Below are 72,089 nucleotides of genomic sequence, written 5' to 3'. Positions count from 1 at the left end.
GCCGTGCATTAAGCTCGCGTAGCACTCTGTGCTTCTCCGTGGTGCAATTTCAATTATAGGAAAGGTAGGGAAAGAGTGTGTGTGTGTGTGTGTGTGTGTGTTGAGAAGAGGGATTTTGTGTTATACTGTGTGTTTTCTTTGTTAATGGAGATTTCAAAGGTACTGTGTTTATTCTCTGTGTATTAAGGTAGTTAGTTTTTTTTGTTAATGGAGATTTCAAAGGTTTTGTGTTTATTCTCTGTGTATTAAGGTAGTTAGTTTTCTGTGTACAGTAAGTAGGAAGTAGATTAGTGAGAGTTAATAGAGTGTGTTAGTGTGTAAGAGTAGGGGTATTAGTTAGAAGTAGGTAGATAGAGTGTGTGTGTGTGTGTGTGTGCTCTCGCGCAGGCCGCGGCGACCTTATCCTTTAAAAAATTTAAAAATAAATTAAAAAATAAAAAAATTTAAAGGTAGGCCCGGGATCGGGAATATCTCCCAGACCCAAGCCCAGACCCAAGCCCAAGCTCACGCTCAGGCCTAGGCCTCAGTCGCCTTTTAAAAAAACGAATTTTAGCTGCACACGTAGCTAAAAATCGATTTTTTGAGGACCAACGGAACGTTAGATGCCCAAAAATTGTGCAGTAAAGCACACAACCACCCTCTAAGTGATACGCTCGTTTCGAGCTATCACACACTTTAATCAAAAAATCAAACATTAAAAAACATTCAAAAAACATCAAAAACAAGAAAAAATCAAGTAGAAAACGGGGTGCAAAACACCCACAAAACAAAGCAAGTAACCTTTGAGGGTACTTGCTGACACTTGTAGGGCACCCAAAGCACATGTATCTACGCTCTGGTCGTGTGCTAGAGTCCGAAAAACTAGCTAGTGCTTCGATTTACGGGGGTACTCACTATCCTTCCACGCTAGGGTCTACGCCCTCGGCGGGGACCCAAGGTAGTGCAACCCAAGACCCAAATATAGCGGCTAGCAACTCTTCCTCTGACTACGATATTATGGAAGAGCATCTTACACAAAGCCCCGGGGGAACAAATGAAACCGTGCCTAGCTGGGCCCAACAACCTAGAACTAGTGTTTTTAGACGTTTGATGGAAACTTTTAGTAGAGCTACACGCTCTGAACCTGCGGCTAGTGAAGTAAACGAAGGGGGTGGGGAAGTAGAATCACCATTCACATCTCCTGTAGACCCCACACTCCCTCAGAGTGTCCACGTGGACATTCTACCTACCTCATTTAATGAGGGCCCTACTGAGCTACCACCTTCCAAAGTCGCCTCTAAGGTAGCGGTGACTAAAAGTCAAAACACGGGAAGCAACATTGCATCCACCTCACGGCAACCCTCTAGTACACCAAGTTTGGACGGGGTATTTCTCAATGAAAATTGGGAATATGACCTACACACGGAGACTTTGACCGACCTATACATGGGCTACACATACCATGTGGGTTGGTTAGAAGTTGTACAATCCACATCTAGTGCCACTAGTCTAGAGGAACAACAACACATGATCTGCAATGTCATCCATAGGATTATCCAGTCCGAGAGGCAAAATCGAGGAATAAACATACCTTCGATGGTCCTATGCGATTTTTAGACACGGGCAAAGGGAAACAACGCACTCTATCATAAATGGAGACTCCCTCAGTGAGTCGCATCGATCCCCTATATGTTGTTTCGCCAGGGGTCTCAATGCAATCTGAGCCCACAAGTGATAGCTTTACTTTTCCAAGTCTATCTAATCTTTCCCTGGATGACACCATGGATACCATGCCTACCCCAATGATGGGCATGCCAAGAAACACACCATGGACCTCGTTTGTTAGTAAAGCACCGCTACATGGTAGCTCAATGCCTGCAATAGTACCTACAAGTGCGTACCAATCGTATGCACCTATGGGTCCACGTACTCATGTAGTCCCTACCCCTCCCATTGTTTCAACTACCTATGCTCCACAACCACAATACACAAGTTCTGATTTCCATGGGACTATACCGGCTAGCATTAGCATGTCACATCCGACGTCTGCTATGCCTAGGGCCACTCATATGAACTATGGACCACCACATGGCACAACATCGTAACCCACGTGGAACCCAAGGGCTTCCTATGTGCCAAGCCCAATGCCAATACCTACTCCACATGTAGTCTCTGGAGCACCTCCACCCACGGTGCATGCTCACTTAGGTGACTTGGTAACATTTTCTCAAGCTATTGGTCGATCTATTGCTGAGAATATGCGTAACACGCCTGATAGAGAGCCTAGAAGTAAGGCAGTACAAATAGCCAAGCTCACACAAAATTTAGTGGAGACGGGGATGTGAGAAATCATATCGAAGTGTTTGAACAAATATGCGATTCTCTAGGAGAACACAATGACCTACATAAGAGCAATGCTTTAAGCCTAACCTTAAGTGGGAAGGCTGGGGATTGGTATAGAACCCTAAGGGTGGAAGAAAAAACGATTTACCCTACTCTTAGGAGACTGTTCTTAAAAGAATACATACGAGAGGGAGTACTTTGGGGTGTAGCCTCTCAGGTCCAGAAAGCCCAACGAGAGGAAGGAGAGTCGGTGAGAGACTTTATAAGTCGCTTGAAGCATTTGAATTCTCTTTGTAATCCAAATGAGCGCTTCAACAATAACCAATTGCTTGATAGATTCATTAGGGGATTACGACATGAGGATATCTACAATGGCCTAGTCATTAGAGGTATCACCACTTGGGAAGCAGTCACCACCAATGCGATCCAATTGGAGGATAATTTAATGATTCAAGGAGAAAGAGTGTCTGTTGAGTCTAACTCTATTAGCTCACAAGCAGCAGGGCATCAGCCAATGACCCTAAAGCCTATTGCTAAGGAGCCAAAGATATCTAAGATGACTTTAGCAGATCTCACCAAGGCTATTCAAGAGAGTCTTAGAGACAATCGTGCTCCGCAAAACAATCATATGTATCCAAGAAGGGATCAACAATGGTGCTCAGTATGCTATGGACCGCATAGTACCAGTGAATGCCCTACTTTTAGAGTAAAATTCAATGGAAACTGCAATGTTTGTGGGAGGTATGGTCATCAAGCTAAGGATTGCATAGTATTTAAGCGCGCGATGGCCAATAGACCAACCTTAGCATGGAGAGACACACCTCGAGTGTCTGCATTGATGCCAACCCCACCTCTTGAACAAATAGCACAACACATGGTCCCTAGGGCCCAAAATGTTGTTCAAACAACACCCTTACCGCCTCCAGTGTTAGGACCGCAACCACCACATCCGAGAATCACTTCTGTGAATCAAGTGGGTTGTGAGTCATCTATTTCTTGTTTGGAAGGCTGTGAGGAAGATATAGATCCTAATATCGCCTATGGGATGGATGTGCTTGAAGAAAGTCCACAATACTACATGGAGGACTATTGGGGACAAGTCAAACATGTATATCAAGTAGCTGCTTTTGCGGCAAGAGGCCAAAATATCAATTACACTGCTAAGAGACCACCTCTTCAATGCTATGAGTGTGGAGGTCCACATCGTGTAGCCGAGTGTCCTATTAGGTTACAAAAGAATGCCACACTAATGCAAACCAATCAAGCGAGTACGTCTACAATGCCGATACTCATGTGTAATCGATGTGGCATAGATCATTTGATTGCCCAATGTCCAAATAATCCAAATGCACCGAAGATCGCGCCATTAAACTTCATTGAGTTACCGAGGATCTATCACCAAGTACACCCGTGGTACCAGTAAACGTACTCACACGATCGATGCTCCAAAAACAAAATTATATTCTTGAGGAAAGAGACGCGGCATCAATTGCCCAATCTCAGAAAAAGAAGAAAACACGAAGAAAGAGATCGCAAAAAGAAGCGAAGTCAGACCCCATTTCAAAGACCAACATAGGGACTGGTGATGACCCCGTATATATGAACAACGTTGAAGAAGATTCTGATTCAGGTGAAACCATGGAGACCAAAACGACCACTAACATAGAAACCAACAAGGAAGATCTTCATGAGCCACAATGGCCAGGACCCAAAAAGAAGATAGGAACTTACCCAAACCCTACAGAGGAGATTGAGCGAGTCAATCAATTAAGGAGTTTGGTAGAAGATACCCAAAGGGATCTAGAACCAGCACCTAGGAAGATCTAGATTACAGACACCGTGTTCCCTACGCAACAACAACCTCACCAAGTCCATAGACCCTTGGACATACCTAGTGTCAATCAAGAAGAAAGTGACTTAAAGTCATGGGAAAGTGGGCGTACTCACTTCTTGATGGAAAGAATGTTTACAGAGGGACTACCTGATCCTATCGAAGAAATGGAGATCCCATCTTCCCCATGTCAAGGGACTCAAGGCCAAAAGGTATCGTTAAACATTGCCAAATTGATGGATTTCATGTCTTCAGAAGTTAGAACCACCATCATGTCCAAACTATATAAATACCCTGAGCTAGTCTCAGCTCTTCGAGCCTTCCTCAATGGAGAACTGAAGTTTGGGCTACCACAATTTTCACAGATGGATGGAGTTAGGGAGATGCCAATAGAGGAGGAATACATAGATCCACAACCCAACCTAGATGAGAACCTTGTTATAGAAATACCTATTAACAAGTTGGGACAATACTTTGAGGGTGATGAATCTAATGCGACTATACCAATCACTACTAAGGGATTAACTGTGAAGGGAATCCTTGATGGTGGCACTGGGGTTAGCATTGTGACTAAAAATTGATGGGAGACTATGGGAAGCCCTCACCTTTCGACCACAACCATAGTAGTGAAGATGGCCAATGGGTCTATTGTTAAACCTATTGGGATGTTAGAAGATCTCAAGATCAAGGTCTTTGGACATAAAATACGAGTTACCTTCATTGTTATGGATTTCTCCAAACACACTATGGCATCGGAGATGATCTTAGGACGTCCTTTCATGAGGGAAGCAAAAATGGTGCATGACTAGTCCAAAAACCATGTCTACCTACAGTTCCAAGATTCTGTCATTCGAGTGGATCTTGTGACCGGTCGAGCACATCCTCTAGGAAACAAGTTTATAATTGATCATAGATCCGACACCACAGTTCACTCGGCCCCATTGCAGTATTGTTATACGTGTAAAGCGGACACTGATGTTGGGGAAGCTTCTCCTTATATGGATGTACTACCTGGGATGACTGAGTCGGACAATGTGGATTGGGTCCACCTAGCATTAACCATAGACACTTGGGAGAATAGGGGTATGACCTGGGTAACACCTGAGGGGGATGAAATGCCCGTACCCTTAAATATGCTACAAGCAATGCATATAGCTTCTGACAAGACTCATCCTAATATAACGAAGAAAACATACAAGTGGGTCCCTAAAGCTTCTTTAGCGACCATGGCTAGTACTAATAAACAGAAGCCTTGTAAGAAACATACCACTCGCCCCAAGAAATGTAAGAGAATGTGGCGTTGGATCCCTAAACGATTATTGGAAGCCCAAGGCTACTATCGAGGAAATGACCTCTCAATCACCAACCTTAGGGAATGTACATATAAAGCCTTATACTCACAAAAAAAATAAAAAAATAAAGAGCAAGAGAAATTAGCAAACGAGTATGCACAATAAAAGTCAAAACATTGACTCAGACCTACACATTCACATCCGGTACATTGAAACAGAAACCTATGTCATAAAATACCTTTGATCCCCATCACTCGAGTGATGGAGGGTAGGTAGGATTATCACAATAGGAGTGTTTCTGTTTTAGAGTTGAGTGATTAGCAAAGTTCTTTTTTCCCACTGATGTGCCTCCTAGAGGTATTCCTTGTGTTTCCTAGTGTGTACAGGAGCGTGTTGTTGTTGTTAGGATTTGGACCTTCATGGAATCTTTATCTCGACTCACTCTTCAAATCAAGCGCGACCATCGACACAAACAGGTGTTTCTTGTCCATTAGCATTTCCTCTTATCTTTTTTGCATCTATGATTGTCTGCTTTGATTGTGATTGGTAGCATAATATCCAGCACATTTGCTTAGTATCAAACATTTAATTCAATGTAATTTTTTGTCATCATCACTTGTCTAGATTTAAAAATCAAGCAGTCCAACTAAGCTAGTTTAACCAAGCTAGGTGTTAGAGATCTTCTTTTAATACCATGGGGAATGCCTTCCTAATAATCAATGGTTACTTAGGTTCTTAATCCGATTTAGGCAGCATTGTGTGAAATGTACTAGGGCTTTCTAGTGGGCTTGACCCTATTGACCTTTAGCTTAAGTATTATAAAAGGGAGTTTACTAATGTGATGAGCTTGGGGAGGGTAACAGAGTTATATGACCCCCCAAAGTTACAAAACTAAAATGTTGAAAATGAACAAACAAAAAATCAAAGTGCCACAATGTAAAATCTTACGCTGGAAGAGAAATCTCAGCTTGATTGGGTACTTCACTCACATGTATCGCCTATGGTACTAGAGCCCTAGAGGTTCCCAGTGTGGGCGCTTTTCCTTGAAAAGCAAAAAACCCAAGGCATACAAAATAAGCACACACATCAAAATTGAATCACTGTGAAAATACTTTGGGGGGTCAAAGAAAAGGTAATCAGTCAGGCGATGATTTCATGAGAAATTCCTTCTATCGTAGCTTAACTACAAGGTCTTCTAGGTATAGCCTCTAGTCAACCCTCGAACATGAAATACTTGGCTCTTGCGATTAAACAACTTAATTGACCAAAGAAAATTAAGAAGCTTACCCATGGTATTAATAGTCACGATCTCTAGTGCCTTTCGACCGTTAAATTAGCAACCCCATACTTGTTTAATTTTTTACCTTTACATCTGTTTATGCATTTGATTATATTGCAATTTAATGTTTATTGCTAACAAATTGTTTGTTACCAATCAATTTGTCTGCCTAAAACTGCATATGCTTTTTAATCGCTTATGAGAATGCAATTACTGTGCCAATGTTGTTTGATTTTGCAGTGACTGAAGAAGGCTAAGGACATTCATCTCAAATGCTCTTCCACCTCGGCGAACGAGCTTCAACTCAATAGCTTCCGAGGACGGAATCTACATCAAGAAGGGGGGCATGTTAACCCTCACGGCTCATGGACACCCTATCACCTACGACAGACGTTGTAACCTACGGCGGACATTGTAAGTAGAGTCAGGTACCGGGCTTGTCGGTCCATTAGGAAAAGGGTAAGAGTGATAGCCGATCAGAGGCGCACTCTAACTGGAACATTCAAGGGATTAGTTGGCTAAGCATGGGCGCCCAAGTGTGAATGGGGCGAGCTCATATAAAAGTCAACTAAACCTAAAATTCACTCATTCTCTCATTTGTGCAATAGAAGAGTGATCTTGCTCCATCTCCCTCTTCTTCTTCTTCATCTCCTTGTGTGTGTGTGTGTATGCGTGAGAGAGAGAGAGAGTGTGTGCGATCGAGCATTGCGACGACGGCACGACGGCGGCGAAGCGGTTGAGCGCAGCGAAGCGGCGGCTCCTTCTTCTTCGCGGCGAGGAATTATCCACGAAGCAAGCGTAGAGCGGTGAGTGACACACCATCGCCTTCTTTGAGCTTACTAGTTTAGGCTTGTTGTGTGCTTGGAGCCATTTGTGGCTCGCACACGGTGTATTGGCAAGTTCCTTGCATTGACACGTGCGACATACGCGCACAAAGTGGGAGTATGTTGGGGTATAGACGATGCACGCCCAGTGCCCGGCCGCCCACTGGCACTGACCACTCACACTAACCCTCATCTTATTCTTAGAGCTCCACCACATATTGTCTCCCTTGCACCTCACCCTCTCACACTTGCACTCACCTCTCTCGCATGCACGCTTCGCACACTACACGTGCAGTCTACAGGTCCAAAGTTCATGTGTGTGGCCCTAGGCATAGCAAACGTCGGATGTGACATGCTAATGCTAGCCGATATGGTCCCATTGAAATAAGAGTTTGGGTGTTGTGGTTGTGGAGCATAGGTTGTTGAATGGGAGGGGTAGGAGCTACATGAGTGCGAGGACCTATAGGTGTATACGATTGGTACACACTTGTAGGTATTGTTGCAGGCATTGAGCTACCATGTAGCGGTGCTTTACTAACAAATGAGGTCCATGGCGTGTCTCTTGGCATGCCCATCATTGGGGTAGGCATCGTAGACGTGGTGTCATCTAAGGAAAGATGAGCTAGAATTGGAAAGGTAAAGCTATCACTTGTGGGCTCAGATTGCATTGAGACCCCTGGCAAAACAACATATGGAGGATCCATCAGACTTACTGAGGGAGTCTCCATTTGCGATAAGGTTGGTTGTTAAGCCTTCCCTGTATCCAAGAATCTCATGAGACCCGTTGAAGGCATGTGGATCCCCTTGTTTTGTCTCTCTAGCTCAATAACCCTATGGATGACCTCACAAACTCTTCGTTGTTGTTCCTCTACACTAGTAGCACCCATTGTATATTGTAGGACATCTAACCAAGCCACATGATAGGTGTGACCTGTGTATTGGTCGGTTAGAGTTTTCTTTTGTAGTTCGTACTCCCAGTTCTCATTTAGGAACGCCTCCTCTGGGATTGAGGTGCTAGGGGTGTCCTTTGAACTAGATGCAATGTGGCTCTCTATGGGTTGACCTTAGTGGTCGCTAATTCAGGAGCACTCGATTGCTCTCCTAGCAAGAATATTGACATAGGGGCTTTTTCTTTTAACTCTCTTTGTTGCTCTGCCTTGCATAAGCTCTCGATTTCCTTTTCCCTACCCGCAATGATATATCGCTCAACCTCTTGCACTTCGGCAAGCTTCTACCATGAGGTAATATAACCTCAGAGGGGAATAGCTTTGAAGAGTCAGGGGGTGTAGTGAATGGAGTATTCACATGCACACTCTCTAGGAGCATGGGATCTACATTGGTCATGAGTGGCGAATTTACTTTCCCACCCCCCTCATTTACATCATTAGATCCATGTTCGGAGCGAGTGGCTCTACTAAAGGTTTCCTTCAAGCGGCTAAGCACGCTCAGCCCGGACCGTGGACCCATGGCATGCATGTCTTGGCTTGAGCTATCGGGATTAGGAATTGGGTAACCCTCCATGACGTCGTAGTCAAAGGAAGAGTCACTAGACACAATATGTGGGTCCTAAGTGGTACTGCCTTGGATTCTCGCCGAGGACCTAGAGCCTAAGGTAGAGGAATAATGAGTGCCCGCATAAATGGAGACACTCTCGATGTGCTCGTCCTCTAGCACACGACTAGAGCGTAGGTGCATGTCACCTCAACACTCTAGAAGTGTTGGTGACTGCCCGTGAAGGCCGCTCACCTAGTTTTTTAGGTGTTTACAACCCAAATTTTTTTATATTTTTGGTCCCTTTCTTTAACCGAGCCACGGAATATGGCGTGCGATAGCTCAAAACAAGCATCTTGGCATGGTGACGTGTCGTGTTTTATAGCCCAAGATTCGATTACATACAGCTCCCAAAATCTTAAAAATAGTCCTTTTCTAGTCGGAGAGAAGGCTAAAATTAGTAAGTCCAAAGGGTGAGTGTGAAGGGGATGGTGAAGGACTTGAGGAACTTGTCCCACAATCTTGGTCCCAGTCTAGTCCTAGACCTGGTCCTTGACTTGTTCTTGGTCCTAGTCCTAGTCCTCAACCTGGTCATGGTCCTAGTTGTCGACCTGGTCCTAGACCTAGTCCTGATCCTAGTCCTAGTCCTCGACCTGGTCCTGGTTCTGGTCCTGGTCCTAGTCCTCGACCTGGTCCTGGTCCTGGTCTTGGTCCTAGTCCTAGTCCTCGACCTGGTCATGGTCCTAGTCCTAGTCCTCAACCTGTTCGTTGACCTGGTCCTGGTCCTCGACCTGGTCTGGTCCTAGTCCTAGTCCCGGTCCTTGGTCCTAGTCCTCAACCTGGTCCTGGTCCTAGTCCTTGACCTTGGTCCTAGTCCTCGACCTGGTCCTAGACCTAGTCCTAGTCCTAGTCCTAGTCCCGATCCCTGGTCCTAGTCCTCGACCTGGTCCTAGACCTAGTCCTGGACCTGGTCCTCAACCTGGTCCTAGACCTAGTCCTAGACACAGCAACACTCACAGAGTACTCAATCTACTAATCATCTACTGCACATTACCGCTTTACACTAACTAATGGATTGGCTAACGCCTACCATTACAGATCTAACAAATCTAACAAAAACAAGTACACTGCAACACTTAATAGAGCTTACAAAAACCTGTTAAAACTACCCATTGTAGCCACTTAACAATTCTCACACAACTCAGCAAAAAACCAGAAAACAGATGTGAAGGCTTCCTGAGGTAGCAATGAGTGCTCCTCAAGCTTAGTGCAAGGTAGTTCCCCGGCAACGGTGCCAAAAAAGTACGATTTGCCGTACGTGTCGAAGGCTGGGAACTTGCATGTGCACTGTGTGCGAGCCTCAAAAGGCTACAAACACACAACTAGAAGATCCTAGCAAGCTCAAAGGGACAGGGATGTGTCACTCGGTGCTCAATGCTTCCATCGTGAAGGATCCTGTGCTGCGAAGAAGAAGGAGCTGCCGTCGATGCCGCGCTCAACCGCCTCGCCACCGCCGATGCTGTCACAATGCTCGATCTCACTCTCTCTCTCTCTCTCTCTCTCTCTCTCTCTCTCTCTCTCTCTCTCTCTCTCTCTCTCCAAGCACACACACACACACACACACGCCTGTGAGCACACGAAGGAGAAGGAGACAGAGATGGAGCAAGAGTACTTCTTAGTTTACACCTCTCAAAATGAGGATTTTTAGGTCAAATGGACCTTTTATAAGAGTTTGGCCTGTTCACACATGGGCGCCCACAGTGGCCAATCGTTGCAAAACTGCTGTAAAAATAAGATAAGTGGTACGCCTCTCATGGGCGATCACCTACACACCTATTGGATCGACAAGCCCGGTCCATGACTCAATCAAATAAATAATATGCGTCCGTCAAAGGTGATAGGGTGTCCGTGAGGGTTAACAAGGCTCCTCAAGTGGTGGATGGGTCGTAATGTTTGTTTATCTTGACTTTACATGATGTTTGGTTCATTCTATTTTTCGTTTACAAGAGAGTCAAAAGAGGAGTAAACTTCATATCCTTGTTATTTTTTCTAGAACCTATATTGAGTTTTAGTAGATAAAGTGGTTCTTTCAACTTTCATCCTTTCCATAAATTGAATGTCAGGCAATTGAAAAGAAAAAACCCAAGTGTTCTTCTTTTTGAACCAATGCCTCATCTGTGGAGTGTCATAGAAAATGTGTGGTTTGAGCAGCTCATCCTAGTCCATATGGGAAAAAGAATTAGATGAGCCAAACATAATTTGTCCTTGGATGTCCTTGGATGGCCTCTCTCATATGCTTTCCACAATCAATTAGTTTATATTCAACTGTGTTACCATGTATATGGTAAAGTGGTGTGTGTAAACATACTTAGGACCATTGGGACACTTTTTTCCTCCACTAGGAGGTTTCTTCCCCGTGCTTTGTATATACACCCCTCACTTTAGGGATATCTTATCTTGTATTCACACCCTGAGCAATATATTATTTGTTGTGTGCCTTGAGCTCCTTCTCCATCTCTAAGTTGTGAGTGCATTCCGGCAACCATAACTCCAACAATTGTTATCAGAGCAGGTTTCACCCTCCCGAGCATAGTCTCTAGCGTCACCAACATCCATAATGTTGCCAACACCCCCCTACTCACTTTCTTTGATTTTGGTGAGCTTTGATTATGTTGAAAAGCAATAACCTTTGTAGATCCAATCCGCGGTGATTGGGTATTATCTAGATATTAGAACACTAAGAGAGTGTGAGAGATTGTGGCTCTTTTCATCTACTATGGCACACGTACTTTTGTGTGTGTGTGTGTGTGTGTGTGTGTGTGTGTGTGTGTGTGTGTGTGTGTGTGTGTGTGTGTGTGTGTGTGTGTGTGTGTGTGTGTGTGTGTGTGTGTGTGTGTGTGTGTGTGTGTGTGTGTTTGTAAGAGAGAGAGAGAGAGAGAGAGAGATGAAGGAGATAAAGCGTGTGTATGTGAAAGAAGATATTATAGAACAGAGGCCTACCTTATGGATGCTAACCCACAAATAACATTGCAACAAAGCGAACAAAGGCATCGTGTATGTTGTGGTAGAACTAGCTTTTAGTCATGTTCTATGCCACAACAAGGGATGAGAGATGGGCGGGGGTACAAGGGTCGCATAAAAGGTCAATAACGGAGAGAGGGAAGAAGATGTGAGGTGGCCACTCTAGCACAAATGTAAAAGACAATCATGGAACTCTATTTTGCCTATGCTGATAGAGAATACATCAACAAAAGGAGGAAGTGGGTCACTTTCTACTCAAAAAGGGTGTTGTAGGAGGAGCTAGTTTATGCATTTGATGGAGAAGAGTGAGGATATAAAAATCTTGCAGCAGCAGTCAAAGGTTTGATTGCTAGTGAAGACATGAGCAACCACTCTCTCTTGCGGTGAGCGCATGGCTCTAACCAGCTTGTCGTTTTAGGGATATGAGGGGCATGTCTTAAGCTGGCATAGCACTTTAAGCATATTATGTATAGAAAATTGGTTGTTTGTATTTAAAGCCTCCTCCAACCAACATGCCATTCTTGGCACTCTGTGTGGTGGCAACCAATCACAACGATCACCTTGTGCCAATTCCTAGCCTTGTTGTAGCCTTGTGCATACCCATTTGCTAAATACCTCTAGCCATCACGGGCTGAATATGGCCAAGTTTTTTGCTTTGGCTACCAATACTCTACATGTGCTAAGGACTTTGGTTGCTAATGTCCAGCTTCTGGTTGAGCTTCAAGAGTCAGTAGTTATAAGTTTATTGACTTATTTTCAAGGAGTAAAATTGGTACCTTCAAGTTCATTGTAGCCACCAATATCACCCAATGTGATCTTCGTGGAGTGACATAATGACAATATTTTTGATAGACTTCTACTTCTTAGTAGATCTTCCCAAATGGAAGGTCTATTTAGTACGTTATGTGGGCATGACATTGTGAACCTTTGTGAGACTTTGACATTAGAACGACCTAATAGAAACACCGAGGTCAATCTATACCTCATGCAACCCGATGCCAACACCAATTTATTTTTGCAAAGTGATAATGGAACTCAAAGACTTCATGTACTTGTATAAGTTCTACCTTCAATGTTGTGGTAGAGGGAGTTGCTAGAGTGTTTTCATTACTTGTTTATGCACAAGGTTCTAGTAGACAAAAACCTTGATCCAATCTTTTCCAAGCTTAAGTGCCTCTTGTTGATTTTGTATCGTCTCCTTTGAACATCCAACTTCCTACTCACTCAACACTGAATGGACAAATTGATCCAAAGAGTGTTCATAATCATAAAACACATCCACAAAAAAGCTTTTTATTATCTTAGTAGTCATAGTCATCACCAGTTGTTTGTACCATGAATGATTTTTGCTTAACGTATATGTTCACAAATTCACAGACACTTATTGTTGTATGTCACAAACAGGTGGCATGGTGTAGCCAAATGGGGAAACAGAAACACACATACACTCTCTCTGGCAGCCAAGCACTCTCGAGATTCACGTTGAATGCTGACGTGGCACTACCGTACCATCTCCTGATCCATGGCGCAAAAAGCGAGACTTGCTGACGTGGTAGATTGCGTACGGGAAAAAAAGCAGTGGCAGCTTTTGGCTTGCTTTATTCTACGCAAGAGAAAGAGAGAGAGAGAGAGAGCCTTGTTGCTTTATTTTAATCAAGAAATGTCTTGTGAGAGGATATGCTTTATTTGTGAAATCTTTTGATTTTCAGCTTTTGGGGCTCTGCCTTTAGCAACCCTTGTAAGTCTTTATAAGTGTAGTTGGGCTCCCACTTCTCAGAGAGCATCTGGACGTAGAGTTTGAGAGTGAGACCCAACCACTCCCGTCTACTTTGTGCAACATATTAATACAAAAAGAAATACCAAAAGGGGCGCCAATCTTTGGGGCCAATATCTCTAGGCACAGAACACCGCCGTGCCATGTCAAATCAATTGTGAATTGTGAACTGTTTTGAAGTGAATTCTTGTCATGTTGCGGTAGAATCTTGACTTGGAGTGTCCAAGTCTGTTACAGTGGTATCAGAGCGCAGCCGATTTCTCTTCTACCGGGAAATAAATCCTTTTTCTAACAACACTTATAAATTTAGACAGAGATCAGTCGAGTTCCTTTGCATCTGGAGATGCGGGAAGAGATCGCGAAGAAGATTCACGCGAGGAGTATGGCCCGTCTCGGTCTACTTAGGCGGAGCTGGAAGAGATGGAGCATCGATCATTGATCGACGATGCAGCAAAGATGATGTTAAATTTTGCGAAGGATCTGAAATTTACAAAATTTATGACCCAGACCTCCTTCGACGAGGTGTACGCACAATGGCGGCAAACCACAGAACCATCCCTCAAACCGGCACTCAAGAAACCTCCTACTCCAAGGATGTTTATTGAGCAAGAATTGGAACTGGTGGTTGATACATGGATTTCTCAGCTTTTTGACGCACAGAACAACGTTGAAAAGCACGACAAAAAATAGAAGAAAGGAACTGACTTCTCGGGTTATTTGGGTCGTCAATCTACTTTTGCCTTGGAAAGAAAGCAGAAAAAGCATGTCAGATCTGAAGGAGTATCCACTTCTTCTTCTTCTTCTTCTTCTTCTTCTTCTTCTTCTTCTTCTTCTTCTTCTGACAGTTCTTCTAGCTCTTTTGACTCGAGCGAAGAAGGCAGAAAAGGGAAAAAGCGAAGCAAAAAGCAAAGCTTCAGAAAGGGCAAGAAAAAGGCAAAGAAGCCTAGATTTTGCCCAGTTTTTGACAATTCTACAGAGGATTCGTCTTCAGACAGTTCAGACTCTGATGATCACAGATTCTATGCAAAGAAGGAGAATTTCTATAAAGCCAACCAATATGACTTTCTGGAGGATAAAAGCAAGAAAGTTTGAGAGTTTAAAGAAGGTGGACAGTCAATTAAATTTGACTCGTTTTTTGGATTTCGAGATGCTTCGAAGGCTTTGATCTTCATACAGCAGTTTGACATAGCTTTCTCTGGAGGACATACCTCATAGCACTCCAAGATTCGGAGGGCTACCTCTTACATCAAGGGAAATGCTCGAACTTGGTGGTTGACGCTTCTATTGAACAAGAAAGCGCTAGTTAAATGGCTGAAATTTAAAAGGCTTTATATTTCTTCCTGGCTGACTCTGGAGTACGAACGTGACATACGAACTGCTTGGAACAATCTTCGGATGACCAAGAAAGATTCATTGGACGCATATTGTGAGAGATTCTAGAGCTCTTTTCTATCAGCCTCTTCATTTAAGAAGATCTCGTTCAAGAAATATATTGGGCAGCTTACCTTGGGACTTCCTACAGAGATCCGAGATTGCTGCTTAGAGCAAAAGTCAGATTTCATTCAGGAACTGATGAGTCATGCGAAACGGGGTTTTGCCATTCATTCGGGTAGTTTGACCTACCCCACAGATGAAATCATGATGCAAAGGACCGAACAGACTTCGAACAATGAAAGTAGAAAGAAGAAGAGCAACCTAGAAAAGAAAGAAAAGAATGCACGGCCCAAACTCACCCTTTGAGAGAGGGCTAACTACATCAAAGAGGGGAAGTGCTTTGGATGCGGGGAAACTGGGCATATCTCCACGAAGTGCCCTAAGAAGGCACCGAAAGAACAGTACAACAAGGATGAAGACATGCCTGAGGGTTCGAAAGTAGCTGAGAAATGTGCATGAAAAGGCAAGATGAAAGCAGGACTGGTTCTAGATTGCATGGGTACTGACCTGAGCACAATTGACGAGAGTACAGAACTTTGCCGAGATTGGGACAAACGTTGAAAGACCAAGAAGCCCTGATTTTCTTTGATGGAGGAGCGAAGGCCAACGTCATTTCACCTGAATTGGGGCATGGCTTGAGATCACACCCGCTCGGATGGGACCACTAGCAGAGGCAGATCTAGCGGCACCCGACGAGGCAGGGACGTAGCCATTACACCTGTCATTGGCAAACTTTGGTTGCATTGTCAGGGACATTTAGGGCACGAGGACTTCTACATAATTCCCTTAGAAGGTTTTGATGTCCTCTTGGGAATTCCGTAGTACCACAAGAACAACGTTGTGGTCGACTATCGGGCGAGAAAAGCGACTTTGACTACAGAGAAGGGCTGAACTATTGTACTTGATGTGAAACTTAAGGGCGAGTCTATCCCTATTGTATCGGCTTCAGCTGTTTCCAAATTAATGAAATCCAGTTTGTTTGTTTACTCGGTCTTTTTGAAAGAGTTGAATGATGAGAATACGACAAATATGTATGAACTTGATAAAGAACGCCAAGATATTCTACACACTCATGCCGATCGCTTTTCAGAGGGCCTGCCAGGCGAGTTACCACCCGCTCGTCCTGAGGATCATACCATTAATCTGATACTTGGAAGCACACCACCAAACCGGCCACCTTACCATGTGAGCTGAGTCCAAAACAAAGAAATTATGGACCAAGTGAAAGACCTCTTGGAAAAGGGCCTTTTCCAACCTAGTACTTCACCGTACTTCTCTCTAGTGTTGTTGGTTTTGAAGAAAGATGGATCTTGGAGAATGTGCATTGATTATAGAGCTCTCAAAAAATCAACATCAAGAACAAATTTTTGATTCCTAGGCTCAATGATATTCTTGACCGACTACAAGGATCCTCGTGTTTTAGCAGTGTCATAATAACTAATATCTAATTCTCCTAAATGATTTTCTCATGTTAAACTGATCATTTAATATGGGGAAGTTCCATGGGAGAAAAAGCTAGAATATTGGTTAAGCTGGCCGGCCACAGCAGGGATCCAAAGGAGGGAAAATAGGGATCCAAAGGGGGGGCCATCTACAAAAGGGCAAGGTGCAACAATGGGCTTTAAAGACCCTAAGGTTCAACCCATTAAGACTTCCAAAATGCTAAGGTTCCAAAATTCAAAGGTTGTGTCCAAAGGTCAAACACTAGGGAAATTGGATGCTTTGTGTGTGTACCAAAATGTCTTCACAACTCCTACAAAGGAGGGGGAGAGCCTTGCAAGTAGGGGATGAGAGAGAAACATGCACACACAAACACACACACACACACACAAGTTCCCTTTACACAAAGGGAATGAGGGACACGTGTCAGCTCCCTAGGCCAGATGCCCACAAGGTGTACTCAAATCCTATTGGATGGCCATGGAGGTGGACCAATGAGAATTAGGCTAGAGTAAATCTAGTTTAATTGATTTAAAAACACTTAATAAAAGAACCAATAAGAATTAAGCTCTCTAGAAGACTATTGGACAGTCTCCCGAGGGGTCCAATGAGCATTCAGCAACAAAATGGCTTGCCTGATTCTTATTGGCCCATGAGACAAAGGGGTCCAATGAGAGTTTAGTTGCATTAATTAATTACCTAAAGCTCTCACAAAAGGGGAAAGGGGAACACATGTCAGAAGGCTATCACTTATGCTCCTGAAATCCTATTCGCTAAGCCTGGAGAGGTCCAATGGGGTGGTAGCATGAGCAAATAGCAAGAGGGGTCGACCAAGAGAGAGAGGGGGCTGATTTTCTCAAGTCATTATCCCACACACACTCACACAAGCTCATGTGTGAAGCAAGAAGACTCTCTCTCTCCTTCTCAAGCTCTAATGGAAAGCTTATCACCTACTCCAAGCTTGTGAGAAGAGAGGCCTACACCAACAACTCTTGGCTTTGTGATGCAAATCCAACCAAGAGCCAAGCTTCAATGCATGCTCATCTCCTCTAACATACTAATTACTAGGCTATGCTATGCTAATATGAGTGATTATGTGAGGAGATGTACATCTTTCTTGTAAGACTACTCCTTCTTCCTCTCAATATACTCTCATACACTGCTAGCTTTCACAATCTTCGAAGGTGTGTGAGGCCTTGGGTCTCAGACCGTGAGGGAATTGATGTTGTGTATTATAAGTGTTTTGCTTAGTGCTTGAAGATTCCATCTTCATTGCACTAGCTAGTATTGAAGGAACACAAAGAATTGTATTGTAAAATGCCTCTCTTGATGGAAGAAACCTATAATACAAAGCCTTTTGGAGGGGGGACCGGCTCCATGTAAATCCGGTCCTCAATTGTTGTCAATAGCTTAATTTCTCTCTCTTTTGAAGTATTGTTCATGCTATCTAACTAGGTGTTATGCTTTTTGTTGCTCTCTCCACCCAAGCACTCTTGTTATTCTCATTAGGAATCTATTCTAATGAAATGCTCACTATATTCATGCTATTTTCCGCTACACACAAGTTACTAGGGAATTTAATGCTACATTGGTATCAGAGCACAAGGTTTCTCTTTTCTTGCTCAAGAAGGGAGGTCCTCAAGCTAGCTATAAATGGTTGTTATTATTTATTGCATTTGACTAAGTAGAATAGGAATTTTTCAGCCTTGCAGTGCGCCTGCCTTTGTGCAGATAACGGGGCATCACCGTCGAGAGCTATGGTCTTAATGGTGGAGTCCTATGGGGCTTGCCTACAGCTTAACCACTATTGAGCTATTAGAAGCTTGACAAGAGCCGGTGTTGTTTTGGTGTTGAACGACCCTCTCTTCTATTCCTTGCAATTAATGGTATTCGAGATATGGATACAGTAGCTTGAGTGCTTTTTCTAAAGGAGTAAAGAGGAGTAGCAACTAGGGCTTGAAGCGCCAAAGTACACCTAAAAGTTGTTAGAATGGTTGACAATAGTAAAGAGAGTGAAATTAATGTTGATAGCTTTGATTTTGCTAATGAGCAGGCTACTAATGATGACCCTATGCTTGTTAACTACCTTGTTTCTAGGCTTCAACAAGCCATGGGCAATCCATCCCTCCAAAGTGAAGTGCAATGGCAGCTTTGTGCTCATGGGATTCTCCAAGCTCCCCACCATGACAAGAGAGTACCTAGGAAGCCTCCTTGTGAGACTTCCAAAAGAGGCCTCCTCCGATTCGGGAAGAAGAAGAGGATCCATACGAAGGGCTCCAAAATTTTCTTCTTGACGACGCATCTCCTTCCCAAAGGAGAACTCAAGAGCCCCACAGAAGGAACGAGAAAGAAGTGAGTCTCCTGCCACCTCGATGGAGATGGCTCCACGAAGACGGCAGGCTAAACGTTCTCCATCACCTCCAAAATGGAGAAGACGATCACACACTTCTCCACACCATAATGCAAAGAGGGATGACAAAAATCAAGAGAAGAAAAAGACGAGAAAGAGGACACCCTCTTCTCCATCTTCTTCATCCTCTTCCTCTTATGAAAGTGATGGTGCAGACAAAGAAGATCAAGGCAAGAAAAAGGCAAGAAAGAGGTCACCCTCTTCTCCATCTTCCTCAAATTCTTCATCTTCTGAAGAAAGCGATGGTGCAACTTTTGAACCATCAAAAAGAAGAGGCCATAGGAAATCCTATGCCGCGTGGAAGAGGTCGTCCAAGCTCAAAACGTTCAAAGAGGGAGGAAAGAGCATCTCTTTCCTTACCTACGATGGCACCTTTGGTGCTACGGACAAAGTCTTGTCCTTTATCCAACAATTCAATGTGGAGTTTGGAGATGAGGGCTTCACGGAGGCCTCTAAGCTACACCATGTAGCTATGCACTTTCAAAAGTCCGCCAGGCAATGGTGGTGAAGCCTACGAGCCAACGATGAAGCTCCACGAACATGGAAAGCTTTAAGAGCTTCCATTGTGAAGCAGTTTTTGGCCACTGATGCCAAAGACAAAGTACTCACCGAATGGCGAAGCTTGAAGCTCTCTCCCTACAAATCCATTCACAAATATGTAGACAAGTTTTGGGATTTACATCTCAAAGCCACTATCTTCAAAAAGATGGATTTTGGAAAGCAAAAACAGCAATTTTGTGCGGGCTTAACTGAAGAAATGGCGGAGTATGTCAACTCCCAAAGGCCACACACCATATCGACAGTTATACACCATACTATGGTGGCTTCTTGAATCAATTTCCAAAAAGGGGCTAAGAGAAATTCTAAGCCCACGGAAAACAAGGTTCCAATGAGCCTAAGGGGAAGGACAATGTCCAAAAGTCTCCTAAGGGCAATTCCAACAAAGCTAAGGAGAAGGGAGTTTACAAAAGGCAAAAACAAACTCTCTCTTGAAGAGCTTGAGCGTTATCGCAAGGATAACCGTTGTTTTAAGTGCGGCGAGCAAGGACATGCGTACCGTGCTTGTCCCCAAAACAACACCCCATGTGCCTCCTAGAGCTACCTTGGTCAAAATCCAAGAAGAGGAAGCTCACCACAAGGGATCTCCTCTATGCCATGCTTGGGAAAAGGTAAGAGACATGATGCTTTTATTCTCTTTGACACTGGTTCTACTCACAATTTCGTATCCACAGAGTTGGCCACCAAGCTAGGCATACAAGCTTACGAGATGGGAGATGTCCTACCCGCAGATGGTGCTTTCAAGGGGGAAGAAGCTTCAGTCACTCCCTTAATCAGGAAATTGAGGCCCCATGTCCAAAGCTATGTGGACAAAGAGGACTTCTTTATCTCTCCTCTCAAGCATGAGGATGTAATCCTAGGGTCACCATGGTTTGATCGCATGGCTGCCAATGTTAAATTCCCTGAAAGGAGAATCTACTTTAGGTTCAGGGAAAAAGATATGTACATAGATGCTAAGGAAATGGGCAACACCATACCCATTGTACATACGCAAGCTTTCAATAAGTCAATAAAGAGCTCTATTTCCGTGTACATAATTTTTGTTAAAGATTCTCAAAATGAATCTAATGTTTTAGCAAAAGAAAATATACACACTCACAAGGAATTAGAGTTATCCAATTTTCTCAAGGGGTTTCAAGATGTCTTTATTGACGACATCCCTTGTGAACTACCTCCTTGATGAGGCAATGATGACCATGCAATTGAACTTCTTCCAGGAAGTTCACCGCCTAATAAACCTCCTTATAGAGTTTCTCAAGATCAACAAGAGGAGATTATGCGGCAAGTGCATGAGTGAGTTGAGAAGGGCATGGTTAGGCCTAGCTCATCTCCATTTTGCTCACCTGTGTTACTAGTGCAAAAGAAAGATGACACATATCGTATGTGTGTCGACTATAGAGCACTAAATAGGATCACTATCAAGAATAGGTTTCCCGTTCCACGGGTACAAGACCTACTTGATAAGCTACAAGGATCGACCTACTTCAGTAGCATTGACCTAAAAAGTGGCTACCATCAAATAAGGATAGTTGATCAAGATATTGTAAAGACTACATTTCTCACTACGTTTGGTCTTTACAAATACATTGTCATGCCTTTTGGCTTGACAAATGCACCAGCCACATTCAATCGCTTGATGGAGAAGCTATTCGGGCCTCACCGAACCTTTACTGGAGTGTTCTTTGATGATATCATCATCTACTCTAATTCATTAGACAAACACAAGAAACACCTCCAGGTAATACTTCAAGTCTTAAGAGAGAATAAACTTTATGTTAATCAAAAGAAAACTGAATTTTTATTGCAAGAGATTCAGTATTTAGGTCACTGTATCTCTCAAGATGGCATCCAAATGGATCCATCAAAGTTAGAGGTAATAAAAGGATGGCCTAAACCAAAGAATCTTCATGAACTAAGAAGCTTTATAGGTATGTGTGCATACTATAGACGCTTCATAGAAAAGTTCTCACCAATTGTAGGATGTGCACGTCTGTCGCACGTGTCAATGCAAGGAACTTTCTGATACACTGTGTGCGAGTCGCAAATGGCTCCAAGAATGCAACTAGCCTAAACTAGTAAGCTCAAAGATGGCGATGGTGTGTCACTCACCGCTCTACGCTTGATGTCGTGGAGGATTCCTCGCCGTGAAGAAGAAGGAGACGCCGCTACACCGCACTCAACCGTCTCACCGTCGTCCTACCGCCGTCGCAATGCTCTCTCTCTCTCTCTCTCTCTCTCTCTCTCTCTCTCTCTCTCTCTCTCTCTCTCTCTCACACACACACACACACACACACACACACACACACACACACACACACACACGCATACACACACACAAGGAGATGAAGAAGAAGAAGATGAAGATGGAGCAAGAGCACTCTTCAATTGCACAAATTTCCTTTCGCAATTTCATTTTCATATTGCTCACATTGCTGGCAAGCATAATCAAGTAGCTGATGCACTCTCAAGACGGCCAAGAGTGAATGCGGTTTCCATAGCAACTCACAATGATCTATCTTCTATGATAGATGAGTATGCTATTGATCCCGATTTTAGAGATGTGATTTCAGCCCTTGCACTAGGAAAGAAAGAGGAACCATTTACTTTACAAGATGGTTATCTTCTCTATGGCAATAGACTATGCGTTACTAACTCACTACGTGAGAAAGTAATGTATGAATCTCATGCTCCTCCTTATGCGGGGCATAGAGGAGGAGCATGGGTATATTGAAACATATTTCTATTGGCCTACCATGAAAGCAAACATACAAGAGTATGCTTCTAAATGTGTGGTATGCCAAAAGACAAAGTTTGATAGAGGGAAGCAACCTGGATTGCTTCAACCTTTGCCAATCCCTAATTCACCATGGGAGAGCATATCCATGGATTTTATCTTTGGATTGCCTGAGTCTATCTGTGGGAATACTGGAATATGGATGATAGTAGATAGGTTCAGTAAACAAGCTCATTTTATAGCTGTCAAAAAGACTATCAAAGCCCATCAAATGGCAACCCTCTTCATATTACAAATCTTCAAGTACCATGGCTTGCCAATGTCCATAGTGTCGGATAGAGATCCTAGAATGACCAGTAATTTCTAGAAGGGTCTCTTTGAGAATTTAGGGACAAGGCTAAATTTCTCTTCAGCCTATCACCCACAAACGGATGGCCAAAGTGAAATAGCTAACCTAACAATCCTTGATCTACTAAAAGCCTATGTAACGGAAGTAGATCAAAGGTCCCAATGGGAGAAGTACTTACCCTTAGTGGAGTATGCCTACAATAACACTATACATACTTCCACGGGAAAAGCACCTATTAAAAAGTCCCCTGCTACTTAAGGTACACGGGAAAATCTTCGTTGCAGATGAGTATAGCATAGACCTACAAGAATATTTCCAAAAGATTTAGGATGTATCTCTATCTCACAACAAAGGCAAAAGGCTACTGCTGATAAGCACAAAAGAGCCTTTAAAGAAAATGATTGAGTCTTACTAAAATTTCCCAAGGCTCGATTAAGGCACACGACTGGCAAGAATCCTACAGGACACCAAAAGTACTATGCTAAGTTAGCAAAAAGGTACTATGGTCCCTTCCAGATTCTTAGGCCAATCAATGAGATGGCCTATCAAGTCAAGTTGCCCAGCCATTGGCTCATACACAATGCTTTCCATGTGAGCCTACTAAAGCCTTACAAAGGAGAGCCACCTCAAGAAACAACTAATGAAGACCCACCGGAAATTGAGGACCAAGAAGAGGCGCTGCAACCCAAGTCCATTCTCCGACGTGAAGACAAGGTACTAAGAGGAGGTAAGATTATCCGACGATATCTTATTAAGTTTAAGAATTATCCTTTTGAAGATGCTAGATGGATGAAAGACATACAATTAAAGGATAACCTAAACCTTGTCAATGCTTACAATGCTTCCCTAGAGTAAGCAAATAAATGTTTAAAAATGAACAAAGTTTTTGTCTTATAAGACTCTCTTTTTCTTTATTGTGCACAAAAATGAAGTAGTATGCATGCTTAGATCAAGTTTGCGGAGACAACGTCTCCCAAACACCAAGTAGAGCTTGTCACTCTACTATGGAAGATTGATAGGACTAATGTGCAGACATGCTTGTGGCAGCTTAGGCTCTCAAGCACCAAATGGACTAGTCATCCATTCTAGAACGATGTCAGAGGGTAACATAGGGATCCTCTACCTGCTAGAAACAGGACTAATAAATAGGCTTTATCTTCTCTACCCCATAGTCGAGGATGACTATGATTCAAGAGAGAGGTAATGTCATAATAACTAATATCTAATTCTCGTAAATGATTTTCTCATGTTAAACTGATCATTTAATATGGGGAAGTACCAGGGGAGAAAAAGCTAGAATATTGGTTAAGCTGGCAGACCGGCCATAGTAGGGATCCAAAGGAGGGAAAATAGGGATCCAAAGGGGGGGCCATCTGCAAAAGATCAAGGTGCAACAATGGGCTTTAAAGACCCTAAGGTTCAGCCCATTAAGACTTCCAAAATTCTAAGGTTCCAAAATTCAAAGGTTGTGTCCAAAGGTCAAACACTAGGGAAATTGGATGCAATTGTGTGTGTACCAAAATGTCTTCACAACTCCTACAAAGGAGGGGGCGAGCCTTGCAAGTAGGGGATGAGAGAGAAACACACACACACACACACACACAAGCTCCCTTTACACAAATGGAATGAGGGACACATGTTAGCTCCCTAGGCCAGATGCCCACAAGGTGTACTCAAATCCTATTGGATGGCCATGGAGGTGGACCAATGAGAATTAGGCTAGAGTAGATCTAGTTTAATTAATTTAAAAATACTTAATAAAAAAACAATAAGAATTAAGCTCTCTAGAAGACTATTGGACAGTCTCCCAAGGGGTCCAATGAGCATTCAATAGCCCAATGGCTTGCCTAATTCCTATTGGCCAGGAGACAAAGGGGTCTAATGAGAGTTTAGTTGCATTAATTAATTACTTAAAGCTCTCACAAAAGGGGAAAGGGGGACACATGTCAGAAGGCTATCACTTATGCTCTGAAATCCTATTGGCTAAGCCTGGAGAGGTCCAATGGGGTGGTAGCATGAGCAAATAGCAAGAGGGGTCGACCAAGAGAGAGAGGGGGCTGATTTTATCAAGTCATTTTCCACACACACTCACACAAGCTCATGTGTGACTCTCTCTCTCCTTCTCAAGCTTTAATGGAAAGCTTATCACCTACTCCAAGCTTGTGCGAAAGGAGGCCTACACCAACAACTCATGGCTTTGTGATGCAAATCCAACCAAGATCCAAGCTTCAATGCATGCTCATATCCTCTACCATGCTAATTACTTAGCTATGCTATGCTAATATGAGTGATTATGTGAGGAGATGTACATCTTTCTCGCAAGACTACTCCTTCTTCCTCTCAATCTACTCTCATACCCTGCTAGCTCTCACCATCTTCGAAGGCGTGTGAGGTCTTGGGTCTAAGACCGCGAGGGAATTGATGTTGTGTTTTATAAGTGTTTTGTTTAGTGCTTGAAGCTTCCATCTTCATTGCACTAGCTAGTATTGAAGGACCACAAAGAATTGTATTGTAAAATGTCTCTCTTGATGGGAGAAACCTATAATACAAAGCCTTTTGGAGGGGGGACCGGCTCCATGTAAATCTGGTCCTAACTGTTGTCAATAGCTTAATTTCTCTCTCTTTTGAAGTATTGTTCATACTATCTAACTAGGTGTTATGATTTTTGTTGCTCTCTCTACCCGAGCACTCTTGTTATTCTCATTAGGAATCTATTCTAATGAAATGCTCACTATGTTCATGCTATTTTTAGCTACACACAAGTTACTAGGCCATTTAATGTTACAAGTAGGATCGATTTGAAGAGCGGATATCATCAGATCCGAATCACGCCGGGAGATGTCTACAAGACAGCTTTTCGGACGACTTTTGGGTTATTTGAGTTTTTGGTAATACCTTTTGGCCTAACTAATGCTCCTGCAACATTTAACTGGATGATGGACATGATTTTTCGAGAGTACAGAGTATTTGTTGGCACCTTCTATGACGACATCATTGTTTTCTCCAAGGATGAGGCAGAACATAGAGAACATTTACTACAGGTCTTTCAGGCATTACGGGATCACAAGTTGGTGATTAATGCGAAGAAAAGTGATTTTTTCCTACCCGAGATACACTTTTTGGGACACATTGTCTCAGCAGCAGGAGTGCACATGGACCCGACCAAGATAGAGACTATCCGTGATTGGCCCGATTTCAAGAATGTCCATGAAGTTAGAAGTTTCTTGGGCTTGTGTTCGTACTATAGGTAGTTCATTAGAAAGTTTGCAGAGGTTGCTTCCCCTTTGCATATGTTGACGCAAAAAGGAGTCCCTTTCTCGTGGGGACCCACAGAGGTGACTGCCTTTCAGACATTGAAAGAGAAATTGACTACAGGACCAGTTTTGACTTTGTCAAATTTGCAAAAGTCTTTCGAAGTATATTGTGATGTTGTGGTCGTAGTCTGGGTGCGATTTTAATGCAAGAAGTCCATTTCATTGCCTACGAGAGCCGATTGTTCTCAAGGCCGGAATTGACAGCATAGATTTATGAGAAAGAGCTTTTGGCGGCTATCCATGCTCTTACTCAGTGGCGACATTACCTACTTGGAGCGGATTTTACTATCTTCACAGACCATCAGAGTTTATGCTACTTCTTGTCACAGAAGAAACTATTGAAAAAGCAGATGCGGTGGGCAAACATCTTGTCACAGTTTCACTTCCAGATTGTCCATGTGTAGGGACAAAAGAATTTGGTGGCAGATGCTTTGTCCCGGAAGCCGTTGGTTCTGGCTATTTTTGTGATACATCATAAGAGCTTTGAGGATATGGTCGATCATTATGCCAAGATACAAATTTTGCAGATATTTTCACTTGGATACGGTATAGGGAGATAGTAGCGGGATAGTCCATTTTGGATGGCTACTTGATGAGGAAAACCATGTTGTGCGTTACACAGCTGCCGTTAAGGGAAAAGGTTATGACCGAATGCCACTGTCCACCTTTTACGGGTCACCGTGGCATTGCTACCACCTTGAAAGGTGTGGAGAGATACTTCTTTTGGCCGAGACTCAAGAAGCACGTGGACGATTTTGTGCACAATTGCTTGCTATGCCAGAAGGTCAAGTTTGACAGGCATAAAGCATAGGGATTGTTACAACCTTTACCCATACCCGCCCGCCCCTGGGAAAGTATCACAATGGATTTCATTTTTGATCTCTCGAGAACACAGAGTGGTCACGATGGTATCTGGACTGTTATTGATAGATTTAGCAAGCAAGCTCATTTCATTCCAGTGAAGAAAACAATCAAGCCGGATCACTTAGCGAGACTGTTTGTGGCCCACATCTTCAGATTACATGGCATGCCTGAGACGATTGTCTGGGACCACAGATTCACGAGTTTGTTTTGGAAGGCTATTTGGGAGAACATTGGCACGCAGTTGCAGTTCTCATCATCGTTCCACCCGTAGGCTGACGGGCAATCAGAGATTGTCAATTCAGTGGTACTAGATTTATTGAAGTCTTACATCTCGGATCAGAAGACTGAATGGGAAAAGTATTTACCTTTGGCGGAATTTGCCTACAATAACACAATACACTCTTCAACGAGGAGGGCGCCATTTGAGATTATTGAAGGTACTACAAAGGTTCCACCCTTCCTAAGCACGAAAGATAAGATTTTTGAAGCCGATGAGTACACGTGTGACTTGGACACGACTTTTGCCAAGGTCCGTGAGGCTTTGCAGAAATCTCAAGAAAGACAGAAAAAGGTAGCAGATTGCCATCGTCGTGATTTGAAATTGAAGGAGAATGATTGGGTGCGCTTAAGGTTTGAGAAGGCACACCTGATAAAGAAAAAGGGAAAGGAGAGGCTTTTTCCAAATCTTAGTATGAGATACTATGGACCTTTCCAGATTTCCGAAAAGATAAATGATGTCTCCTTTAGACTGAAGCTGCCTGACACTTGGAGAATTCACAATGCTTTTCGTGTGAGTCTCCTGAAGCCTTTTAAAGGCGATGTACCTGAAGATAGGGAGCCTGATGAGCGACCCAAAGTGGAAGAAAATGAGGAGATCCTTGTTCCAGAACATATATTGGCACATAAAGACAGAAAGATTAAGGGTAAAGTGATAAGGCAGTTCTTGGTTAAATTCAAGAACTATCCTGCATTGGATGTGAAGTGGATGGAGGAGGAGGACCTAGTAGATACTCCTCAAATTGTGACTCTTTACCTTGAAGCTTTTGGTTTAGCATAGTCTATTCCAAATGGAACCCCGAACTCAGCTTGGGCGGAATCTGGTGCAGCAGGTATGCACAAGAGGGGAGTCGTTCCACTCCTTTGTCAACGGATTGCCTCGATTTTTGATATTAAAGTCACTGATGTCTCTTTGAGTTTTAGGGATACTGTGAGCTGATAATATTCTGTTGTATGACTTTATGAACTGGAATTTCCGATAATATGATACTGATTTGTTCTTGACTTGTTTAAGTGCGGGAACTGATAGACGAAAAGACTGCAACATTTTAGTATGAAAGATCTCAATAGAAATTGTTGCAATAAGGTTTAGTCAATCGGGCATCTATGAGGTCCCGAGTGGATCTAGATGCGATTGCTAAAAAGGTTGCCGATAAATCATGGTCTGAGATCCGAATGAATTTTGAATGTGATTTGCCATGTGATGTCGAGTGATGTCCTATGATGTCGTGTGATGTGACTGTCGAGTGGTACATGTGCTAGATGTGTGTTCCTAGTGCATTCGTACTAACATCCAGTGTCTGCTAAGACATTTTATGGCCTCTGTCTGTTCTGCAGGCGTAATCGAGGGCGATTACAATGCCTTCAAGAGGGGGGTATGTCACAAACAGGGGATGTGGCGTAGCCAAATGGGGCAACAGAAACACACATACACTCTCTCTGGCAACCAAGAACTCCCGAGATTCACGTTGAATGCTGATGTGGCACTACAGTACGGATCTCCGTGATTCACGATGCAAAAAGCGGGACTTGCTGACGTGGCAGATTGCGTATGGAAAAAAGCAGTGGTAGCTTTTGGCTCGCTTTATTCTACGCAAGAGAAAGAGAGAGAGAGAGCCTTGTTGCTTTATTTTAATCAAGCAATGTCTTATGAGAGGATATGCTTTATTTGTGAAAGCTTTTAATTTTCAGCTTTTGGGGCTCTGCTTTTAGCAACCCTTGTAACTCTTTATAACTGTAGTTGGGCTCCCACTTCTCAGAGCATCTGGACGTAGAGTCTGAGAGTGAGACCCAACCACTCCCATGTACTTTGTACAACAGATTAATACAAAAAGAAATACCGAAAGGGGCGCCAGTCTCTGGGGCCAATATCTCTAGGCACGGAATTCCGTCACGCCGTGTCGAATCAATTGTAACTGTGAACTCTTTTGAAGTGAATTCCTATCGTGTCGCGGTAGAATCTTGACTTGGAGTGTCCAAGTCTGTTACATTGTAACCGTAGAAGCAAATCTTCTTCGTTGATTTGACAAAGGCATATTCACAAATTTGAATTAAACAAAACTCCAATGCATGGGTTAGTAAGTTCCAACATGGCTGGGGGCCTTCCCTGAGAGGTGTATATTCGATTTGGCGATCTGTGCTTTTTGAGTAAACAATCGATTTATCATCTTGATTATTTGCACCCAATGATCAAGGGTGATGATTCTTGCACTTAGTTCCCCCTCTTGTCAGCATTTGCAAAATCCATCTAACCAAGTATCAAGATGGCAAAGGAGCAAGCAAACATTGCCCCCAAACCCAACCATGGTACTCATGTGATAGCACATGGGTGCTCTTTAATGGGCCAGTTGCATTCTTACAGATGGTTAATCCCAGGTGGAGTGCACTTTTTCTTGTCTCAAGCTCATTGGATGGTCAGAAAGAGTCAAGGCTTTAGCCTCTTTGGCTAGCAAACCTTCAATGGTCACACCATCCCAACCTCTAATAACGAGCCCTTTAGCTCCTATGGTGCGCACATGGCACCGTTCGGCCATATGTTCGGCAGAAAAGCACCCTCCACATCAATAGGCCCCGCCACGACCATGTCCTTCAAGCAACGGATGCTGAACGTCATGATCATAATGGAGCCCCCCCCCCCCCCCCCCCAGCACGTTGAGAAACGCTCACCTACATTCATGCAGTGGGAAGAAGGCTTAGCATCATGCAGTCCTGCAAAAGCTGACAAGTTGTGGCATGGAGTTGTTCGTCTACCTGCAGTGCCCTCATTACCAAGAAAATAGCAGGCGTTCCTTCAACGGACGCTTCACATGTGCGCAAGGTTGTAGTCGGCAAGCAGCCATTCATTGGCGAATGACCTGAGGAGCGAACGGTGCATGTGCACGTTATAAGAGCGCCTTCCCGTAGGGTCTCCAAAATCGCCGCTAAGCAGACCTTTCCATAACATGTATTTTCCCATACAGTCGCCTAAACTGCCGAAAAGGGCGAAGCAGCTGCTAGTCTGGTGGGTGGTTGAACCACCCCCCACAATGGCCGCCGTGCATCTTGACTGGGGGGAGAAGGTAACTCACTACCTATTTACTGGTGACCTACACATCGGGACCTGCAACAATGGCTGCATTGGAAAGTGGCGCGAAAGGCTTCTTCATCAACTCACAGTGCCTCGCACAGGCTACCTTCTCATGGTGGCCACCATATCTAAAACTTCAGGCGGAATTGCGCAACACCTGTATAGCTGCAAGTACCATGACGAATGGCCTAGGCATTGAACAGTGAGCGCGCTCGATAGGTTTCTCTCTCTCTCTCTCTCTCTCTCTCTCTCTCTCTCTCTCTCTCTCTCTCTCTCTCTCTCTCTCTCTCTCTCTCTCTCTCTCTCTCTCTCTCTCTCTCTCTCTCTCTCTCTCTCTCTCTCTCTCTCTCTCTCTCTCTCTCTCTCTCTCTCTCTCTCTCTCCCACATGAACTCCACATGAGCAATCGGGCCTGCACAGTCCGCTGTCTACTAGAACTCGGGCTCTCTCTCTCTCTCTCTCTCTCTCTCTCTCTCTCTCTCTCTCTCTCTCTCTCTCATACACTCACACACACTACACACACACACAAAAGCATTCGGGCATGCACAGTCCGCTGTCTACTGGTAGGGGTAGCTGTTAATAATAAATTGCATAATATAGAGTATTTAAGTTATTAAATTTGGATTGTGCATTCGTTCTTGTGGCGAACCAACCAGTCTCTGTACCTAATGTGCTGTGGGTTTGACAATTTGCAAGTGAGACCTACCTCCATGGACCTCAACTCCATGTGGCTGGATGACTCTCAACAAAGTGTGCCCTCCACACAAATGGAAAACGAGATGCATTTCATGGAGGAGGATTGTGAAACGCCACCGCCACCTGCAGTATCGCAACTACAGGCGGTCGCAGTGCATGCTCCTCGTCTTGTTCGCCCCCATGGAAGGCCAATACAATTCGGGGCTCGAGGGCCAACATCTGTCTTTACTAGTCGGCCAGGTTCACTCCAATGCTTAGCTGCGGCTCGTCCTACACTCCATGGAACTTCGGCGTTGCCAACCAACCCTCCTTTCCAACCACACCCACCACAGTTGCGATCGCCAATTGCTCCAAATTGTGCGGTGGGTGGTGGGACAAGGTTGGCTCCGATTCCAGTCTCAAGTGATAGCAACACCGCCACTGTCGAGGGGGGATCCAACACCACTCCAACCACAACCGCTATGTTGCCATCTTCTCGCAATGTGTGTCAGCCAGTTCCCACTAAAGCAACGTCCACAGGGGGACGTGTGAATTGGTGTCCACACGAGGTGATCATCTTGGTGGAAGCCAAAAAGGAACTAGAGGTCCGAATCATGGAAGGTGGGCTTCTAATTAGGAAGAAGGATCGATGGCAAACGATCGCAGACATCTGTCGAGCTAGTGGTCTCCATCACACTAAAAGTCAATGCAAGAACAAGTGGGAAAAAATCAGTGGGATGTTCAATAGGATTCGAGACTATGAGAATCACATTCCTTCAGGATGGAACAGTTTCTGGCAAATGTCTCTAGTAGAGAGACGCGATAAAGGCTTGCCGACCGATGATTTTCCTAGTGATCTCTACGACAAAATGGTTCAATTGTTTGCTGGCGATCGCAATGTGGATGTTGGAGCCAATTTGGTCTACTCCCATCCTGACGACACTGCTCCAACAGGTGAGCATGGTGTCCATCTCTCTCTCTCTCTCTCTCTCTCTCTCTCTCTCTCTCTCTCTCTCTCTCTCTCTCTCTCTCTCTCTCTCTCTCTCTCTCTCTCTCTCGTTCTCTCTCCCTCTCTCTCTCTCTTTGCGTGTGTTATGTGTGTGTATATGTACACTAAATGCTACCTTTTACCTTGTAGGGGATGACACCGAAGATGCCCACACACCAACTGATATGGGTGGCCAAGATTCTGTTGAGGACTCCTCCTCAGGGGGAGTGAAACGAAAACGTCGTCCGCGAGTGCAGGCTGGGACCATCAAGGATCTAGTCGAAACAACCAAAAGACTGACAACTATCTACGAGGAGTCTGAGGTTGGTCGTGCAAGGTGCTTTGAGGAGGCTGAGCGTCAAAGAGATGCACGCGAGGAGGCTAGAGACCACCAAGCATTAGAAATCAAGCATGCCAGGCTTCAAACAATGCGTGAGGGCACAGATGCAATTTGCTCCTCTTTGGGCGAAATTGCGAAGTGCATTGCGTTTATTCGAAAACCCCAAGACCCTCACATGGAGTAGGTTATCATCTAGGTCATGTAATGTCCTTGTTGTCTTTGTTTTTCCTCATATGGAACTTGTCCACCTTTCATTAGTCTTATCTACATTTATGTCACTCTCTGACATCGGCCTATAGTGTTTTCACTCAAACTCTATGAGTATGGCACAAAGTGTGAACAAGTTGTGACAGCCAATTTTCATAATAGAGTTTATTAATTTCTTTTATTGGCTTTCTATGCAATATTTGCATGTAGCAATTACACCAGGCAGTAAGTGTACAAATTAAGTTTGTGTTTAGTAGACATTTTATATTGCATTTTGTTGAAGGTATTAGATGGATAAAATATCCCATGAAAGGCCAACATTAAACATAGGATCTTACTATACAAGTTTAAACGTCTGATTTAAAGTGTTTGCTAAAAATTTTCATGTACTCTCTGATATCGTACTTCACAAGTTCCTCCATAAATAATTCATGTACTCTCTCTCTCTCTCTCTCTCTCTCTCTCTCTCTCTCTCTCTCTCTCTCTCTCTCTCTCTCTCTCTCTCTCTCTCTCTCTCTCTCTCTCTCTCTCTCTCTCTATCTCTATCCATCTCATAAACAGCAGGAGCTCCAACACCTCTCGTAAACTGGAACACAACACACTGTTGCAAAACAATAAAAGGGCACTAAAGTTGCAAATTAAAATTAAAAATAGACCAAAATTGCAATAAACCCTATTATGAAGTTAACAATACAAGGAATCTTGCGAGTATCCTCATAGCAACCCTGATATCCTCATGTATTCGAAAAGGACGTCCCTAGTGCATCCAGGTAGCACTTGTGGGGTAGGTGCTATTGTAGAGTCATCCAACAACGCTTCATCATCTGCAGTTGTTATCCCCTGCACTCCCAAGTCCACCCATATGTTGTGCAGGATACAACATGCCACAATTAACTTTGGTAGAAACTCCACATCTGGGTTTCGAACGTGTTGTAGAAGGTAGCCCCACATTTGCTTGAGGCGGCCAAACGTGTGCTCCACGATGATAAGTGTGCTGGAGAGCTTGTAATTGAAAGTTTGTTGTTGTGCTTCATTCTCTATGACTGGAAACAAAATCACCAACCAGGGTAGGTTGAGGTATCCTCCATCGCCGATGATGAGCTCTCTTAGTTGATGACGACCGAAGGTGATAGCGGGGCCATTGAATATGGCATTGGATTGTGCCAATGTATAGATAGAGGAGTTTCCGAGAACTCGGATATCGTTGCACATCCCAGGCATCCAGCCATGTTGTGCAGTGGACCGCTGACACCCAACAAATGTAGTGAAATTGCCACCTTCTTGCGCACGGACAATGAACGTGTTGGAACATCTTCTCGTATTTGTTGTGAGATTGGTCATTGCTGCAACTCCTCTGACACCAGAGCACATACCTGGTCAAAGCAAGCTCGAGGAATTCTTAGGTTCTCCTCAAACCTCAGGTCATCTCCCTCTGTGAATTGGAAGAATGTGCGCCAGAAGTGGATACTGCGTGGTTTCATGTACCATATTCCTACTGCTGCGTTCTTTCGACGTCGCGTGCCATGAGCACAAGCCGTGATGCAGCTAATGGCATAAATTGCCACAGCTGTCAGATCCTCCTCCATTTCTTCGATTGCTTCATGGTGTGCGCTCCTTGCCGCACTGTCGAAGCAAGGGACTTGCCAATACACCGTATGCGAGCCACAAACGGCTCCAAGCACACAACAAGCCTAAACTAGCAAGCTCAAGAAAACAAAGGGTGTGTCACTCACCGCTCTACGCTCGCCTTCGTGGTGGATTCCTCGCCGCGATGAAGAAGAAGCTGCAGTCGTGCCGCGCTCAACCGCTTCGCCGCCGTCGTGCCTTCGTAATGCTCGATCGCACACACACTCTCCCTCTCTCTCTCTCTCTCTCTCACACACACACAAGGAGGTGAAGAAGAAGAAGATGGAGATGGAGCAAGAGCACTCTTCAATTGCACAAATGAGAGAATGAGTAAAAATTAGGTTTAGTTGGCTTTTATAGGAGCTCACCCCATTCACACTTGGGCGCCCATGCTTAACCAACTAATCCCTTGAATGTCCAAGTTAAAGTGCGCCTCTCATCGGCGATCACTCTACCTTTCCCTATTGGTCCGACAAGCCCGGTACCTGACTCTATCGAATACATAATACACGTCCGTCGTAGGTGATCGGTGTCCGTGTGCCGTGAGGGTTAACATGCCCCCCTTCCTGATGTAGATTCCGTCCTCGGAAGCTATTGAGTTGAAGCTGGTTCGTCGAGGTGGAAGAGCATTTGAGATGAATGTCCTTAGCCTTCTTCAGTCACTGCAAAATCAAACAACATTGGCACAGTAATTGCATTCTCATAAAAAGCATATGCAGTTTTAGGTAGACACATTGATTGGTCAAAGAATTTCAAACAATTTGTTAGCAATGAACATTAAATTACAATGTAATCAAATGCATAAACAGATGTAAAGGCAAAAAATTAAACAAGTCTGGGGTCACTAATTTGACGGTCGAAAGGCACTAGAGATCAAGTATTAATACCATGGGTAAGCTTCTTAACTTTCTGTGGTCAATTAAGTTGTTTAATCGCGAGAGCCAAGTATTCATGTTCAAGGGCTGACTAGAGGCTATATCTAGAAAACCTTGTAGTTAAGCTACCATAAAAGGAATTTCTCATGAAATCATCGCCTGACTGATTACTTTTTCTTTGACCCCCCAAGGTCTTTTCACATTGATTCAATTATGATGTGTGTGCTTATTTTGTATGCCTTGGGTTTTTTGCTTTTCAAGGAAAAGCGCCCACACTGGGAACCTCTAGGGCTCTAGTACCATAGGCAATACATGTGAGTGAAGTACCAAATCAAGCTGAGATTTCTCTTCCAGCTTAAAATTTTACATTGTGGCACTTTGATTTTTTGTTTGTTCATTTTCATCATTTAAATTTTGTAACTTTGGGAGGTCATATAACACTGTTACATTCCCCAGGCTCATCACATTAGTAAACTCCCTTTATAATACTTAAGCTAAAGGTCGATAGGGTTAAGCCCACTAGAAAGCCCTAGTACATTTCATACAATGCTGCCTAAATCGGATTAAGAACCTAAGTAACCATTGCTTATTAGGCAGGCATTCCCCATGGTATTAAGAGAAGATTTCTAATACCTAGCTTGGTCAGACTAGCTTAGTCGGACTGCTTGATTTTTACACCTTAAACAAGTGATTATGACAAAACATTACATTGAATTAAATGTTGGATACTAAGCCAATGCGCTAAATATTATGCTACCAATCACAATCAAAGCAGACAAACATAGATGCAAAAAAGATAAGGGCAATGCTAATGGACAAGAAACACCTGTTTGTGTTGATGGTCGCGCTTGATTTGAAGGTTCCATGAAGGTCCAATCCTATCAATAGCAACACGCTCCTGTACACACTAGGAAACAAAAGGAATACCTCCAGGAGGCACATCAGTGGGAAAAATTAAAACTCCTAAAAAACAAACTCAAAACACAATCTAGACCCCTAACCTACCTATCTGTCACCCCTTTTAGAATCAAGGAAAGAGGATATTATATAAACCGGGTGGCCACCCTAAGGCTAGGCCTCTATCCTCATCATCTAGATAAATAAAATCGTTGTCCGTGAGGCCATAGTCTTCCTCGGTCTCTATTAGTTCCTCTTCATCATCCTCTTGTGCAAGCATGCTAATCAAGAACCTCGTGATGCGTGGATACTCATCTTGTGCAAAAGAATAAGCATGTGCCATTGGAGACACATTCGCCATTGGGTAGGGATCACTAGTTAGCCATAGACGTATCAGCCATTCTAACTCCTCAAAATTTCTCTCACATGCAAGGCTCTCTATCAAATCCCATTCGCAAGAAAGTATAGGGTAGCATACGTAGAACACTTGTTGAAAAGACAAGGGGTACCTTTCATCAAAAATAGAAGTGCATGCCTCTGGTGAAGTAGCCATTTCTGACAAGACAGATAGATTTGGTTAGGCCTTTAAAACATAAGAGTTGTTTTTGTGTGTTGCTTGACTTGACACGGTGAATTTGGACTTATATGTAAGATCTGATAGGGTGCTCTCTCATTGCTAGGCGCTCTTGCTCTTTACTATTTTTGTTTTTTTGTGAGTATAAGGCTATATATATACATTCCCTAAGATCGGAGATTGAGAGGTCAGGGAAAAAGGTTGAGAGGGAAACAAATGAATGATGACTGTCAGCAAACACTCCCCCCTTCCTTGGGTAGATCATACCGTTTGAAATGAGCTTGTCACCCTTTGAAACCAATTGTTCCAGTTGGTAATAGGTGAGAATTTTTGCCAGTAGTTTTCTATTACCCTAGGTGCCTCGTCAAGTTGTAAGGGTGGTAAGGTACTCTCCCAGGATTTTATTTGCAACGTTGTTGTAGGTGGTGAACTTACCCCGGAAGGTGCAAACTCTTTCGTGCTTGGATGGATATGTACAGTGGTAGGTGGAGGTTGTGTCGAAGCTTCTATTTGCATATAGGAACTACATGAAGAGCAAGAAGCTTCATTTGATTTCCCTGTTCCTGAGCTAGGTGGAACAAATCGTTCTTTCTTTGGTACCCAAACTAGCTCTAGAACGGGTGTGTAACATTCCATGATTTTTTCCTTTCCGCGATTTTCAATTTGTTTTGGAGCCACAGGATTGGGTTTACATGGGCCAGGTGACAGGTAAGAGTACACTTTACGTTTGGGCACCCAGATTTGATCATTTCCTTCATAGTATCCTTGGGCTTCCAATAGTCGTTTAGGAATCCAACGCAGCGTTTCTTTACATTTCTTGGAGTGAGTGGTACGGTTCTTACTAGGTTTCCGTTTTTTTTGCATCAACCATGCTCACTACAGAGGTTTTAGGGACCCACTTGTATGTTTTCTCTGTTATATTAGGATGGTTCTTGTGTGTCTCAAGCTTTCTTTCAACTACATTAGTTGAAGCTCTAGAGAGTTGGGCTATGGGGACGTATGGTTCAACCTCCTGGACATGCAATGTTTTGGGTTTTATTTCCTTGGGCAATATCTCAGGGACTATGGCTTGAGTGGTAGGGCTAAGAGTTGGTTTTTGCGTTGTAACACCCCCAGTCCCCCAATCAATAGTGCATTTGGTGGCTATCATCCACGTGCGGCCTAGGTTTATATTACCCTCCATAGTTCCAGTAGGCATGACCAAAAAGTCTTGAGCTACCACCCCATTGTCATAACTGACAGAAGTGTGCCAGATTCCAAAAACCGTAGTTTTTTTCTTGTTGACACCCTTGACTTGGATAATACTCTCAGATAGAGGTGGCTTCCCTAACTGACACCACACCCCATAGGATAGCAGATTGTATTTAGCACCCGTGTCCAATAAGGCGTTATATAGCACTTTTCCATAGGCACTATTTAACTCAATGGGGTATCGTAGAGGTGTGTCAGAGTCCAACCCATCCTCTTCGTGTGCTTCATTTGCATCAGGTTCCGAGCGAGTAGCTCTACTTAATGTTTCCATCAAACGGCTAAACATACTAGTACTAGGCTGTGGAGCTTCGGGAGGTGCATGGCCTTCTCTCTCCGTGTTTTGGGTAGGGTATGCTTCCATGATTTCTGAGTCGGAGGAGGAATCACTAGCGGCTATTTTAGGGTCTTGGGTGGTGCTACCTTGTGTCCCCGCTGAGGGTCTAGAGCTTATCGTGGATGGGTAATGGGTGTCCGTATGAACAGAGGCACTCTCAATATGCTCGTGTTCTAGCACCCGCCCAGAGCGTAAGTGCATGTGCTTTTGATACCCTAAGGTGTCAAAAAGCTGCTCTAGGAGGCCTTGTGACTAGTTTTTAGCGTGTTTTTTGTTTGTTTTTTTGCTAGATTTTTTAGAGCGTGTCGTGGAATGGGCCGTGTGATAGCTCAAAACGAGCGTATCGGTCAGAGGGTCGTGCCGTGCTTTACAGCCCTCCGTTTGGTCACTCTATGCCCTCGGAATCCCTAAAACTGTCAATTTCCAGTAGGGAACTAGGCCCAAACTAGAAAGTCTAAGGGTGCAAGTGGGAAGAGAAAGGAGGAGAGTGGAGGACTTGTCCCACATGCTCTCATTCTCTCTTGAGGGAGTAGGGTATATATATAAGAGTGAGTATAGTATTTATCATAAGACTGAGGACTGAGGCTTGGGCTTGGGCTTGGGCTTGGGAAAATGATCCCGATCCCCGTACGTTTTAAGAGTCACGTTTTTTATTTTCGAAAAATATCGCCACCCACTCGCTCGCGTTTTTAATTTCCGAAAAAAAAATTATTTTTTTTTCAACTTTTTTTTTTTCAAAAAACTTTTTTTTTTTCAAAAAATATTTTTTTCTTTTTTTTTGTTGATGCAGAAAAACGCAGAAATTGAAAAAAATGCAGAAAAAACGCAGAAATTGCAGAAAATTGACAGAAATTGCAGAAAATTGACAGAAATTGACAGAAATTGCAGAAAATTGACAGAAATTGCAGAAAATGCAAAAAAAACGCAGAAATTGCAGAAAATTGACAGAAATGCGAAAGCAGGAAGTGAAAACGCCGAACTTGAAAACGCAGACAATAGCAGAAATTGAAACTTGACAGCAATTGCAGAAAACGCAAAAAACAGAAACCTTCCACACACTCCTTCCCTGCCTTTCCTATGATAGAAATTGCACCACAAGGAAGCGTAAAGTGCTAACCGAGCTTAGTGTAGGGCATATCCCCGGCAGCGGCGCCAAAAATGTGCGCTCCTTGCCGCACTGTCGAAGCAAGGGACTTGCCAATACACCGTATGCGAGCCACAAACGGCTCCAAGCACACAACAAGCCTAAACTAGCAAGCTCAAGAAAACAAAGGGTGTGTCACTCACCGCTCTACGCTCGCCTTCGTGGTGGATTCCTCGCCGCGATGAAGAAGAAGCTGCAGTCGTGCCGCGCTCAACCGCTTCGCCGCCGTCGTGCCTTCGTAATGCTCGATCGCACACACACTCTCCCTCTCTCTCTCTCTCTCACACACACACACAAGGAGGTGAAGAAGAAGAAGATGGAGATGGAGCAAGAGCACTCTTCAATTGCACAAATGAGAGAATGAGTAAAAATTAGGTTTAGTTGGCTTTTATAGGAGCTCACCCCATTCACACTTGGGCACCCATGCTTAACCAACTAATCCCTTGAATGTCCAAGTTAAAGTGCGCCTCTCATCGGCGATCACTCTACCTTTCCCTATTGGTCCGACAAGCCCGGTACCTGACTCTATCGAATACATAATACACGTCCGTCGTAGGTGATCGGTGTCCGTGTGCCGTGAGGGTTAACACATGGCTAGACCGCAAGGAAAAGAAGATGGAATTCCGCATAGATAGCCAATGCTGCAATGCTAGGTTTGCTGCCACTAGTGCCAAGCCAAAGGCGTTCGCAATCTCCACTTCGTGCATTGCTGGGTTGGCAGCATATATACCCTTGCCTGTGAAAAGAAATGGAGTGGCGACCTACAATATAGTATGCATGGAAAACAGATAGATCCGCATATAAACGAATGCTGGGATCAGTGAAGAGAAAAAATGAGCTGGAGGTTGATGGTAGAGGTCGAGAAGATGCAAGTGAATATGTAGTGGAGGCAGCATGTAAGATGTTGCTGAGTATTGCGCTGAAATAGTAGGATGATGGTTTTTAAAAGGTATTGTGCAGGCGGAAAACTGTAACTGGGAATTGCAGGCCTCTCGCGAGCTATTTCACGTGTTTGTTGTTGAGCGTCATACTGCATGCACTGAGGCGGGCAATTTTAGTGCTATAAAATTTGAATGCCAAATAGCCCACAGCCAATACCCGGTTGCCCCGGCTAGTATGGGAATGGTGCTTTTTGTCTGGCGGTCCTCTGCAGGCTGAGCGCGCAGTCTCCTGGTGGGCTTTATCTCCGTCTTAAGAAGGCGCTCTAAGACTAGGTCTCTGTGTGTAGGCTAGTAAGAGCCGAGTCCCGCTGGGTACTTATTAAATTAGTAGTATTAACCTTTAATACTTTAAAACAGTAGTCACGCTCCCAAAAGATAGCCAGCGAGTTACAGGCTCCAGCCAGTAGCTCTGAAATTCAAAAAGTCTCCCGCTACTCTCTTCCCTCCACCCATTGCACCTTGTGCTCTCATCTGCCAACGCCAATTGCAAGTTCCATTGAACAGCTCTCACCCTGCAGTGTCGATGCCTTCCACCTTAAACCCGTTTGCACACATACTACCTTTCACACAGTGAAGCCACTATCAATTGCTCTCCTTATCAACATCGGAATCAAACCCACTCCACTAGAACACGGTGAGTTCTTTGCCAATTCTGTTTGTGTGTGTGTGTGTGTGTGTGTGTGTGTGTGTGAGAGAGAGAGAGAGAGAGAGAGAGAGAGAGAGAGAGAGAGAGATAGATAGAAATCAAGACTTTTTCATGGAAGTTCATGGAACGATGTTGTAGAGGTCGCCAATTGCAACATAATGCACATAAGAAACAAAGTCATCATGTGAGAGACATAATTTTATTTGCTTTTCCGTCAGATCATGGATCCACGACACGATCGACTGTTAATTGCATCGATGACATCTATAGTCGCGACAGCCATGCGGATGTGGGAGACATTCTCCGCTTTATTGGAAGAAGGTGGCATCGACGGAGATGAGCATGACCAGCAAGAAAGCTTCCCGCCTTTCCTTCTTCTCCAATGGGGTGCTGCTTCAGCACGTAAGGTGCCACGTTTCCAAACCCAGTTCGCAATGAATAATGTTCAGTGGTACATCAAGCCACGATCGTCTATCCTATGGTGGAATCATTTTGTGTTCTATGCTCGAGAGGACGACGAGCGTTGGAGAGAGCTCTTCCGATTGCCGTATCAATTATTCCAAGAGGTGGTCGAAATTGTTCGTGAAGACCTTCAATAGAGGGACATCCCACAACAGCTAGGTCAACTTCCAGGAAGAATCTTCTCAGTGGAGAAGAAGGTAGGCATTGCAATTATGGTTCTTGCATCCGACAACCCCCAATACCACATTGCAAACACCTTCGGTTGTGGAAGATCAACAGTATCGAAGTTCTTGCATCAGTTTGTTGGTTCACTTTGCAGGAACGCATGCCGTCTGCTTTGTTGGCCAGAGACCCAGGGTGAGCTACAGGAGGTCAAGGATGGGTTTCAGTCATTTCGAGGCCTTCCAAATTGTTGTGGGGCAATGGATGCGACACACTTCAATATGACCTTACCCTTCAACGAGAGGAATGAAGCCTGGTTTGACAGAAAGGGAAACTACAATATGATAATGCAAGGCATTGTGGACCACAAGATGCGTTTTACAGATGTCAATATTGGTTGGCCGGGTTCATGCAATGATAAGAGAATCTTGCGGAACTGTGGCTTCTACAGGATGGCTCAATCGGGAGAGCGGTTATCAAGGGCAGCATTTCGATTCCTTGACTTGTCTATACCAGAGTACATTGTGGCAGATGGTGGTTATGTGCTTCTGAAGTGGATGATGATTCCCTTCCCAAGGGCGATGTTGACATCCACAAAGCATAAAAAATTCAATTTCAAGCAGTCTTCAACCAGAATGGTCGCAGAGAAAGCTTTTGGCCGATTGAAGGAGACATGGAAGCTTTTGGGGGGGACCATACGGTCACCTAACTTGGCGACACTGCCATCAATGATACATGCCTGTTGCATACTACATAACCTGCTCATGACCATAAATGATGAGCCAACAGACATGGATCAAGGAGCTTTCGACATGAACGACCATGTAGTGGACAATCACTTTGTTCAAGCGGAGAGAGCTGACCTTTTGGATACATTGGAAGGAGAGAAGATCAGAAGCGAACTAATGGAATATATAGACATGCAATGTGTATGAAGTGAGACAATGATGCTCCATAAGTTTTCTCATTTCTAAAGCGTCTTCCATTTCCTTTTGTATGAATGTACAAAGCACCTTGCAAGAGACTATTTGTCTACATCTGATATTCTCTTTGAGTAATTCGTGGAAGTGGAACACTGCTTTGAGCTCAATTTGAAGCTCGGTCTTTAATCTCACTTCTGCGTCTCTACAACAAGGATTATCTTTCTATGTCTTTTCACCAGTAAATGCATTGAGGTGCAGAAAATAGTAATATAGTTCTTCAATTTTAGGACAGGTACTGATTTTGCCTCTTGCTGTTCCTCCGATTAATGTGATGTGCCTGCAGATTCGAATTCTACTCTTTGAACACCGATGCGAGCAGACATATACAATGGTGTGGCAGTATACCGGTTTGGGGCAGGCCAAAAATGTCAACCATAGGAATAACTAAGGTTTTGCAAGCTTTGGAAAAAGGGGTTTTGTTTTCAGGTGAATTTTGTTACAACGAAATGTTCAGTTCCCCACTTAATAGCTTCAAGAGTGTACCCCAATTGTCCGGCTGAAGCAATCTGTACCCCATACTCAATCGCACTCCAAGACAGCATTGTCATAGTGAAAGCCATTGGCAAGCCAAACTTGACATTGTAAACCTGCATCGTAGTATCCTCCAACTAGGTCCACCTGTGTGCATGCATACAAGGGCACGTTAATATGCCATCATGAGAAGGCATCAGCATCATGGGTCTAGAGCTAGATTTTGATGCTACTATAGAAGGCTCTGTAGTGTCCAGGAAAAGAAAACCCAAGTTTGATCACTACAAATAGATTAGATTTAGGTGCAATATGGCAGATGAATGCTGTAGGAAAGCTATACACCTTTCACATGTTAGAGCTTCAGCTACACTCAATCCAACCTCGTTGCCTTTTGTCAACTTAAAATTGGACTGAGGCAAAACCTCTTGTTCCATAACTCTTTGTTGAGGCAATGCAGAACAAAATCCTCCTTCTTGTGCTTCAATACATTGTCTAAGGCATTGAAATGTGCACACGGCTTCACACTTCTTGCATGAGGGAGACATCAGAAAGTAAGGATCCGGCTACAGATGGTCCCGCCGGCTCTAACTGCGGGAACCTAGACATATATCCACTTCAAAACAGCAGACTGGAGGCTGGGCGGACCATGGAGGCAGTGGCCGCCATCAGAGTCATCAGACATGACGAATGGATACAGAGAGAGAGAGAGAGAGAGAGAGAGAGAGAGAGAGGACATGGACTCTGAGCAAAGGTCTCTCAATGCGCAATGCGCACTTGTGAGACTCCGAGTTGAGAGGGTCTGAAGAGAGAGAAACTCGTCAAAGCACGAGCGAGCATCCTCTCGCGTCACGACCTAGCCAACACTTCTACCTCCCTCTCTCTCTCTCTCTCGTATACTAATTGCGCACACCCACTTTTCACTCTCTCTCTCGCTCTCTCTTCTCAACATACCCTCGCAGACTGTTGCTCGCCACTGCCTCTTTCACGAGGGGAGCACCCATTGCTCCGCTCTCCCCTGTTTCTGCCCCTGCTCTTATCCGGTTCTCCTGCTCGGCTCTTCTTGCCGCCTGTGTATAGATAAGGTAATCTCTCTCTCTCTCGGTATGCCTGTGGCTCCTCAGCACTCCTCCATTTTCTCCTCCATTCGCAATGCATTCCACTCATCCCCTCACCATAACCCCTCTGCGGTTGCCCCCGACCCCCCCACCCCTTCCACTGCCTCTCCCTCCTCCTCCACTCTCGACCACCATCGCCTGCAGCTCTACAACACCTTCGAATCAAACCTCACACAGCGCCTCTCCTCCATTTCCCCACCGGGCGACGACTCCCCCTGTGTAAACCTCGCCTCCTTGAAGCAATTCTTGCATGTGCTCCTTGCAACACAGACTGATCTCGAGCCCCTTATACCGGCCCATCAGTATCCTCTCTCTCAAGCTCAAGTCAGGATGATGGAAGAGTTTCTGGAGAGGAGTGTCAAGATCTTGGATGTGTGCAGAGCCATCAAGGAGCAAATTTCTGATGTCGAGAGGTCGCAAGGTATGCTACATGCGGTCCTTTTTTGTCTGTCTGCTAAGAATGGGGGTGTTTTACATATAGGGCAGGTTGTGAGGGCAAGAAAGGCCCTTGCAGAGCTGCTCTTACGCACAGAAGTAGAAACGGGACAAGAATCCTCGGTGCAGCTGTATCGCTCTTTTCGATTTCGAGACACTGGAGCAGGTGACTCTGGGCCAGACACTCCGCAGCGTTGGCGTTCTTGGCATGGTAGTTCGCGCTTATCAGGCTTATCGTCGGGGTCAAGCTCACCGGCATCACAGCCCTCCAGGCAGCTCCAAGCTATAGGGTCTGTTTTCACCGTCCCTCGACTGGCTGCCGGAGATGTTGAAGAATATCTATGTGCCGCCATTTATGCACTAACTGTGATCTCCATCTTCTTCCTTGGGACCCTCACAGCATCCCTTCCTAGCCTTAACAGAGTCTATGTTCCGAGCTTTGTGCATCCGCGGTCTTTCTCCTGGGCGCCCCCACTTTTCCACCTCCAGGAGAAGGTTCAAGAAGAACTCAAGTGGAGAGGTAAGAAGAATCGTAGCTATGCAGGCATGTGGGAATTGGACCAAATTGCCACCATTGTCAGGAGATTGTTTGAGCTAACAGAGGATGATGATTGCGCATTGGGTGACAAGGCGAAAGAAGAAATAAAGAATCTTGTGAAACAGCTAAAGCAGCATGTAGAAGAGCTGGACAGGGACTTGTTGCATCTTCATACACAACTGATGGATTTCTACAACCATATTATCTCTTCAAGAATGGAGATATTGGACAAACTTGGCAAATTTCGGCCTTGATATTATGCATGAATGCACAACATGCCAATATTATTGCTCAGCAGTGGGCAGTAGTAGAAACTGCTAGAATCTACACCATCATCTGAATGTGATTGCTCAGCTTTGGGAAAAACCTCTAGTAGTAGAACTGCTAGAACCGACCATCATCCGCATACATGGTATGTGGATGGTATAGACGATTTGGTCAGTGGTTGAAGGGGAAAGGGTTTTGAACTGGAACAAAGACATTTCAAGAGCATGTTGGTGTCGGTGTCAGTTGCGCCTTTCATCTTAAACCCAGAAATGTGAAAACCAATCTGGAGGGTTAGGAGAGCAAATGCAGTGATGATGGGCTTTTGTGCTCCATTGCGGATTTGACTTTTAGTCGGTAAATATGGGCTTTTGTATGTAAAGGGCAACTTTGCTTTGTCATACATCAGAGTTTGTTTGTCTGATAGTCAATTGGTTGCCGCTTGAGCGTGACACAGCCCCTCCGATTGGAACTTTCTACTTCCTAGCCAGCTTGGCTACCATCTGTGTCATTTGTATCTGCTATACATATTTTCAGCTTTATCTGCAAACTGTCTTCAGGTTTGTTTTGAGAATTGTTTGTAAGCGAAGGTTGTAATCATGTTGTCGTTGCATTAGTTATGAGCTAATGTGATGTATTAATTGCACGTTTTATCATCATGAGTGATGATTTCAATTGCAGTGATCCTTGTATCACCGTTAGCTCACTCATGACTCCTGTAAAATTGGTATGACCTCCTCGCTGAAGGGTTCTCTTGTTGATTTGGCAAAGAGGCAGAGAAAGACTTTTGTATGCACATCACCACCTTCGGTGGTTTGTCAACACGCATGAGGTGATGGGCACACAAAAGGCTCTGCAGAATAGTATGCATTTTCAGAGTGGCTGATGTGGCCAAAATTGGCTAATGTGCTTCTGTTAGAAAGGCAAATACTCATCCAACCTTGTTTTCAAGCCTCAAATGATAAGTAAATGGGCATTATCAGGCCAGAATGGTAGCTGAAGGATGGGATCTGATGAAGCAGGCATGCATTTTTCACTAAATGACGGGACTCCCCTAGACCATCGATTGCCAAAGATCTCATGTGCCTACAAGATGAAGCATGGGGAAACACAGATTGGCAACAAGAGATGAAGTTGGCAGTGTAGCATTGAATTTCTTGTTAATGACAGCATGTAATGTTTTGCCCTGCCTGATTTAAAGAATGGTTTGAGGCTTGCATGTGTGATGGATCGGTATCATTCAGTGTAAGAGAAAACTGGCGATTACTCATTCATCAAAGAGAGTGAAGTATACTATTCTTACAGGTTCAGGGTGCCTGTGATTGTGGATGAGATCATTTGGTGGGCTTTAATTGAGGGATAAACCCTTGACACAGAGCATTGGGAGACCATTATGCTAGCTTTGGTGCGATCAATCTGTCACCGTGGCTCTACATGGCTTGAAGTGCTTGTTACCAAGGGCATATACTGATGCGATTTGAGGGGTATGTTGATTGCTTGGGGAGCCCGTGTCAAGACTATAGTGTCCAATGCATAATTAATCTTGAAATACCGTGTTTTGATTTCTTATTGCAACTTTGGTTGCCACCATACATGTCATTGTAATCAAGGAAGTAACAAAGGAGGAAGGAGATTCTTGAGCTCGTTAAAGTATTTGCTTCTTTGATACTAGCATATTTTTGAATGATAAAGATGGCTTGTTTACCCAATGTAGCAGAGGAGGAATGATGACAATTGGGTACATGGTGTGCCCATGTTCACAAGAAGTTTTGGACAAATTCTCATAATAATTCCCACATTATGACTTACCTCAATATCATGAGCTTTTGTGAGGGAAGAACCGCATACCTAGCTAGGTACGATTGGGGGCAGGGGACCGTTGACCCGGTGGGGAGGCGGTCCTTTGCCCCCAATTGTACCTAGCTAGGTATGCGGTGCCTCCCGAGCAGAAGCTCATGATGTTATGCATTGCATGAAAATCATTGCAAAAGACTCCGTTCTCCTACATGAGAAAATTTCTTCTTGTGGTTATAACAAGCAGGCAAGGTAAGAAAGGGTGTCCTAGGGTTCATACTTTGTGCGCAATAGGCTTGGCGAACAGAAACGTGAGTGCTATCAAAATGCAAATCTTCTTATCGTGGATGCACAAAGGAGAACTATTTGAAAATGTGCAGAAACTTTCTTCGAAGAGTGGCCTCTTTACTGCCATTGCAATACTTGTAAGAAGAGTTTACATGGAAAAAATGTAGAGGCAAGAACTAACAAGGGTACTGAAAGACAAAAAGGTACAGTAATAATTTAGGGAGCCAAAGAAGCTTGAGACAAGTGCTCCATCTTTGATTCTCTTGTTAGTGTAAACTTTCAATCAATATGCATGTACATTCTCTTGTTGTTCTACTTGTATCTACAATGAGAGAGAGCACAAGCTTAATAGTTTGGTAAAAGACCTCCTAACCAAACTATTGCCTTTGTCATTGATAAATCCATAATCAAATTTGAAAGCAAAGAAGATGTGATCCCAATTCCATAGCACTTGGCAATCACATGGCCACAAATTGAGTTGAAGAGCCATTGCCAATCACCCAAAATGGGTCCTCCACGAGTTCAAGATGTAATAGAGCTCCCTAAAAATAATTGCTCAAGCTCAAAGGTACCTCCAATCAAAAGATAGAATACTCCTCTATGAGAACAGGAGACATGCTTGGGCATCATGGGAACTAGAAGCGATAAAAGACTTTGGGCCAAGCCATGAAGTCTACCCAATTTATTGCAGAGTTCATGGATGCAATCAATGGGGCTATCACACAAGTTTAGATGTGCAATATCCACCTTAACAAGTGTGAGGTAAATTTTCATTCTTGCTTTGTAATATGATCCTTGATTTCACGTGATTGTTGAAGTTCATTGTGGCATATCCCCAAGAGAAAACATTTAACATTCCTAAAATAAACAATTGACATTCTGTTTTGTTCAGCTGGAAATCCAAGCAGTATGCAACATATGGGTATTTTTGTAAGGCTAATGCTACTTGTAGCTTTATGACAACAAAATCTTGTCTCTTGGTGTTAAGTACCTCAGTGTCCACTTGTTGCCAAGACGAGGAAGGCCTCATAGTGTATGCTATTGAGCATAGGCGGACTTCAATTCTTAAATATTTAGATTAATAACAATTGAATCATGCAAAACCCATTGTAATTAGCCAATTTCATAAATTACCGCATGGTATCACATGAGTGTACAATAGGGGTTTTTTTTTAAGGCAAGGGAAGATTTTACAAAGGAGAGTCCCTTATATGGGTGTAAATAAGGCAGTTTTGGTGCAGGCAGGTCATGTCTCCTTAGTAATACTAGTGAATCCACCGAGATTTTATATAGCCATCTTGTCTCTCCTCAAAAGGAAATTTCATTATCATAGAAATTGTAAATGCATACATTTCAAAAGGAAGCCCTTTGAATAAGCTTCGTTAAGCCCGATGCTTCACAATGTGTCCTTTGTACAACTCTGCTTTTTTGCTACTTTCTTTAATTACCCTTTATGAGATTAATTGTAAGTAATTTTCCAAAACATGTGAATTTTTTTAAAGAAAAGTCGTAATGACCTCTAAATGTTTTTCTAGAGCTTGGCATTCAAATTCTCGCCACCTTCTCAGCTTAGCCATTAGCATTTTCTATTCTTGATGACATTTTAATTCTTAAAACTTGTGTCTTCATTAGGCTATGTATGATTAGAAATATATTTTAAAGCGTGAAATCCATTTTTGGGCTTATACAAATTTTGATAACATTAGCCTACCCTTACATCATTGTCATACTTACTAATATGAGATTTTTTCCCAATAAAAGACACATTGAGCTTTGGATTCACTTGCAGCAATACCAAATTTTGCAACAGGAGGCTAGCCTATTTGATGCTTAAGAGTCAAAGTCTACTATCACAAGCATGTCATTTTTTTTTCACATAACACAATTGTAAGAGGAGAAGTTATATTAACTCAGCAAAGAATGTACAACGAGCTTCAAACAAAGGTTGTACAATTTATAAGCAAATAACCCTATGTTATCCTTATCCAACAACTTTAGCCAAACATCAACGGTTTGTATTTCCCCTAGAGGGCACTATCCAAGTAGCCAATGCAAGTTAGTACATATTTCAAATCTTCGGCATGCACGACTCTCCCTACTATTGACCCTATTAACTATATAGGCTCAGTGATTTCACACATGATGTCATTGAACTGAGCTACCACAAAGTTTCTCTCAAAGACTTGAAGGTTCCAAGCTTTCCAAATCTACTTTAGATGCTACTGTCTGGTCATTTGTGTGCACACTAGAATTGCTTGGTTTTGAAATCTTCTCTCTCTTATAAAAAAGAGTACCTTCCATTTCCTCTGTGCTCGTTTGCAAATTTTGGAGGCCAAACCCCACAAGGAAGGGGAGTCTTTGAAGAGATGCAAGGTATCCTCAGAAATTGTTTTGCACCTAGAGAAAGTGTGTGTCAATCCCTCTAGCAAGAATCTTATTCCCATTAGGGATAGACCCCCACTGCACCTTCCAAGTGAATACCTTCTTTCAACAAGGCCAGTTTCCTTTCCAAATGTTGTTTATACCTTTTAGCCGACCAATTCTCCCTCCACAATATGATGAGCACAGTGAACCAATTTGCTTTACAAATCAGTGGGTTATATGTTACCAATGCTTTTGGAAGTGCAAAAACTTTGTCTTAATGGAAAGCTTTCCAATCGAGCTCTCTCTCAGTGGAAGGTATTGGACAATCGCATAGAACTTTTGAGACTCTACTGATCAATAGCCTTTCATCAAAAGGTATCGACAAATAATTGCAAAGAGCTTCTGAGACTCTACTCATCAATAGACTTTTAATCAAATTCAAACTATGTTGCACCACCGACTGGTCCACATCCTTCCAAAAGCAGTTCGTGTTGTCCCAAAGATGTGCCAACTTGGAGAACCCTTTGTTATTCACTTTTCTCACAACTTTTCTCAAAAAAGTCTTCAAGGATCCTCCTCCCCTTGGAGAGCCAAGGGGACCAGTGTAATATGGAGCACCTGAAGTATTTAAAGGTCTCCCCCCATTCCAATGGTGATGCTAGTTTCTGGCGCTTTCTTAGTATCCCCCTCATGCAAGCCCTTAGCTTCAAAAAAATCCAGCTTGGAGCTAGCATTTGGCCATGCACTTTAGCCTCCTTCCATGGACCTCCTTGTGAGAAGAGCTCTATTTTGTCAATCATATCTCAAGCCATGGCCACCCAATCTTGCCTTTGATTTGTTAGGGAGACTGCTAGCTTTGCACACATGGCTTGTACGTGCAATGCTAGGTCCAAGTTCCCAATTCCACCCTGGAGCTGTTTGATAGGTTTCAATTTTTTTTCCAATTGCCTTTGACTATTTTCAAAATAGGCAAGACAAAGGATATGTATGAAATCATGAAGGAGTTAGTCATAGTCTGTTGTGGAAGGGGAGGAGTGTATACTCCCACCTTCTCATCTTACTCTTAACATTGTTTAGGACCCAATCAAATCTTTGTTTGAAGAGGAGCTCAAAGGAGCTAGCCGCCCCCCTTGGGTGTGCACAATCGCACACATTCTGGGTCCAAGGCCCAAAGCTTGCATGAAAACTTCAATATACTACCATAAGATTTTTCCAAATGCCTTGTCTAGGTCGACTTCAAGAAGGATGCATTCATGCTTGGTAAAATGTTCATACTAGAAGCCTATCATTGCTATTAGAATCTTGTCATAGATTACTCTTCCTTTGATGAATCCATGTTGATGGAGGATGATCACTTTGTCTCGGATTGGAGCAATCCTTAGTGCTATAACCTTGGCAATAATCTTGTAAGCAATTGACATCATTGAGATAGACCATCAGTGCTTTAAGAGAGTGTTATAACCTTGGCAATAATCTTGTAAGCAACTGACTTTGTTGAGATAGGCCACCATTTCTTTAAGAGAGAGTAGTAAACTAATTTGGGAATAGGCTTGATCGCTCTTTTTTCATGTTAGGAGCCATCTTCTCCTCTAAAATATTCTTGTTTGGTATTTGAGTTATCAAGATTTAAGATCCTACCAAAACTCTTTGAAAAAAATTGATGTCAACCTATCCCACCCAGGGGATTTTTCCTCCTAAGTGCAGCCCAGCATTCATCATCTGATATGGAACTTTCCAAGGCTTCTAGTTCTCTTGGAAATACTATGCACTTTACATCACTAATCAGTAATGATTCAGGTTGATCGATAATTTGTTTAAGATGGTCAAGGCCATATCATTCTACTCTTGGACTTTATTCCTTGTCTCGTTTGTGATTGCTACTATCGAGTCCCTTCTTCTTTTGAACTTTGAAACTCTTAAAAAGTGAGCTTGGTTGGTGGAAGTCTCAAGCTTGAGGGCAAGCGCTTTGGCCAACCCCTGGTCCTTTTATCTCTTCGACTTGCAATTCAGCAAACACCACCTTGGTTTCAAGCCACCTCATGTGCTCCTCCTTTGAAGCGTTGTCTTCTAGCATTTCGTTAGAGAGATCTTCCACCTTGTCACTAATTACTTTGTTATAGATATCTTGATCTTTCTTCACCCTTGACCATCTTCTTTTTATTTCCATCTAGATGCTATGCATTCGTGTGGCCAGGCTCAGGTCAGGGTCTACCACTTTTACAGCTTTCTTCAGCTTGTTAAGTGCCAACTTGGAGGGACCTAAAGAGTGGTTATTTGAAGAGATGCTCCCCCAACACAAGTTTTTTCTTCTTCCCTTCCAGATAGAAACCTTCCTCCTTAGCCCTTACAATTTTCAACTTTAGGGGAAAATGGTACGGTACTTTGGGTGGTATTTACAGTCAATTTTGTAGATGGTGGAAGCCAATCCACGTGGTCTGAGAAGTAGCACTTGTTTAGACGAGAGGCTATGTTGGCATATTGGAGGCTAGTGTAAGTTAAGCCAGCTGAGCTACTCCATGGACCAATAGCCCATAAGTCAATCAATTCCCATTTCTCATAGAGCACTTCCCATTTTGTTTTTTCCAAACCTGACAAAAGCCTAAAAGAGCCCGTCTTGTCCTTTCTGGCCTCCACCATATTAACATCCTCCATGATGCACCAATCTCCTTCCAAAAACATATCCCTCATATCCACCCATAGTTTGGCTCTTCCCTTGGCATCGCAAGGGCCATGTATGTTAATAATAGTGAGATGTTGATGCCAACTTAATCCTCACACCCAAGATTATCTTTGAGACATGATTTGGCACCACTTGTAGTTCTAGATCCCTATCTACAATGTTTAGTACCCCATTGAAACCAAGCGGTCTCTCTTCATAGAACACCAGCTAGGGGCAACTCCTAAAGGTCAAGAGTGGCTCCATTAAATAGGGGTGATTGGTGTGACTTGGAATAGCTTCAAACCCTTGTGCAACTCACCATGACATGTGTGCTAGGTCATATGCCCTGACATTCTCACAAGATTATTAGATTGCTAGTTGTACAAGAGGTAATGCCCATAAAGTTTAGATTGCTGGTTGTACAAGAGGTAAATCCCATAGAGTTTGAGAGGACTAAGCCAAAGGCCATAATCCAAACAATCCTCGCCTTGAACTTTGAACTATAATGAAGTAAGCTAGATCGAGACTCAATGCAACCCAGGCTAGTACTGACACGGGTTGGGGTTAATTACATAGACTAAAATTATGTCTTAGCTGATATGGTCTCACACAGACTAAAGAATCCTCCCCTCAAACAAAGAAGGCAAAAGACCATCCATATCTACAACACAATAAAGTCATTATAATGAGATCAAGAGTGGCACAAACATGGAGACAATTTTTCTCCTCATGATTCTCGGCTTTGTCTTTATCCTCTATAAGGTTGAGTTTGCCTTTGTCTCTACTGCTACTACTACTGTGGAATTTTATCGATAGGTGACCTTTGATGCCACACTTTTCTTGTAGCAATCTTTAGAAAAATTCCCTCATTTACCGCATTCCTAACAATCTTGTTATTTGTCCTAGCTGATGAAGATGTAATCCTAATATCCGATAAAACAATGGAGCAACCTGCTAACACACAAGACATGTCGTGCTCGGACCAAGAAGTAACAGCAACACCAAAACGGGAAAGACACTAGAAGAATCACATACCATGACCATCAGCGGAGGATGCCACCAGCGAGTAGGCTTTGGCACTCAGATGCCGACAACATGCAGTAGACGTAGAAACCAGTATCTTCACAAGTGTCACAACAGCAACAACAACGACTTGCATTATTGTTGATTAATCAATAATTTTACGAATGACTATCTTGGTTAACTTTAGTTAGCTAATCTACAAGTACCCACCAAATTGAGCTATGACCTCTATTGGTGATTGGTAGATCCACAATTAATCTCATAGAGATATTTCACATATAGTGCAAAATGCTTTAGTAGCTACTAATGTCACGAATGTGCATGCCGCTCCAAATCAGCCTTTGCTAAACACTAGTGTGCATGCATTTAGCAAAATCAGATCCAAACCTACATATTCATGACCATACTTGCCAATGCTTATGGATAACATTATTCTCACAGCCCATTGGGAAAAAACTAAATATTGTCCCCTACAGTTACGTGAAATCCGTGCTAACTTAGTTGGGACCATAATAGGAATCACATCTAGGTAGTGCCAACCATACAACATGTTCGTGAACAGAACATAAATTTTCTACATGTGTAAACAACCATCCGTTAGTGTCGTTTAACAATACTTGTAACCTTAACAAGTCTTACTAGGTATTCGACAATTTTTGTCAATTGAAATTGTTCCTAATATGGTGTGCTCAGAATGGTCTAATAAATGGATTTGACCAGCACTAGGGGACTATGTCTTGACACATAATTGAAATAACGAGTACTAGTGTCAATCCCAGAGACTCATAATGATGTGCTCAAAATGGTTTAATAAACGGATTGACCAGCACCTATTGACTATGTCGTGACACATAATTGATGTGCTCAAAATGGTCCTGATCTGATGTGCCTAGAATGGTCTAATAGCTGATATGATGTCCTCAGAATGTTCTAATAAATGGATTTGACCAGCACCTGCGGATTGTGTCATGACACATAATTGAAATAACGGGTACTAGTGTCAATCCCAGAGACTCATATTATCCACATATGAAATTTTTCTCAGATAAGGATGTCAAAAAAAGAACATCCTACAAGTACGAGATGTACTTTTCTGTGGAGGTAATTGTAAACACTATGTGACATGAGTGAGAAGGACCCTCGTTATCCTTGCTGCACATTGGCTAAATTGAACTCCATGAGTTCCAAGACCATGTTTCTCCTCTTGTACAACATGTGCCAAACAAATCTCTACCATGTAGGTCCTTATCTACATAATGTAGAAATGTATTTAGGACACTACATCCCAAAATTCTTTGCTCCTACATGACCTTATCATTGTCTGTAAAGAGAAAAGTGGATTAAAGAATTGATGGGTGTTACCTTTGCAATACAAACCCCTTGGTTAAAATTTGGAATGTTAAACCCCTTGAAACTAGCAACCAACGGTGACCAACACAGTCTACCATGTCTAATAGTAATTAAAATCAACTTTGGAACGTGACCTTGTCCACTATCCCTTGGTAGATTGTAGACTTCTTTCCTTGAAAGTAAAACTGTGATGAGATCAACATGTGACCCTCAACACCTATGGAGTGATTTGGTATTGAATGGGTCATACCTCTGGAAATACCTATTCAACAACAAATCTTTGTAAGCTGGAATCGTATTCACAACTAGAGCTTGAAAGAATCATATCTCTTCATGAACAGAAGAGAAATATTTTCAACACCTCAAACAAGAGATCACCTTCTCTGAAGCTCTATTAATATATTCATGTCGTTCCATGAACTATTTGCTTGATAGCAAGGCCATACCTATTTGCTATCCACAAAAACCGTCTTCTTGCCAGTACCTCATGCATAAAATTGCACATCGTTATAGTCATATACAACAATCAAAAGCAAATACAATAGCCTCACCTCTTCCGGAATAGAGTAGTTGATGTTATAGCGAAAGCATAAACTATGATTTAGTGGAATGAGTCCACCATACTGAAATGACATGCATGCATATTTTAAAATAGGGATAAACATATCAAAAAATAGTGTGATAAGCCCTTGTCATCAATGTTGGTCTCAAAGTTTGAACTGGTAGCATACATGCCTTGCACGATTTGTGACGGCATGGATACATCATAGTTTGTTGTTTCCCAACATAACTATGAGCTTATATCCTATTATTGTCACTTGCCAAATCTGTGGACCATGATCCTTGATCCTAAATCAATGGATAGTACGTCGGTATGAAATGGAAGCCTTGCTTCTCATTAAAATTGTTAAAGCACTTGCTTTACACATCCAAAAAAATCATGTCCAATTTAAAGGTTAAAAACAAAAAGCAAGAAGAAGTTGAAGTTGGCTAACCTTATCGCTCCTCCATGGCCCATGATCATGAAATTCAGAAGGAATTGCTTGTTTGAGAGCGAGTTTCTACGTTTATCATTGTTCTACTTGAAGGTGGCTCATAGCCATCTATATTGATGAATCTAACTCATAGCTATGTATACTGAGAAAATTTAGAGCTATCGGTTGTACCATGTATGCCCTCATGGCTTGGTTCATACCAATCTCCGAGAAAACATGAGGGAGATAGGTTGCCAAGTTTCCCAAGTTTGTATGCTAATAGCATATTCCAAACTTTGGAAGCTCACATGCAATATTCCCTAAAATGAAGCCTTGCTTCACACTGAAGTTCATCGAAAAGATGACATGGAACACATCCTGAGTGCTCATAGTTAATAGGTGATCTTGTTGACACACAAATGCCAAAAATAAGAGAATCGCCACTATGAATCTTTCCTAGAGGAACGACCTTGCCAAATCATGCAGCTTATTGAGAATCATGAGATTGCCCAATATTTAAAGAGATTGCTCTTGAAGCTTAGCTATCAAATGTCATCGAATTGCCAAACTTGATTTTTTAATAACCACCGCTCCTAGCATCAGAAGTTGGAGCATCCTGTGGCATGATTGTGCTTCAATGTACGTCATGTATTTATTTTGCCTACACTCTAGCAAGATGTAATTGCTTTGGAGTGATTATGCATCAAATGAATAAGTACATCGTGTACTTATTTTTCCTACACTTTGGCAAGCTGTGATTATGCATTGAATGCATATACATTGATACAGAACCATGCTCTTGGAAGCCTTGCTTCTCCCCTCCTCTTGATAGTACAAAGAGGACATATCAAAGAGATGTTGGTCAATGAACTCTATGGACAAGTGAGGTTATGGAGCCTTGCTCCTCTTTGTTACATTACCCAAACTAGCAACAGGGCTTGCCATTGCATCAAAGATGTAACTTGCTAAAAGACAACCATAGAATCTTGTAAATGAAATTCATTTACGGAGTAAGAAATTCTGAGAAAAAAAATAGCATACTTTATGATCATAATCACATATTTATTACATCGAGGTCAGATAAGTTGTTGAGGAGCCATGCTCGAGCAAATTTAAAACTCCAACGAGAAAGAAAGATGCTTGTCGGCCTCATGAATTGCAAATGATCGGCCTTGCCGAATAAGTTTTCCTTACAAGTCACATGCCATTCCTCACTTGCCTTTACTGCTAGGGAACTTTGCTTTGTTTAAGGTAGAAACCCTTGTATGCATTATCCTTGTTGGAGCCTTGCTCCTTTGTTAAAACATGACTGATGTACCATGATGTAGTTTATGGTAGTGTCATAAAAAAAATTACACCCGCCAATTGTTGAACTTGTCGAGCAAAATTCAATAGTTGAAGCATAAAAACACATATATTAATTGCACAAACAAAGTGTACCTAAATTGGCCAATACTGCTTGCATTGACCCTTGAAATTAGTCCGTTGAACCTGTCTTTTCGACAATGGTAAATTATGACCATTTCAGACTGATGATCATAGTGTTATTTGAATTTTTGCCTAAATGCCTTGCACTTCTTGTAGTTTTTTCGACCCAAGAAACCCTTCTTCGAACACTTTGGATTCTTGATGTATTCAACTTGGTGTACTGCCAGGTAACCTTTCATGTCATGCTAGCTTGGTTAAATTTGCGCATGCCTTTCTTCCTATTGAGACCACAATGAAACCACAAATGCTTCAGCAATTTGAAACTTCCCTCAATACACACCTTGTGTTGAATGTCATTAACTTGTCCAACTTCACCAAATAAAAACACACATCTTGCATAACTTACATGTCGTTTTTGCCAAATCGGAAACCATGGCCGGTCCTTTGCTGATTTTGAGTCTTGCCAAGGAGGCTTTGCCCAAGCTCTTTGCTTTCTTAAGCCTTGCAATTGCTCTATTGCACCTCTCCAACCCAGGATGGCTTTGTTCCCTTGCCTCTAAACCTAGGATGCCTCGCCTCTACACTTGTTTCTTGTTGCCTTGCCTTGCCTCTGTGATTTTTTTGTTTGTAGCCTCATGGGAAAGACCTCATAGAGTAGGGGGGTGCCTAAAATAGGGCACCCCAAATCTCTAAAAATAATTTAAAAACGTATGAAACCTGTTCTGGATGGCTCTGCAGCCGCAGACATGATGACCAAGCAAGAGAGATAAGGAGGACGATGGCGCTCTCCACAGGCTGCCTTTGCCCTGGCTTTAGTAACAAGCTTGTATGCACATGGTTTGGTGTTGGTCAAACTCAGCTCTCTCTTGTGTGCAAGGGGTTGATCCCATGACAATCGTCAGCCTTGTCCTCGACTGCCACCTCTTTGCATGCTCTCCATGCATGCTTCGCATGAGCACAAGTGTGGCGCCTTTGCAGTATGCAGCACGCAGCCCACCTTTCCCCTCACCTTCCTCCATCCTTCAGGCAAGAGAAAGAGATAGAGAGAGGGAGAGAGAATTCATACAAGCTCAAATTTTTTTCCCATTCTCCTTGGATTCTCCCCACCCCTAATCTCTGATACCAATCTAAGACTAGAGAGAACTAGACCATGCAGCTCTCCACCCAACCTCACTATATATAGACTCATAGCCTGCTATATATAACACCCCTTGACCGCATGTCCGTCCTGGCTCTTGACCTTCCCAATCTTACCCTAGGCATGACATTCAACATGACCAACCCAATTGGAACCATTGTTAGTAATGCGGTGTAGGATATACCACATTCATTAGTACAACAAACATAACAAAATACTCAATGAGCTCCCTGCCAATGAGAGAGATGAGGCTGACTAGAAAGCTAGCTCAACATACTATGCCACAACAAAGATTAGGTCGAGTGTTAACCAAGAAAAAGAGAGAACCAAGAAGTTGCATGCATTCTACAGCATCCACCAAAGGAGTATCATCATCCTTAGATAACTTGGATTTTGAATCCATAGGACAAGAAAAGGGAGATAAAGTTTACTTACCATACTTTTGCAATAATTTCTAAACATACTTATTATGAGAGATAAATATGCCATCAAGAGACTTCACTACTTCTAAATAAGGAAGCAATGCAAAAAACCAAGGTTTGTGGCAAAGGTAATAACTTTAGTTTCACCCAACCAAAAATAAGATAACATTATCATCCACATACAAGATGTTTATAAATATCACCTCTTTGAGAAGCACATAAAGGTAGTATTGGTATAAGACCGCTCAAAACCCAAATAAATGAGAATCTATCCATCTTTTGATACCAAACCCGACTGTTTGAGACCGTATGGTGCCTTCTTTTGCAAGTAAGCATGAAAAAACTAGGTGGTTGTTCCTCATAAACTCCTCAAAATCACCATTTAAGAATACATAATTGACGTCCATATGATAAATATGCTATCTATACCGTGTAACAAGCACAATCACAAAACATCGGGTGCAAGTGAGCTGTGCAGTAGAAGCGGAAGTCTCATCAAAATCAATACCCTCATTTTGAGCTTACCCTTTAGAGTAAGATAAGCCTTGTATATATGATAAATATGCTATCCATATTGTGTAACAAGCACAATCACAAAACATCTAGTGCAAGTGAGCTGTGCAGTAGAAGTGGAAGTCTCATCAAAATCAATACCCTCCTTTTGAGCTTACCCTTTAGAGTAAAATAAGCCTTGTATTTGTCCAAAGAGCCATCTGACTAAAACTTCTCTTTGAATTGCCACATCACACCTATTATCTTCTTGTGGAATGGACGAGGAAAAAAATTCCAAGTATCATTATTCTCAATAGAAGACATCTCAGATATCATAGACTCTCTCTAATGAGAGAGACATAGCCTGCTCTATAGACTTTGGTTCATTTGCATGTATTATAAAAGAATAATTCATCTCATATATCAATAGAAGACATCATAGATATCATAGACTCTCTCCAATGAGAGTGAGACATAGCCTGCTCTATAGACTTTGGTTCATTTGCATGTGATGTAAAAGTATAATTCATTTGTTGAGAACTATAAGTCATTTAAAGAATAGAAGCTTGCTCATGAATGGTAGATTCCAAGAGACTATGATCTTGAAGTAGAATGAGAGTCCCCCTAAGAGAAAACTTGGGCTTCACATGTGTGGTAGAAAATATAATGGTATAAGTACCACTAATATCAATTAACAAAAAGGTGTAGGAATTAGTAATGTACAGTCCTCGTATTGTCAATGATGGAGAGGGTGAAAAGGAACCAATAATATGGATTGGAGGGGTCATGGTGGCGATAAGGACAACGATGCTAAAAGATGTTGAACCATCTTGACATGTTGGAATGGGTCAATTCCAGCATGGGATGAAGAATATCCAAAATAATCATGACCAAATCTAGTCTCATCAAACAAAGCATCATGGGGGAGAACAAGAACCACCAAGGAAAGATCACAAAACCAAAATTCTTCGGAGAAAGAGGCATATCATCTATTTGGATTCAACATCCAAAGTTCTCATCTTCTTTAGTGAAACAAGAACATGAGCAACATAGCCAGTTAATAAAAACCTCCTCTAGAGTGATACCATCCACCACTTTTGTGAGAGAGTGGCTAAGAAGATAAATTGATGTAGCCATACCTTCACCCCAAAATGAGAGAGGGGGAGAGGCAACATGCAAGAGAGTGTGCGCTATGTCCTTCACTATCTTGCCTTTTCTCTCCACAACTTCATTCTATTCACGAGGTGTAAGGGAGAGGTGTTTACCTTTGAATGGCCTTACAACATAGAAAAGAATCAAATGGTATAAATTCACCTCTATTGTTTACTCTCAAAATAGGGACTTTGGATTCAGATTGGTTCTAAACTTAACTTATAAAACTTTGAAAGTTATAGTAAAACACACATGTCTTTCTAAAGAAATCATCAACAAGGATATCAAATAGCACTTTGACCCTCTAAGTGAATCCACTTCCATAGGGTCTAGTGGATCAAAATGAGCTAACATCAAAATATGAGAGGACAAAAAGTGGCCTCCTCTAGAAATGAATGCCAATGTTGGTTGCCTTTGGCACATGATGAGGCTTGCAAATCTTGGGCAGCTTGGGAAAGCCCAATATCCATATCCTTGGAAACAAGATGGTGCCATGTAGCAATGGGACATGACCAAAGAAACTTTTCCAAAGAATAGTTTCATCATCTATCAACTTCCATAGGGCCTACTAAATCAGCATGAACCAACTCCGAGATATGAGAGGACAAAAAGTGACCTCCTCTGGAAATGAAAGCCTATGTTGGTTGCCTTTGGCACATTATGAGGCTTGCAAAGCTTTAGGGTCATCATCTATCACAAGTGCTTTGGATTCAAGATTGATTAATTGATACAAGTCACACTCATCATGAGCCACAATAGAAAGCTTCCTTCTATCAATCACTTCAATTACTTTTTCATCAAGGTAGACTCCAAGATCCTAAGAAGTTTCTTTACAAGTGGAGCAAAGGTTAGTTGTTGAAAGCTTGGCACAAGTAGCTTTATGTTTTGCGTTTACATGTTAGGTTTGTGTTTAAGATTAGGTTTCATCACCAATGTGGACCGATGAAGAGAAAGTTCAAAAGTGTTAAGTATGGAGTCTGATTTACCCCTTGTAATTTTTTGTATTAAAACCGCACATTTGTAAGGCCCCCGTTATGAGAAGAAGCCATCGTGTGTGAAGAAAAATCACTCCCAAAAACCAAAATTTTCACACGCACCAAAATGTTCCTTTTCGTCAGAATATTAGGGCCGAATGACGACCAAAAATTGGTCAAAAAACGGCCGGTTGTTTGGCCGGTGGTCGAAACTCAATGGCGAAAGGGTGGTGGCTGACTTCAATGGCCAGTGGCCGATTTCAAAAGTGGACTTGTCTTCTCAAGGGTGGCCACACATGGGCAGATTGAAGGTCCAATTTGGACTTGTCAACACAACGGCAACTACACACAGCTGCCCCTCATGATAGAGGGCAGGCCTTTTGGCCTATAAAAGGAGGCCTCTTCTACACATAAAAATGGATTGTGATGCATTGTGGTGCATTGTGAAGTTGATGTGAGGTGTGTTGGAATTAGGGTTGCAGCGAAACGCACACAGCTTGGAGAAGACAAAGGAAGCTCAAGGCACACAATAGAGAGTGTATTACTTAGTGTGCAATGGAAAGATAGATAGCCCTAGAGTGATGGGTGTATGTATAATGCTAGGGGGGAAAACCTCCTAAAGAGGGAAAAAATGCCCCAGCGGTCCTAGTCTATTCACACACATCACTACCACATGTATATGGTAACAAATCCCCCCTAGAGTGATGCGGTGAACGAGAGCTGGCACATGAGTAACGGGAAGTGCCATGCCTTGAGGACATGATCAGTCCACAAAGGGGAGTAAGCCGAAATCTTTGCGGAAAGCTTCAAGCTTCTCAGGAGACAATGCCTTTGTGAAAAGATCTGCAAGGTTGTCCTATGTTGGCACATAAGCCAAGCTGATCTCTCCTGCTGAGAGCCTCTCCCTGACATAGTGGTAATGCACCTCAATGTGCTTCGTGCGGGCATGAAAAACTGGGTTCCTCGCAACTGCCAATGCGCTCTGACTGTCAGTGCAGATAGTGTTTGCAGTGTCCTGTCCAACACCCAAATCAACCATAAGGCGTCTGAGCCATACACACTCAACCGTAGCTGTGAAGACTGCCTTGTACTCAGCCTCACAACTCGAAGTGGCCATAGTAGGTTGCTTCTTGCTCAACCATGATATACATGAACTGCCAAACATGAAACAAAAACCACTTGTGGACACTGGCATGTCAAAACAACTAGTCCAATCTGAGTCCGAAGAAGCATGTAAGTCTGGTGGCAATGATCCCCCCTTGGGATAAAACAAGCCAAGATGTAAAGTGCCACTAAGGTAGCGGAAAATCTTCTTGACAGCTTGCCAATGCTTAGACCCTGGGCTATGCATAAATCTGTTGACTTGTGAGACTGCAAACTGAATATCTGGCCTCGTGTTGCATACATAAATGAGGCAGCCAACAGCAGTTTGATAAAGAGTGACATCAGCAGGATCGCCAGCATCATGTAGACTCAACTTCAAACCTATTTCCATGGGAGTGGAAATAGGTTTGCAATCCTCAAGTCCAAACTTACATAGCAATGTCTCTATGTAACTTTTCTGACACAAGGCAATACTACCATCACACTGCTTAAACTGTATACACAAGTAATGATGCAACAACCCCAAATCTTTCATCTTGAAAGTAGCATTCAAATCAGCCTTAAATTCAGCAATATGTCTCTCATTTGGTCCAGTGATCAGCAAATCATCAACATAAAGAACCACAATGAGAAGTACATCACCCTCACGCTTTACATACAATGTACTTTCTGTTGGACTGTTACGAAAGCCTTGTTTGACCAAATGAGTGTCACCTTTCTCGTACCAAGCACGAGGAGATTGCTTCAACCCATACAAAGCCTTGTTACATTTGCACACTTTGTCCTCTTGTCCTTTTATGACAAAACCACGAGGCTGTGTTACATAAACTTCCTCAAATATGTCACCATTCAAGAAAGCAGTAACAATGTCTGATTGATGTACATCCCAACCAAAATGAGCTGCCAATGCACATAGAAAATGCACAGTAGTCATACGACAAGTGGGAGCAAAAGTCTCTTCATAATCTATGCCTTTTTGCTGTGCATAACCCTTTGCAACAAGTCGAGCCTTATGGCGATCGATCTCACCATCCGGCTTGCGTTTCAACTTGTAAACCCGCTTCGTACCAATGGCCTTTTTGCTAGGAGGCAAATCACATTAAGTCCATGTGTCATTTTCTATGAGTGCATCATATTCTGATTGCATGGCAGCCATCCAATTTTTTGAATTATGTGCTTCATCAAACAACAGAGGCCCCTCAACATCATGTAAGCTAGACATAGCCAAAGCATAACAATCTGATGCATAAGATGCATGGTGAGAGCCTGAACGAGTACGACTAGACAAAGGTGCATCCAATTTATTGTCATGCAAAGTGTGCACCAGCCATTTAGGCATACCTCTAGCTTGCTCATTTTCAGCCCTTTCGTCATCAAGTACATCATGTACATCTGCATCAGTGATAGACTGATCTGCAACGTTTTCAGAAACCCCCATAGGCTGTACATTTGCCTCATTGGAACTTACATTTGTATTTCCACCACTGAAAAGAGGCAACAAAGTGTCATGAATGTTCTGTGAGCTTACATTACTGTCTCTAGTACATGACAGCAAGGGCTGAACAGAGTCTTCCACAAACATTACATCCCGTGAAACCAGAATACATTTTGTTTGCGAATGATACAACCTGTAACCTTTACTTTGAGCACTATAACCAACAAAATAACATTTGACAGCCTTATCATCCAATTTTATGTGTTGTATTTGTGGCACCAAAGCATATGCCAAACAGCCAAAAACAGGCATGTGCTCAATAGAAGGCTTTCTATCATTCCATGCTTCATATGGAGTAATAGACTGCAAAGCGTTCGTAGGACACCTGTTAAGTACATAAGTGGCACACATGATGGCCTCACGCCAAAAAGAATGCGGTAAAGCTTCACTTTTGACCATACATCGTGCAATTTCTGTAAGTGACCTGTTTTTCCTCTCAGCAACACCATTTTGTTGAGGTGTATAAGGCACTGTACATTGGTGTTTTATCCCACGACTAGCCAGAAATGCATTAAATTCATGAGACATATACTCCCCCCCTCGATCGGAACGGAGGGTGCCCATAGTACATTTCGAGACATTTTCAGCCATAGCCAGAAATTGTTTGAAGCACATAAAAACTTCGGACTTCGCTTTAAGAGGAAATACCCATGCATGCCTGGAGTAATCATCAATGAAAGTCACGAAGTACAGGTAATTGCCCAAGGACGGAGTTTGCATGGGCCCACAAACATCACTATGCACAAGCTGCAACCTGCATGTGGCCCGAACTGAACCATCCTTTGGAAACTTAGAACGTTGCATCTTACCCAAAATACAGCCTTCACAAACATGTTTGACAGGTACTTCAAGAGGCAGCAAAGAAGCAACCATATCAGATTTCTGCAAACACAGCAAACTGGCAAAATTCAGATGACCAAAACGTGCATGCCAAAGTTTTGCATCTGAAATAGCCCTTGAATCTGCAACATCATTTGCAAAATTTTTTCCACACTTGTCATACAAAGTGTGCTTATATAGCCCACATCACAAAAGGCCGGATGCAACAATTTCATCACCAAAACTGAGATCATGAATTGTACATCTGTCATCCACAAATTTGACTACAAGTCCAAGTCTAGCAAGTGTGCGGATACAGACAAGAGATTCTTCTTGATCCCAGGTACATAAAGTCCATCAACAAGTGTGAAAGAACTGCCATTAGCAGTAGTAAGCACAATCTTTCCAACTCCTTGAACTAGATAAGAGGCATTGTTGGCACAAGTGACTAAATTCCCATGAGGGACAGACTCAAGAGAGGTAAACAATTCACGATGTGAGGTAATGTGCTTTGTAGCACCACTGTCGATACCACACATGTGAATCTGCAGCAACTGACAAGCATGCATCATGGACAACAGGATTGTAAGTGCACTCTGCGCTAAAAGCCCATTCTGCATCAACATCAGCAACACGGTCTCCTTTCACAGAAGACTCAACAATGGCTGCATTTGTAGTGGAACCAGCATTTGCAGTGGAACCACCCTCTTTCTTCTTAGCCTCTTTGGCTTTCAGCTTAGGACACTACTTGATCAAGTGATCATTAGCTTTACAATAATGGCAACGCATCTTCTTTTTGCCCTTATCACCAAAATTTCCAGATGAAGTGCTGCCAGCAGAAGCATTAGGAACAAAAGTTTTGCCACTCGCAGCAGAACCATAAGAAGTGGCTACATTGCTGTTACCACCCTTTCTTTGAGAAGCAATAAAAGCCTGTTCAACTGCACGTTGTCTAGTCCTGTTTTTTCTGAAAAGTGACTCTTGCAACAGCAATGTGCATAATGCATCAAACTTGACAACATTTGGATTTCCTTGGGTCATAAGTCTCCAAGTACTAGCAAAAGTCTGGTAAGAATCTGGGAAGGCATCAAGAACAGTCTGCACAAGGGAACTGTCTGAAATGACTTCACCTGCAGAAATAAGTTGCTCATTGATATCCTTGACACTAGCAAGGAAAGTGTCCATATCATCTTCCTCATGCATAATCTTGGACTGCAGCTCTTTACGCAGCAAAGCAATTTTAGCCTCATTGCGACTTGCATAAAGACTAGCCAAAATATCCCAAGCCTGTTTTGCAGATTTTGTTGAAAAACAATGGTGCGCTTCATAGACAACACAATCAATGCATGAGCCTGTGCATCCTTTTTACATCCCAATGAGCTTGTTCTGCAGTAGGCAAAACAACTCTAACAGCAGCAAGACCTGCAACATCCTCAACATCGCCTACATCCTCAGAACCAGGACGTACATCAATGCCCTGCACAATGTTCCAGACGCCCTTTGACACAAGAACATGTTGCATCATAGAAGCCCACATAGCGTAGTTGTCCCCATCCAACCTGTCCTCAGCAGCAAACATCTTGAACACATCTGTTTTGTTGTTGTCAACCATGGTAAATGATGCACCTGATGTGAACACTGCCTGAAAATAGGAGAAATGGAGCGGGAACAACACGTTCTATATAGCACAAACCGTAGTAGACTATAAGGCACCTGTTATGCAGAAAACGGCACTGACAAAAAATTTGCACAGAATGACGAAGTAGCCTGTGCAGTATTGCCTGTAGTGGAAACGGAGGCCGAAATGAGCCCAAATCAAAAATCCGAGCAGACCAAGCTCTACGAGTGGTCCCGAAATATTTGTCGACCTGTGAACGCTCGCCAAAGCTCACTAAAATTGGAGAAAGTGAGCAGGCATGTACTGGAGCAGCTGGCGGCTAAGCCCGGGAGGATGCAACCTTTTCTGATACCAATTGTTGGAATTAGGGTTGCAGAGAAATGCACACAGCTTGGAGAAGACGAAGGAAGCTCAAGGCACACAATAGAGAGTGTATTACTTAGTGTGCAATGGAAAGATAGATAGCCCTAGAGTGATGGGCGTATGTACAATGCTAGGGGGGAAAAACCTCCTAAAGAGGGAAAAAATGCCCCGACGGTCCTAGTGTGTTCACACACATCACTACCACATGTATATGGTAACAAGGTGGTGAGAGTGAAGCAAGGGGGGGCTCCAAAAGGGTATAATCCCTTTGTAACTTACTTCTTGTTTGAAGTACTAAAGCCATTGAGTGGCTGCTTTCCCGTGGATGTAGCCCACACTGGGTGAACCACGTATATCGTGTGTGATATCTCTCTCTCTCTCTCTCTCTCTCTCTCTCTCTCTCTCTCTCTCTCTCTCTCTCTCTCTCTCTCTCTCTACTCTATAATCTCTCGTGTGTGAAATTTATCTCTCTCCATTAAGTAATCTACTCAACTATCTACTTAGCTACATCATATTCCCTAACAATTGGTATCTGAGCAAGGTTTGCTCATAGCTAAAGTATCTCAAGGAAAGGATTCCTTGAATTGAGTGGGAGTAATGGTGGAGGAAGGGAAGCTCAAGATCGAGAAGTTCAATGGAAATAACTACTAACACTAGAAGATGCAGATTGAAAGACTATCTCTACCAGAAGGACCTTTATTTTCCTCTAGGAAGTCTTGCAAAGAAGCTCGGAATAATGGCAGATGAAGCATGGATTGTCCTTGACTGAAAGGCATTAGGAACAATCCAGCTAAGCTTGGTGTCAACGGTGGCTTTCAACGGTTCTAAGATGAAGACTACGAAGGACTTGATGAAGTCACTTGATAGCCTCTACAAGAAACCATTAGCATCCAATAAGGTATTTCTCATGAAACGCTTGTTCAATCTAAAGATGGCAGAGAATGGTTTAGTTGTAGAACACCTAAATGACTTTAACACCAATATAAGTCAACTTTGGTCAGTGAAATCAATTTCGATGATGCAATGCAAGCTCTCCTTATACTATCAACTCTATCAGATAGTTGGGATAGCCTTGTTATGGTTGTAAGTAATTCTATCTATGGCACAAATACTCTTAATTTTGATGATGTTGTGGGTGTTCTCCTAAGCGAGGAAATGAAAACGAGAAGCACAGAAGAATCATCAAGTGCTGCACTATTAGTGGAAACAAGAGGAAGACCTAAGGAGAGGTTCAAAAACCAAAAGGGTCATGATCGCTCAAGGAGGAGCAAGTCACGCACAAAGTCAGTTCCTCTTGAATGTTGGAATTGTGTCAAGAAGGGCCACGTCAAGAAGGATTGTTGGTCCAAGAAGAAGAAGAAGGCGGAGTATCAAGACAACAAGCCAACATCGGAGGCCAATGTGGCAGGTAAAGTAGAGCAAGATGCTCTAATTCTTTCATTAGTCAATGTGTCTGATTCTTGGATAGTAGATTCCAGGGCTTCATTCCATGCGACACCACACAAGAAACATTTCTAAGATTACACCAAAGGTAATTTTGGGTATTTATACTTGGGAGATGATGAAGCTTTTGAAATTTTCGGTAAAGGTACAGTTTGTGTCAAAACTGCTAACAAAAATGAATGGAAACTTAAAGATGTTAGGCATGTTCCTTCTCTTTGCAAAAAATTGATCTCTATAAGACAATTGGACGATGAAGGTCACAACATTGCATTCGGAAACAAACGGTGGAAGATCTCAAAGGGACCTTTGGTGGTTGCCAAAGGAGAAAAGGTTGGTACACTTTACTTGTGTACTGTTGGCTTGCAATCTTCAGCTTGTGCAACAACTACAGAAGTTAACAATGCGGTGTGGCACTACCGGCTTGGGCATATGAGTGCCAAAGGAATGCAAATCCTTCAAACAAAGAAGCTTCTACCAAGGTTTGAAACAAGTGGACTTAGAGTTCTGTGAAGGTGTGGGACGCATGTCTAACCTCACCATCCTATCTTATTGCAGTATTAGCGCGAGAACCACGATTAAATTGTCAATCCATGGGATGAAGCTGACTCAACTAGTGCATAGAGGCTACAAGAGGTTATCAATCTCTCAAAAAACAACTAACAACTCGCATCTAACTCAAGCTACACTCAAGTGACTGAAATCACCAAAAGCCAATCGCTCATCGGCAAACAAATCACATCCGTTACATCATCAAATGACATCCAAACGTAATGAAACTTCTAGGACATGTTTATAAGACCTAAGCAGACATGCTTATGGTCTCAAACCCACTTTAAGTCAAGTTCCAAAACCGCGATTATTAATAGCAGTGGATTTTTGACCTAGTTGTTTTCGACCCAGAATGCATCTAAATGCTTAGCAATGATGCCCCAATACCCCACCTATGCTTAGTTTTTTATTTTAAAGTGTACATTCCTAATTATGCTGAAATTATGCCATGGGTCGGCGACGCCAAAAGCTACGAAATACTGTGAATTGCTTACGTCAATGCGTAGAGCTCTTACATGTGGTTGCAATGTAACAAACGCGACTGCAATGTGACAACCGGGGAGGGAGTAGGAAGCGCGAGAAGGAGAGGAGTGAGTGCCGTTAGCTCACGCTGTGTATTTCATTATCCAAAACTTACAAAAATTGGCTTTTATACCTTAGCCAAGGTTTTTGAGTGGTCAAAACTAATAATTTGGAGTTCTACCAAAGATGGGTAATGACAGGCTAATACAATCTGGAAGCTTGTAGCCCCGGCTCATAACCGAGTTTATCCAAGAAAATAAGAGTTACAATATTCCCGATTTATCAAAATAATAAGTGTTTTACAAAGAGAACTCCGAAAAATGGTATCCGTGTTAACTTGCTGCTAACATTTCCCCCCTCCTCGCCTGTGTCATCCCTTGAAACAAATTTATGGGTTGAAATAGTCTTTGGGCTGGCGGCTGGCGAGGCGGTCTTTAAGTGCATTCAGTGCCTTCTGGTATCTGATTTTTCTTTCTTTATCTTGCACTTGCAAAAACTGCATGGTCACTCTATTCTTCAGCTCCTTCGCTGAGTAGCGTACAAATCTTGAGGTGAGGTTGCTAATCACTGGTGCAAATATTTTCGTTGGCCAAGTGAAGAATCCCGTGTAGAAAGCTTCCTCAAATGCCAACATATTATGTGATGGTAAGAATATACACCGGGTGTAGAAGCCATAGTGGACTTCTTCGAAAAGCTGACCACTGAGATCATAGCATAACCCTTTATTTCCCTCGAGGAATGACATCCACGGGGCGCCTGCTTGCTCTGGCTCATGAAAAACTTCAATACAAGTGAGCAGCGTTCAGCATATTTTATATAACACTGCATAAGAGAGATCCGGTAGACTTTGGAAGAAAGACATGGCGCCCGTTAGGGTTTTCACCATGTATTCCTCTATGGCTTGTCCTTTCTCTGGAGCTGGCAGTCTTGGGTAGTTCAGCCAGGTTGGCCGCTTCTTCGTCAGTGCCTCATGGTCTTGCCAAGTCCTTACTCTTGGTACAAGACAAAAAGTGGGATCTCTTTGCAGGGCTGCAGGTGCTCTTATGAACAGAATAAAATACCTCGGATTCTTGTTCAACCAGCTCAACCTCCACTTTGGTTGGTCTTTATCTGCGCCATCTGTTTGCATGTCTACGTACAGCCTATCTTTTACTTGGAGTAACTCCACCTTTATCAAGGGGTATGGCAGGGATTGAAGATGCCATTGCGCATTGATCTGATTGGGAGTGAGTTGAGTGACATTGACAAAGTGAAGAACTCTCAACTTCCAATCCATCGTGGCTTTCCACTACTCATCCACCTCTTGTGTGATCTTTTCTTTCAGTGCATCTTCTTCAGCTTTTGGTAGCTGGACCATGGGCACTGTGTCTACATCTGTAATGTTTATCTGAAAATCATCTTCACCACTCAGCTCTGCTGTGGACTGAGTCTCCAATTCAGCAAACGACACTGAGGGTATATCTCTTTGCGGTGGCTCTGAAGTGCCTGACTCTTCCTGCGTTTCCGGCTTTCCTTCTCTCAGGAGCTGGTTAACTCTTTTGAGCTCAGCTATTTCTTTTAGGAGCTCTTCTTCCCTTTGGACCTGCATCAAAGACAGGTCCCTGCATTGAGATTGCTCCAGCTTTAACTCGAGCTCGAGGTCCTTGTTATTCTTCTCCAATGCTTTATAGACCTCATATGTTCCTTTGATTGAGGCTGCGACTGGATTCTCTCTTATTTGCCGTAAGAAGATTGCCTGATCATTTATTCTTTGCTCGGAATATTGTAAAGAAGCATTTGCGACATCCAATCGCACTTGAATTTTTTGAGCTGATAGGGTTGTCGTTAGAAGTTCGTTTGCAACTTTTGTCAACTGTTCATCTTTTGCTTTGCAAGCATCTGATAACTTTGTGAGCAGATCACCTAGCTCTTCCATCTCTTTCTGTTGTCGATCTCTTGCTAGCTGATGTTGTTCAGCTTTGGCTTTCATTTCCTGCACTTGCCTCTAAAGATCGGTGATGACGTTCATTTTGTCTTCTAACTCTCCTTGGAGAGCGTCAATCACCATCTCTAACTCCTTGGCCTTTGTGCTAAGGCCAAGTGCTGCTGATCGGAGTCTCTCCGTCATATCTTGCATTTGCCTAGCATATTTGTTTACTTGCAGGATTACTTTGTCATTAGACTGCCAGTCCTTGCTAGCTGAGTTGATGTGCCTGCAGCCTCTTGTGTGTCCTTCTGTTGTGTCGTGGCTGCTGGTTCTTCTTGCATGGAGGTAGAGGGTTGGTCTTCTTCTTCTTTGTTATCCTGAGGCTTTGTGGATACCTTGGTTGTTTCTTGCTGTGTGGAAGTAGAGGGTGTTTGCTCAGACTTTGTGGTCTCTTTTGGTGCAGGACTCGCTTCCTTTTCTAGCTCAGGTTCTTTCTCTTGTTGCTGCTCTTGTGTAGCAGTAGCCTCTTGTGCAGATTCATCTGCCTTTTGTTGTTCGGGCTCTTGCGTAGCTTCGGTGGCTTGCTCTTGTTTTGGCTCTACTTCTTTTGACTCAGATTCTATCTCTTTGGTGGTGTCTTTACCTGCAGGTGATGGTGGTGGGCTTGGCATAGGGTTTTCTTGTTGTTCAATAGACAGTGAAGTGGGTCGGGGAGACCCTTGACCTTGGTCGTGTGCTTCTTCCCTTGCCGTTTCCTTGGCTTGTCTCTGTTCCTGTGCCTCTTTTGCTTTCCTTGCCTCTTCTTGCGCTACTTTCAGCTTGAGGGCTTCTGCTTCTTGGTACATTTTTTCTAAAGATTCTGCGGGATCTTCAGCCTCCTTTCTCTTGTGATGCTTTGTCCTTGGGCCTTTAAGTCCACTAGGCACCCATTTCTCTGGGTCCTTCCCTTGTGCTTGTCGACTGTGCTGATAGGCATGTTTTCTCTTTCAAAACGAGCTTGCTTTT

The 72,089-nt window shown here is 43.0% G+C and overlaps 1 protein-coding gene and 2 pseudogenes across 1 annotated transcript; 2 read left to right on the top strand and 1 right to left on the bottom strand.

Moving 5' to 3' along the window:
* The first annotated feature begins 30,989 nt into the window (after positions 1–30,989).
* On the top strand, positions 30,990–31,636 carry LOC147418306 (uncharacterized; annotated as a pseudogene).
* A 2,076-nt stretch (positions 31,637–33,712) lies between these two features.
* LOC147418305 (uncharacterized) lies at positions 33,713–39,897 on the bottom strand (annotated as a pseudogene).
* Positions 39,898–43,574: 3,677 nt separating this feature from the next.
* LOC147418304 (protein BYPASS1-LIKE-like) lies at positions 43,575–45,902 on the top strand. The gene has a single exon (XM_086507181.1). It carries the CDS (start codon positions 43,959–43,961, stop codon positions 45,195–45,197), a length of 1,239 nt encoding a protein of 412 aa, XP_086363307.1. The 5' UTR covers positions 43,575–43,958; the 3' UTR covers positions 45,198–45,902.
* The last annotated feature ends 26,187 nt before the right edge of the window (positions 45,903–72,089 follow it).

The sequence above is a fragment of the Adiantum capillus-veneris genome, chromosome 30, assembly GCF_014529385.1.
Source record: "Adiantum capillus-veneris isolate H3 chromosome 30, ASM1452938v2, whole genome shotgun sequence".
In the NCBI taxonomy this organism is placed as follows: Eukaryota; Viridiplantae; Streptophyta; class Polypodiopsida; order Polypodiales; family Pteridaceae; genus Adiantum; species Adiantum capillus-veneris.
This window is presented reverse-complemented; position numbering and strand designations above follow the sequence as displayed.

Bases quoted from the DNA above. Each gene is read 5' to 3' on its own strand.
- LOC147418304 (XM_086507181.1), top strand. From the start codon at position 43,959: ATGCCTGTGGCTCCTCAGCACTCCTCCATTTTCTCCTCCATTCGCAAT.